At 44.2% G+C, this 71,430-nt stretch overlaps 5 protein-coding genes across 6 annotated transcripts; 3 read left to right on the top strand and 2 right to left on the bottom strand.

Annotated features, from left to right (window-relative positions):
* Positions 1-11,795: 11,795 nt before the first annotated feature.
* LOC123051602 (uncharacterized) lies at positions 11,796-16,906 on the bottom strand. Its single transcript, XM_044474535.1, has 6 exons — positions 16,618-16,906; positions 15,406-16,014; positions 14,488-14,627; positions 14,232-14,352; positions 13,119-13,259; positions 11,796-12,110 (listed from the first exon to the last, which is right to left on the bottom strand). Exons 1-6 carry the CDS (start codon positions 16,789-16,791, stop codon positions 12,024-12,026), a joined length of 1,272 nt encoding a protein of 423 aa, XP_044330470.1. The 5' UTR covers positions 16,792-16,906; the 3' UTR covers positions 11,796-12,023.
* Positions 16,907-43,602: 26,696 nt separating this feature from the next.
* LOC123051598 (universal stress protein YxiE) lies at positions 43,603-44,851 on the top strand. The gene is made up of 4 exons (XM_044474532.1): positions 43,603-44,028; positions 44,129-44,226; positions 44,362-44,480; positions 44,575-44,851. The coding sequence occupies exons 1-4, from the start codon at positions 43,671-43,673 to the stop codon at positions 44,660-44,662; spliced, it is 663 nt and encodes a 220-aa protein (XP_044330467.1). The 5' UTR covers positions 43,603-43,670; the 3' UTR covers positions 44,663-44,851.
* Positions 44,852-48,924: 4,073 nt separating this feature from the next.
* On the top strand, positions 48,925-50,382 carry LOC123051601 (universal stress protein YxiE). Its single transcript, XM_044474534.1, has 4 exons — positions 48,925-49,349; positions 49,448-49,545; positions 49,720-49,838; positions 49,933-50,382. Exons 1-4 carry the CDS (start codon positions 49,121-49,123, stop codon positions 50,018-50,020), a joined length of 534 nt encoding a protein of 177 aa, XP_044330469.1. The 5' UTR covers positions 48,925-49,120; the 3' UTR covers positions 50,021-50,382.
* Positions 50,383-54,776: 4,394 nt separating this feature from the next.
* LOC123051600 (universal stress protein YxiE) lies at positions 54,777-56,068 on the top strand. The gene is made up of 4 exons (XM_044474533.1): positions 54,777-55,127; positions 55,218-55,315; positions 55,411-55,529; positions 55,620-56,068. Exons 1-4 carry the CDS (start codon positions 54,887-54,889, stop codon positions 55,705-55,707), a joined length of 546 nt encoding a protein of 181 aa, XP_044330468.1. The 5' UTR covers positions 54,777-54,886; the 3' UTR covers positions 55,708-56,068.
* A 58-nt stretch (positions 56,069-56,126) lies between these two features.
* Positions 56,127-57,721, bottom strand: LOC123051597 (aspartyl protease family protein 2). 2 transcript variants are annotated; one of them, XM_044474531.1, is made up of 2 exons: positions 56,912-57,721; positions 56,127-56,824 (listed from the first exon to the last, which is right to left on the bottom strand). In XM_044474531.1, the coding sequence occupies exons 1-2, from the start codon at positions 57,589-57,591 to the stop codon at positions 56,227-56,229; spliced, it is 1,278 nt and encodes a 425-aa protein (XP_044330466.1). In that variant the 5' UTR covers positions 57,592-57,721; the 3' UTR covers positions 56,127-56,226. The 2 variants fall into 2 exon arrangements, with proteins under 2 accessions (XP_044330466.1, XP_044330465.1); XM_044474530.1 differs by having other exon boundaries at positions 56,127-57,651.
* Positions 57,722-71,430: the final 13,709 nt, after the last annotated feature.

Genomic DNA, 71,430 nt, shown 5'->3' with positions numbered 1-71,430 from the left:
ACCATCCTGCGCTGGCCGACGGCGTTCGGGCATCGGATCTAGAAGGATCTGACCCGAAACCGACGGCGCACGCTGAAGGAAATATGCCCTAGAGGCAATAATAAAGTTGTTATTTATTTCCTTATATCATGATAAATGTTTATTATTCATGCTAGAATTGTATTAACCGGAAACATAATACATGTGTGTATACATAGACAAACAGAGTGTCACTAGTATGCCTCTACTTGACTAGCTCGTTAATCAAAGATGGTTATGTTTCCTAGCCATAGACATAAGTTGTCATTTGATTAACGAGATCACCTCATTAGGAGAATGACGTGATTGACTTGACCCATTCCGTTAGCTTAGCACTCGATCGTTTAGTATGTTGCTATTGCTTTCTTCATGACTTATACATGTTCCTATGACTATGAGATTATGCAACTCCCGTTTACCGGAGGAACACTTTGTGTGCTACCAAACGTCACAACGTAAATGGGTGATTATAAAGGTGCTCTACAGGTGTCTCCAAAGGTACTTGTTGGGTTGGCGTATTTCGAGATTAGGATTTGTCACTCCAATTGTCGGAGAGGTATCTCTGGGCCCACTCGGTAATGCACATCACTATAAGCCTTGCAAGCATTGTGACTAATGAGTTAGTTGCGGGATGATGTGTTACGGAACGAGTAAAGAGACTTGCCGGTAACGAGATTGAACTAGGTATCGAGATACCGACGATCAAATCTCGGGCAAGTAACATACCGGTGACAAAGGGAACAACGTATGTTGTTATGCGGTCTGACCGATAAAGATCTTCGTAGAATATGTGGGAGCCAATATGGGCATCCAGGTCCCGCTATTGGTTATTGACCGGAGACGTGTCTCGGTCATGTCTACATAGTTCTCGAACCCGTAGGGTCCGCACGCTTAACGTTACGATGACAGTTTTATTGAGTTTTGATGTACCGAAGGAGTTCGGAGTCCCGGATGAGATCGGGGATATGACGAGGAGTCTCGAAATGGTCGAGACGTAAAGATCGATATATTGGACGACTATATTCGGACTTCGGAAAGGTTCCGAGTGATTCGGGTATTTTTCGGAGTACCGGAGAGTTACGGGAATACGTATTGGGCCTTATTGGGCCATACGGGAAAGAAGGAAAAGGGCCTCCAAGGGTGGCCGCACCCCTCCCCTTGGTCTGGTCCGAATTGGACTAGGGAAGGGGGCGCCCCCTTCCTTCCTTCTCTTTTTCCCTTCCTCTTTTCCTATTCCATATGGGAGGTGGAATCCTACTAGGACTAGGGAGTCCTAGTAGGACTCCACACTTGGTGCGCCCCCTCCTAGGGCCGGCCTCCTCCTCCCTTGCTCCTTTATATACGGGGGCAGGGGGGCACCCCAGAGACACAACAATTGATCCTTGAGATCTCTTAGCCGTGTGCGGTGCCCCCCTCCACCATATTACACCTCGATAATACCGTTGCGGAGCTTAGGCGAAGCCCTGCGTCGGTGGAACATCATCATCGTCACCACGCCGTCGTGCTGACGAAACTCTCCCTCAACACTCGGCTGGATCGGAGTTCGAGGGACGTCATCGAGCTGAACGTGTGTAGAACTCGGAGGTGCCGTACGTTCGGTACTTGATCGGTCGGATCGTGAAGACGTACGACTACATCAACCGCGTTGTGATAACGCTTCCGCTGTCGGTCTACGAGGGTACGTGGACAACACTCTCCCCTCTCGTTGCTATGCATCACCATGATCTTGCGTGTGCGTAGGAATTTTTTTGAAATTACTACGTTCCCCAACAGTGGCATCCGAGCCTGGTTTTATGCGTTGATGCTATGCACGAGTAGAACACAAGTGAGTTGTGGGCGATATAAGTCATACTGCTTACCAGCATGTCATACTTTGGTTCAGCGGTATTGTGAGATGAAGCGGCCCGGACCGACATTACGCGTACGCTTACGCGAGACTGGTTTCACCGTTGCGAGCACTCGTTGCTTAAAGGTGACCGGCGGGTGTCTGTCTCTCTCACTTTAGTTGAACCGAGTGTGGCTACGCCCGGTCCTTGCGAAGGTTAAAACAGCACCAACTTGACAAACTATCGTTGTGGTTTTGATGCGTAGGTAAGAACGGTTCTTGCTAAGCCCGTAGCAGCCACGTAAAATATGCAACAACAAAGTAGAGGACGTCTAACTTGTTTTTGCAGGGCATGTTGTGATGTGATATGGTCAAGACATGATGTGATATAATGTGTTGTATGAGATGATCATGTTTTGTAACCGAGTTATCGGCAACTGGCAGGAGCCATATGGTTGTCGCTTTATTGTATGAGATGCAATCGCCATGTAATAGTTTTACTTTATCACTAAGCGGTAGCGATAGTCGTAAAAGCAATAAGTTGGCGAGACGACAACGATGCTACGATGGAGATCAAGGTGTCGCGCCGGTGACGATGGTGATCATGACGGTGCTTCGGAGATGGAGATCACAAGCACGGTGCTTCGGAGATGGAGATCACAAGCACAAGATGATGATGGCCATATCATATCACTTATATTGATTGCATGTGATGTTAATCCTTTATGCATCTTATCTTGCTTTGTTTGACGGTAGCATTATAAGATGATCCTTCACTAAATTATCAAAGTATAAGTGTTCTCCCTGAGTATGCACCGTTGCGAAAGTTCTTCGTGCTGAGACACCACGTGATGATCGGGTGTGATAGGCTCTACGTTCAAATACAACGGGTGCAAAACAGTTGCACACGCGGAATACTCAGGTTAAACTTGACGAGCCTAGCATATAACAGATATGGCCTCGGAACACGGAGACCGAAAGGTCGAGCGTGAATCATATAGTAGATATGATCAACATAGTGATGTTCACCGTTGAAACTACTCCATCTCACGTGATGATCGGACATGGTTTAGTTGATATGGATCACGTGATCACTTAGAGGATTAGAGGGATGTCTATCTAAGTGGGAGTTCTTAAGTAATATGATTAATTGAACTTAAATTTATCATGAACTTAGTCCTGATAGTATTTTGCAAATTATGTTGTAGATCAATAGCTCGCGTTGTTGCTTCCCTGTTTTATTTTGATATGTTCCTAGAGAAAATTATGTTGAAAGATGTTAGTAGCAAAGATGCGGATTGGATCCGTGATCTGAGGATTATCCTCATTGCTGCACAGAAAAATTATGTCCTTGATGCACCGCTAGGTGACAGACCTATTGCAGGAGCAGATGCAGACGTTATGAACGTTTGGCTAGCTCAATATGATGACTACTTGATAGTTTAGTGCACCATGCTTAACGGCTTAGAATCGGGACTTCAAAGACGTTTTGAACGTCATGGACCATATGAGATGTTCCAGGAGTTGAAGTTAATATTTCAAGCAAATACCCGAGTTGAGAGATATGAAGTCTCCAACAAGTTCTATAGCTAAAAGATGGAGGAGAATCGCTCAACTAGTGAGCATGTGCTCAGATTGTCTGGGTACTACAATCGCTTGAATCAAGTGGGAGTTTATCTTCCAGATAAAATAGTGATTGACAGAATTCTCTAGTCACCATCACCAAGTTAGTAGAACTTCGTGATGAACTATAGTATGCAAGGGATGACGAAAGTAATTCCCGAGCTCTTCGTGATGCTGAAATCGACGAAGGTAGAAATCAAGAAAAACATCAAGTGTTGATGGTTGACGAGACCACTTCAAGTGTTGATGGTTACGAGACCACTAGTTTCAAGAAAAGGGCAAAGGGAAGAAGGGGAACTTCAAAAAGAACGGCAAGCAAGTTGCTACTCAAGTGAAGAAGCCCAAGTCTGTACCTAAGCCTGAGACTAAGTGCTTCTACTGCAAAGGGACTGGTCACTGGAGGCGGAACTGCCCCAACTATTTGGTGGATAAGAAGGATGGCAAAGTGAACAAAAGGTATATTGGATATACATGTTATTGATGTGTACTTTACTAGTGTTTATAGCAACCCCTCGGTATTTGATACTGGTTCAGTTGCTAAGAGTAGTAACTCGAAACGAGAGTTGCAGAATAAACAGAGACTAGTAAAAGGCGAGGTGACGATGTGTGTTGGAAGTAGTTCCAAGATTGATATGATCATCATCGCACACTCCCTATACTTTCGGGATTAGTGTTGAAACTAAATAAGTGTTATTTGGTGTTTGCGTTGAGCATGAATATGATTTGATCATGTTTATTGCAATACGGTTATTCATTTAAGTTAGAGAACAATTGTTGTTCTGTTTACATGAATAAAACCTTCTATGGTCATACACACCAACGAAAATGGTTTGTTGGATCTCGATCGTAGTGATACACATAATCATAATAATGAAGCCAAAAGATGCAAAGTTAATAATGATAGTGCAACTTATTTGTGGCACTGCCGTTTAGGTCATATTGGTGTAAAGCGCATGAAGAAACTCCATACTGATGGAATTTTGGAATCACTTGATTATGAATCACTTGATGCTTGCGAACCGTGCCTCATGGGCAAGATGACTAAAACGCTGTTCTCCGGAACTATGGAGAGAGCAACAGATTTGTTGGAAATCATACATACAGATGTATGTGGTCGGATGAATATTGAGGCTCGTAGCAGGTATCATTATTTTCTGACCTTCACAGATGATTTGAGCAGATATGGGTATATCTACTTGATGAAACATAAGTCTGAAGCATTTGAAAAGTTCAAAAATTTCAGAGTGAAGCGGAAAATCATCGTAACAAGAAAATAAAGTTTCTACGATCTGATCGTGGAGAAGAGTATTTGAGTTATGAGTTTGGCCTTCAGTTAAAACAATGTGAAATTGTTTCACTACTCACGCCACCTGGAACACCACAGTGTAATGGTGTGTCCAAACATCGTAACCGTACTTTATTAGATATGGTGCGATATATGATGTCTCTTACCGATCTACCACTATCGTTTTGGGGTTATGCATTAGAGACAGCTGCATTCACGTTAAATAGGGCACCATCAAAATCCGTTGAGACAACGCCTTATGAACTGTGGTTTGGCAAGAAACCAAAGTTGTCGTTTCTTAAAGTTTGGGATTGAGATGCTTATGTGAAAAAGTTTCATTCTGATAAGCTCAAACCCAAATCGGAGAAATGTGTCTTCATAGGATACCCAAAGGAGACAGTTGGGTACACCTTCTATCACAGATCCGAAGGCAAGACATTCATTGCTTAGTATGGATCCTTTCTAGAGAAGGAGTTTCTCTCGAAAGAAGTGAGTGGGAGGAAAGTAGAACTTGATGAGGTAACTGTACCTGCTCCCTTATTGGAAAGTAGTTCATCACAGAAATCTGTTCCTGTGACTCCTACACCAATTAGTGAGGAAGTTAATGATGATGATCATGTAACTTCAGATCAAGTTACTACCAAACCTCGTAGGTAAACCAGAGTAAGATCCGCACCAGAGTGGTACGGTAATCCTGTTCTAGAGGTTATGTTACTAGACCATGACGAACCTACGAACTATGAAGAAGCGATAGTGAGCCCAGATTCCGCAAAATGGCTTGAGGCCATGAAATCTGAGATGAGATCCATGTATGAGAACAAAGTGTGGACTTTGGTTGACTTGCCCGATGATCGGCAAGCAATTGAGAATAAATGGATCGTCAAGAGGAAGACGGACGTTGATAGTAGTGTTACTATCTACAAAGCTAGAATTGTCGCAAAAAGGTTTTTTGACAAGTTCAAGGTGTCGACTACGATGAGAGTTTCTCACTCGTATCTATGCTTAAGTCTGTCTGAATCATGTTAGCAATTGCCGCATTTTAAGAAATATGGCAAATGGATAAACAAAACTGCATTCCTTAATGGATTTATTAAAGAAGAGTTGTATATGATGCAACCAGGAGGTTTTGTCAATCCTAAAGGTGCTAACAAAATATGCAAGCTCCAGCGATCCATCTATGGACTGGTGCAAGCATCTCGGAGTTGGAATATACGCTTTGATAAGTTGATCAAAGCATATAGTTGTATACAGACTTGCGGTGAAGCCTGTATTTACAAGAAAGTGAGTGGGAGCACTACAGCATTTCTGATAAGTATATGTGAATGACATATTGTTGATCGGAAATAATGTAGAATTATTCTGCAAAGCATAAAGGAGTGTTTGAAAGGAGTTTTTCAAAAGAAAGACCTCGGTGAAGCTGCTTACATATTGAGCATCAAGATCTATAGAGATAGATCAAGACGCTTGATAAGTTTTTTCAATGAGTACATACCTTAACAAGAGTTTGAAGTAGTTCAAAATAGAACAGTCAAAGAAAGAGTTCTTGCCTGTGTTACAAGGTGTGAAATTGAGTAAGACTCAAAACCCGACCACGGCAGAAGATAGAAAAAGAATGAAAGTCATTCTCTATGCCTCGGCCATAGGTTCTATAAAGTATGCCATGCTGTGTACCAGATCTATTATATACCCTACACTGATTTTGGCAAGGGAGTACAATAGTGACCTAGGAGTAGATCACTGGACAGCGGTCAAAATTATCCTTACTGGAATAAGGATATGTTTCTCGATTATGGAAGTGACAAAAGGCTCGTTGTAAAAGGTTACGTCGATGCAAGTTTTGACACTAATCTAGATGACTCTAAGTCTCGGTCTAGATACATATTGAAAGTGGGAGCAATTAGCTAGAGTAGCTCCATGCAGAGCATTGTAGACATAGAAATTTGCAAAATACTTACGGATCTGAATGTGACAGACCCGTTGACTAAAATTATCTCACAAGCAAAACATGATCACACCTTAGTACTCTTTGGGTGTTAATCACATAGCGATGTGAACTAGATTACTGACTCTAGTAAACCCTTTGGGTGATGGTCACATGACGATGTGAACTATGGGTGTTAATCACATGGTGATGTGAACTATTCATGTTAAATCACATGGCGATGTGAACTAGATTATTGACTCTAGTGCAAGTGGGAGACTGAAGGAAATATGCCCTAGAGGCAATAATAAAGTTATTATTTATTTCCTTATATCATGATAAATGTTTATTATTCATGCTAGAATTGTATTAACCGGAAACATAATACATGTGTGAATACATAGACAAACAGAGTGTCACTAGTATGCCTCTACTTGACTAGCTCGTTAATCAAAGATGGTTATGTTTCCTAGCCATAGACATAAGTTGTCATTTGATTAACGAGATCACCTCATTAGGAGAATGACGTGATTGACTTGACCCATTCCGTTAGCTTAGCACTCGATCGTTTAGTATGTTGCTATTGCTTTCTTCATGACTTATACATGTTCCTATGACTATGAGATTATGCAACTCCCGTTTACCGGAGGAACACTTTGTGTGCTACCAAACGTCACAACGTAAATGGGTGATTATAAAGGTGCTCTACAGGTGTCTCCAAAGGTACTTGTTGGGTTGGCGTATTTCGAGATTAGGATTTGTCACTCCAATTGTCGGAGAGGTATCTCTGGGCCCACTCGGTAATGCACATCACTATAAGCCTTGCAAGCATTGTGACTAATGAGTTAGTTGTGGGATGATGTATTATGGAACGAGTAAAGAGACTTGCCGGTAACGAGATTGAACTAGGTATCGAGATACCGACGATCAAATCTCGGGCAAGTAACATACCGGTGACAAAGGGAACAACGTATGTTGTTATGCGGTCTGACCGATAAAGATCTTCGTAGAATATGTGGGAGCCAATATGGGCATACAGGTCCCGCTATTGGTTATTGACCAGAGACGTGTCTCGGTCATGTCTACATAGTTCTCGAACCCATAGGGTCCGCACGCTTAACGTTACGATGACAGTTTTATTGAGTTTTGATGTACCGAAGGAGTTCGGAGTCCCGGATGAGATCGGGGATATGACGAGGAGTCTCGAAATGGTCGAGACGTAAAAATCGATATATTGGACGACTATATTCGGACTTCGGAAAGGTTCCGAGTGATTCGGGTATTTTTCGAAGTACCGGAGAGTCACGGGAATACGTATTGGGCCTTATTGGGCCATACGGGAAAGAAGGAAAAGGGCCTCAAGGGTGGCCGCACCCCTCCCCTTGGTCTGGTCCGAATTGGACTAGGGAAGGGGGCGCCCCCTTCCTTCCTTCTCTTTTTCCCTTCCTCTTTTCCTATTCCATATGGGAGGTGGAATCCTACTAGGACTAGGGAGTCCTAGTAGGACTCCACACTTGGTGCGCCCCCTCCTAGGGCCGGCCTCCTCCTCCCTTGCTCCTTTATATACGGGGGCACGGGGCACCCCAGAGACACAACAATTGATCCTTGAGATCTCTTAGCCGTGTGCGGTGCCCCCCTCCACCATATTACACCTCGATAATACCGTTGCGGAGCTTAGGCGAAGCCCTGCGTCGGTGGAACATCATCATCGTCACCACACCGTCGTGCTAACGAAACTCTCCCTCAACACTCGACTGGATCGGAGTTCGAGGGACGTCATCGAGCTGAACGTGTGTAGAACTCGGAGGTGCCGTACGTTCGGTACTTGATCGGTCGGATCGTGAAGACGTACGACTACATCAACCGCGTTGTGATAACGCTTCCGCTGTCGGTCTACGAGGGTACGTGGACAACACTCTCCCCTCTCGTTGCTATGCATCATCATGATCTTGCGTGTGCGTAGAATTTTTTTGAAATTACTACGTTCCCCAACACACGCGACCACCAGATCCAGCGGCCGCACCACGCCGCGAGCGCGAAACCCAGCAGCCGGCGCGCTGCGCACGCCGCGGCCAGGATCCATATGCAGCGCCGCCGCACCCCGCGTAAGTCCGACGCCTCCTCTCAAACGGCCGTCCCGCGCCAGCCTATTCGCGCGAAGGGGAAGGGAGCCCCGCCGCCACCCCTGCCGGCCAAGCTTCGCCCGGCGGTGCTGCTGGCGGCGGCGAGGGTGAAGAAGAGGCGGGGGAGTACGGGCACCGGCGGCTAGGGTTTCTCCCTGGTCGCCCACGGGGGCGACACGAGGGGGAGCATGCCTTGATGACCAGAAGTAAGTCAAGACCTACTACTGGCCAGAAATGATGCGATCTAATGGACAGGAAGAAAGGCTGTATTTTCTTAAAAGAAATGCAGGAAAAGGGTGAGAGCAGCGTTTTGGCTCCCGGGCTCAGACGAGCCCGGGAGTGAACAGTGCCATGATTTAAAATAGTAAACAAATACAGAAAATTCCAAAAAAAATTGTGAGTAAATATACTTGAGTACGTGATGTCCATGCCAAATTTGAAGAAGTTTGAACATTTGAGGAGCTCGTGAAAAAAAAAGACAAATCCGGGGCTGAGAGAAACATTTGAAAAACAGCACTATTCATGCCTGGATTTGTCTTTTTTGCTGCGCGCTACTCGGATGTCCAAACATCACCAAATTTTACATGAACATCACGCACATGCACATCTTGCTTGCACAAAAATTTCGGAATTTTTGACACCTTTTTCTATTATTAATCAGTTCATCGGGCTCATCTGAGCCCGGGGACCGAAGGGGATTTCCGGAAAAGGGTGCGATTGATACGCATCGACATATATAGAGATATACACATGTCGTTCGATGGAACCCGGGCTCCACATATACACATTTTCGCGTGATCTCCCATTTCCCAGTGCTTCTTTTTGTGCGAATGAAATATTATTATATTGTTCTTCTTTTTTTCTTCAACAACCGCAAAGGGAGAGCATCCCCATCTAAATATATTACTCAAAAGAGCCTGGAGGCCCAAGTTTCATCAGAGAGTATAATGAGATAAGAGGAACAGAGGCCAAAACAAGACCATGCACATTATTATTACTCCTACCCCCAGCGTCATTCCCATTTCCCAGTGCTGGGAGCGCGTGCATGACGGGGGGCGATCCGCGGCGTCCATGTGGCTGCCCGGCCCCGCCGGCCAGCTTAGCTGGAATGGGATTCACCCCGTGCCTGGTCGCACTCCTGTGCCGTGCAGCACGCCGAAGACTTGGATCGGGTGGACGACCACGTAGTGCATCCGGGACATGTGGGTTATTTTAGCGGATCAATTAGCGCGTAACTCAGTCATTACACTTGCATTGATCCGCTGCCCGTATAGGTATAGTCCATGCAAGTGTAATTTTTCATCTTTCTACTCCCCCACCGTCTTTTGTTTTCATCGGATGGTAGTGGTCATTCGGTGGTATTGAAATCTTGATGTAATTTTCATTATGTTTGAGTTTCTTTGTACTTTCGATGAATTTGAATACAGTTCTGGATTGTCTTTGTGAAAAAAGAAAAAAGCAAGGGTGCAAACACAAAGCGGCAATACGCTGGACTGTGGACTGCAGTTGGAGATAAGGAATTTCCTTTGTGACCGATATATTCCGCGATTAGTTGCGAACCTCACCCCATGTTGACGACTCTTCAAATATGTTTTTTTAGGGGAACTCTTCAAATATGTTAAACATAAATGTCTACATAATTATCGGTCATAAATATTCGAATAGGTTATTCCGTGATTACTTGACCATATGAATGTGACTGTGTTTAAAAATAGAATTTTATTTGATGAACACTTATTGGTTTAAAAACAAAATTTTGTTTGGTAAGTTAATGTGATGGGTAGTTGAAAACCGGTAAAAAAGACCAAAGATGGAAGAAGAAAAAAACAAAGTAAGGAGAGGAGAAGGGGAACTCACATACAGTAGGTTGGACCTCGCGATATCTTCTTACGAAGTTTTGTTAGGGCATCTGTAACTACCTCCGATCTTTTTATGTAGGAGAGATTGGGAAAAAACGTGTAGGTATAAGTTATGTTGGATCTTGCTCATTTGCGTACAAAATTCCATCAAAAAGTATGAACATTTATCATATATGAAAAAAAAAGGAAAAGGAAAAGGAAAAATCATGTGGTATTCAGACATTATCTGTTATTTTTTGGTAGGTTAAATGGTCATATTTCTGAACGAAAATGTGTACTTGCACAAATATGATATGCTCATGTTCATGCATGAATATTCTCACATATTTTGGCAAGTTAAAACATTGTATATGACACATGCGTTGCAAAATTGCATATTATAGTTTTCCGCCTTCGCATCTACAATTGGACCTGCCACCACTTTTCCCTAAACATCCGGCCAGAATCCCGGGCACCATTCAACTGGACCAAGGTAACTACTTGGGGAGTTCATCGTTGGCAATACATGGCATCCGTGATTTAGCAATAGTTGAAGCCATTGCGAGCGCAGATGATCTGCTCTTGCAGAACTTCATTGTTGCGTCAGATACCAATCAAGTTGTAGAAGACACAGACGATCTGCTCTTGCAGAACTTCATTGTTGATTCAGATTCCAATCAAGTTGTAGAAGACATTCAGAAGGGCACACAAGGGGTATATGGTAGTGTCATTAGTGATATTAAGCTTCATGCTACTAGTTTTAGTTGCAATTTCATTTTTTGAAGGTAGAGAGAAATAAAGAGGCTCACAATCTAGCTAAGTTCTCACATTCGTCAGGTAAAGGGCGCTTTACCCCTAAAAAATAATAATCAAATCCAATCCATATGCGGGGCGAATTTAGGGTGGTTCAAGCAGTCATGTCAGATCATCCAACTAGGGTTTTAGATCTTGTACCAACTTGTGTTAGAAGCCCTGCTTATGTCATCTTGAGTTTTGATTGGGCCCCAGAAAATCAAGTGAAACTAAATCATGTTTTCAGTCATCTTTCCTCCCCTTTCCTTCAGGGTTTTGTTACTGGAACAAAAAAAAAGTCAGGTACCTTACGCATAGGTGCCCCTTTTTGTAAATGTATATTTTCCAACTCACCAAAGTTACAGTTGCATGAATCTAATTAACCCTTTATTCCAACGATTGCTGTAGTAGGAAATTCAACAGGTTCCAAAATTGCACCATACGGCATTAAGCAAGCAATCCAGGATGCATCCACACGTCAATGACCATGCTTTTTAACGACATAATACATCTGAATCATTTGGCAATGACTTTCACAGTAGCTAGTTACCGCATATGATTAAAACTCAACCAGGAGGAAGAATTTCTCACGCAGAAACTACTTCTCCGGTGGTGAGGTCAGCTGCCTTAGGTTGAACTTCGAAAGCTCTTTGTATCTCTCCACCACTCCAATCATGCATATAGTCTGCCCATGATTCAAACAATAGTTTATCAGGACCTCAACTGTGACCATCTTACTGCAGCTATATACTAGCCAGATAGAGAGAAACCACCAGATTAGATATTTCATATGGCCAATAGTATAAAATAATAAAGCAGCATGCTCCCGGGTGTCGCTTGGTGCAGCACTACTGAACAGATGAAGAGCCCATGTTGGACTTACTACAGGTATTTCATAATAGCGTAAAACAAACTTTTCCAAGTCTATTTTACCTCCAATCTGTAGAATGCAATAGGATACTGAAATGGAAATTGGTTTAACATGAAGTATGATACAAGCTGCTAGCTATTTATTATGTTCATTTCCTCCATCCCCGGATCCCAGTGCTACAATAAAATTTGGAGCACTGGAAGCTGCCTGGATAGTGGATACTGATCAAGGACCATACATTTTTTTTTTACTCCTGAACATTAAAAGAAACAACCCACGGTAGATAAATCAATGCACATTTTGTAATATCTCTGCACCAACAGGCAGGGACTTCCCCGAAAAAAGGGAAAAGGCATATGCACACTGTAGGTTGATTACTTTACATCTCATCGATATGGACCTAGTCCTCGCTTTATGTCTTATCCATCCAGTCGAATTGAGACTTTTAAATTTTCAGATATAAAGAAAACACAAGAGAACTATTTCTTCCAACTGATTTTTGTGTGGATCTCAAAGCAACTTTATGACAATGGACTGTGATGGTAGAGCTCATCGACAAATGTGTGCATGTGCAAATGCCTTTCTCGTAGACAAATACCACAATGGCAATACTTAGTACTCCTGCATTTTACTACCCCAAAACCTCATTTAAAAATCATCTTTGAAAATAGATAAAGTAATAATTGTGTTGTGAGAAGTGGGCATCAAATCATACGGATTTTTATGACAATTGTAGGACAAAAGCTTGTGTTTTGTTGAGGCACTTCCGCAAAATATAACACTAGAGATTTAATAGCAATTCAACTGTATTAGAGAATTTACCTTGGCAATCTGGACAATAATAGTCTTGTCGGGGTTGCTGAGGTCAACTTTGTGAGGTTGAGGTATAGATTTTGCAACTGCATTTATAATTTTCATTCTATCGATTCCTGTGTTTGACCTTGCTTCGTATAACACAGCAAACTGCAAAGATTGGGACAAGCAAGTAAGGTAATGAGTAGAATTTTGGACAGGAAAACAATAAAGCAAACAACTCCTATTTGGATAACTGCATCATTCTATCTGTTCTGTGGAAATAATAAATACAATAATAAACATTATAATGTACTGATGTTGGTGATGTTAGCTACTGAAACAATTGACTGCATTGGCTTGCTCATAAAGTGTGGCATATATGTGCTAAATTTTGTGGGAAACTACTTCCAGCACTTCCTTCCGGATGACGAAAGCACAGAAAATCATTACCAGGTCAATTCTATGGAAGATGGATGACATTTAGGAACCTATTGATGGAAATATGAAGGTATGAAGTATCTACCCTGGTAATGCTGCATACAGTCATGCCAATTGTCAGATAGGTAATTAATCTTGTTAGGCTTCTAGCCAACTTTAGACCTTGCTAGATGGGGTAGACACATCCAGCAATACAATCCATCTTTCCCCCTACCCACTATCTCCTCAATTACTGTTATACAGTGAAATAACAACTGATGAATTAGTTTACTCTGAAATGGCTAGGACAATCTCTCTTATCTATAAAATACGCAAGGTTCCATGTTTTGCCTCACTGTTCCGTCTCTACTAGTTCTTTTTTGCCCGCCGTTTTCTTTGTCCCACTTCCCAGTTATCTCCCCTCGCCTCCCTCACCCCGTCTCACTGCTACCCCCCACCTGGCGCTACAGGGTTCTCATCTGCTGCCGCTCCCCCTCCGGACACCCAATCTTCGACCCTGGCTCCTCCAGCGAGCCGCTCCCGGCAATGTCGCCCACCAGCCGCGGCCTCCCCAAGTCTCCTCTCCAAGTGATCCCGTGATGGAAAATTTATATAACTAATACAAGATAATATATAGATCTGAAGCCAGCTGGCTACCATGGTCTCAGCGCTTTGCCCTACGTTCTTTAACCAGACCATCCAGCAATCAAGTAAAAAAGTTACCTTATGTCCCGAAGGAGATTCTTTGGGGAAGTACTTTTCAACAAGTGGAGCAATGGCTCTTGTTATTTCCTCTTCTGAAGCATAACATACCACCTCAGCAGGCAACACCCTCAGAATAAACCTAGAGTACATTCAAGATGAAAGTCCATAAGCAAGAAAATAACTGCACACTCCATATGAGCAATGATATCATATCTTGATATATGAGACTTATGAAGAACAAAGAAGATAGGTTGCAATAATATAAATTCTGAACCTGGACATATGTTTACGAGTTGAAGCAGCCGAAGACATCATGCTTTGTACAATCTCAACTGGACCAGGGTCTCCATCTCTTTTGTGCATTTGAATGAAGATGCAACCATTGCAACCGGAATCAACGCTTGCAAACAGCCTCTGTTTGAAGTATGATGGTTTTCATCATATCAGTTATTAGTATATAAAGAACAGTGAGGCAAAGACAAAATATATGGACTAGTATGGTTGCATCATTTTCCTGTATCAGGGAATTGTTTCTAGAGGGAACAGTGATGCATTATGGAAGACTCTGATTCTCAATAAAGCCTCGGTGCCAAGTTACTAAAAATAATGGCTAAAATGAGAGGCATAATACATAACTCTCTCATCAAATGAGTTTTGAGTCCTTACAAGGCTTACTTGCCGTACTTAATTGCTCAAGTTTACTCACAACTGTACAGGGATCTGATAGCCAGAATAAAACAAGTACCGATGAATAAATATAGTAAAATATTACAGTTAACCTCTTAAGCTAGTTATGGGCAGACAGAAATACAGAAATCTTTCTATCTACAGCATGATTTTCCAAATTTAGGGCCTGTGCAATATTTCAATATTCGAAAATGACTTAAAGTACATCATGTGTTTGATAAGGGGAAAAGGATTTGGAGGAAGACTGGATTTTATTAGCATTCCTAAGTGAATACTTCTTTTATCTAGGATCCAGCAAAACTTCTTAGGAGCTATGAATATGAATTCCATGCTTTCATCTTACAAAAGAAAGGACATTTATGGATGAGTAAACTGCACCAAGTCTTTTTAGCACATCTGACTAAATTCAATCCTCTGCGCAGGTTTTATATGGACTATTTCCGAGCAGAAATGAGCACCTCCTGCGTATCTTAAGCTGTAAAATAAATTCAGAAAACAAACAGACCTTTTTCCTGTCCCCCAGTTGTTTCAGGTCCTCATCAATTAAATCATCAATAGGTATGTCATTGGACGCTTTTGGTTTACCAGTGAACTCTTTCGGTTTATCGTTGGACGCTTTTGGTTTATCACTAGTCTCTGTTGGCTTATCAGTGGACTCTTTTGGCTTATCATCAGTAGTCTCTGCTGGTTTATCAGTGGACTCTTTTGGCTTATCATCAGTAGTCTCTGCTGGTTTATCAGTGGACTCTTTTGGAGTATCATCAGTAGTCTCTGTTGTTTCATCAGTGGGCGCTTTTGGTTCTGTCTGTTCAGAAACCAGAGGATCTTCTATACGTTGCTTCTTTGGCGCTGATCCACCAGCAGTTTCCACTTGTTCTTCATCCTCCTTGCTGGCAATTTCCAAGGCACCAGGTACCTCTTGTTGCTGCTCAGATGACTTGGCTTCACCTTTTTCTGCATCATTTCCATTGTTAGCCTCCTCCACTGGATGACCTTCATCCTCGTCATCAGAGGAATCAGAGTCGTCAAACTTTATCTTTTTGTTCAGCGGCTTGTCAGGGATGCTCTTGGGCTTCTCATCAAATACTTTCCCGTCAACCAGGTCCTCGTAGAACTGCAGACCCACAATGGAGAATTGCATATCAGCAATTATTCTTGGGAAAAAAACATATTGGCAAGAATGGAGTATTGCATTCCCATCAACACATGGCACAATGAAACGTACAGCTCTTGCCGGAACACAAAGGAAAGCAAAATTGCATGATTTATTATGGTTATTACTACATGTCTTTTGCAGAGAAAGAGAGATATAGAGAGAGGATACACTAGGAACTGTATATAACCTAGATAGTGGTAAGATTCAAAGTCCCAAGCACAGGTATATTACAAGGAATAGCTCAGTGAGCTGCAGCTGTGTTCCTAATTTCAATCAGTCATCACAGTTATGAGTGAATTGACAAAGGTGTAAGCTGTCCCGCCACAATAACAAGCAAACTACAGTGAACACAAGATGGCACAGCACTATCACCGAACTTGAAGCGGAACGCATCCGTCTAAGATAGTGACTGGAACTGAATGAATAATTAAGATCTCGCACGAAGCGGCAGCTGGTGCTGCTGCGGCCAGGCAATACGACGAACACCTGCTGCGCGGGAGGCTCGGGCAGGCAAGGGAACAACAGATCACTTCGGTGCAGGCAACAAGGGAAGCGGCTTACGGTGTCCAGGAGGGAGATCGCCTCGCGGGTGGCCTGGTGCTCGCGGCCGCCGTCGCAGGTGATGAAGAAGCCCTGCACGCCGGGGCGCAGCGGGTACGCGCCCTTCCGCACCGGCTTGCCGTGGGGCAGGAACTTGCGCTTCCTCCCCTTGGTGTCGCCGCCGGCGGACGCCATCTGGTGTTGTGCTTGCCTCGGGGTTTCTCTAGGGTTTGCTCTGGGCCTCGCCTCGGCGGCGCGTCTATGCAGCAAGATCGTACGGCTATCGTTGTCTGCCGGGGCTATTTCTCGTCTGTCGCGAGAGCTACGATAGACGCGCCTCTGGCGCAAGCCTACTGGGCCGGCTTAGTACTCTAGCTTGCATTTTACATTTTTTAGGTTTTTTTCTTTGGGTTTTCTTTTTTTTCAATCTTTTTTTCATTTTCCATTTTTACTTTTAATCGGGTTTTGCAGATTTTTAAAAAAAATCAACACACATCTACATTTTCAATACATACTGTACATTTTTATACACATATAACATTATTTTATTCACGTTAAACATATTGTAAACACATGTATTGGTTTTTAATACATCTTAAATATTTTTAAATACAAGTTAAGTTAACTTAATTGATAAAATATATCTTTATATTATATGAACATTTTTTAAATGCCATGAAAATAGTTTTGAAAAACATGATTTTATAAAATGTCACATGCATTTTTTGAATCCTATGAAACTTTTTTTAATTGCATGAACATTTTTTACATTGACAAAATAATTTTCATAATGTCATGAATATTTTTTTGAAACATGTAATCATTTTCTTAAACGTCACGTGCAAATTCTTGAATGCCATGAATAATTTTTTCAATTATGTAAACGTTGTTTACTCTTTATAAACAATTTTATAAAATGTGAGGAGCGTTTTTCTGAAACACGTGAACATTTTAAAATATCACATAATAGTGCGGACATTTTTACATTGTATACACATTTTTGAACGCGTGATGAACACTTCTAAAAATTCATGGAATTTTTTATTCTATTTTAGAAATATAAGTAAATTAATAAAAGGAAAAATCATCCATTGGAGAGCCAACGCTCCTCCCACGTTGGGCCGACCCATTTATGAGGGGGGGAGCTATGATTCACCTTGCTACAAGCGAGGTATAGCCTTCCCTTAAAAAAGAGAGGTATAGCCCTACCCATCATTTTTCATCTTTCGGATCATGAAATAATGCAAGGGCGTGTTTGGTTCCTCACATCATTTTTAGGCTTCCTGGAAACATAGATAGGTGGAGCCTGTGCGGGAGAATACATGCTTTGGGCCAAGTTGTGCAACTTGACTGGATGCTCACGAAATCCTAGGCTACCTGGGCATCAATATGCGAGTAGTTCTTGGTTGCCTCTGTTTCGTGAAATCAATAGTTAATGGGCACCCCTTGTAAAGGTTATGACATCTCCTTTGATGGTGGTGGTAAGTGGTGTAGTGTATGTGCATCACATGTCGCAACCAGAGAGTTTTGGTGGTTTTCTCATCCACGCATTGTTTTTCTAGATTAGTTTTTTAAATGATTTACCTCTTGAACCATGCGTTCAAATCACAAATCATTCCCGGGGAAGCGGAAGTATGCTTATAGCGGGGATGGAGCACTAATGCGCTTCACCCAGAAGCACACACGTGCCACTTGCAGGCGTATTGTGCTTCACGCGGAAGCACACGGGTGCTCCGCGCTTTGAAAAACCAACAAAATCAAATAAATAGAGGGAAAAAGTAGAAAAAACATGAAAAAAAATAAAGAAAAGTGAAAAATTGCCCTGATGCGGAAAGCGTCCAACGCGCGGCACGTGGTGGCGCGCTAGGGTGGACCACGTGGAGCGTTTAGAGTGCTTCTACGCCTAGAAAGTGTCTGCTGGGACACCCAGCCAGGGGTTAACCTCAACTAGTCGCTCCCTGTATTTCTGGATTTAAGTTGGCCGTTGCTATGTTTGATTGCACACTTTTGGTCCGATTTTGTTAACAATCACACGTGTACATGTTACAATAATCCACAATACAGTAGATATATTCGTCTATGAGTGTCGAAATAGAAAACTTAAAACACAGAGTTGTGTGGAATAACAAGACGAAGCTGGTGGTCGAAGAAAATTTAAATGGTGGACCGTGCGCTATGAATTTGACAAAATGCGTCTAAAAAGCTTCAAACATAAATGGAATTAAATATTTAAATATTAAAAGTCAATGAAATGAGGAGCTCATCACCGAAATGAAATCACAATATCGATGTGCATCTTTTTCTTATAGAGCATCCCTTATCTTGAATCGAAGTACCATTGTATAGATTAGAATAGATTAAGTGAAGGAGATTAATGAAGGTAGGCAAAACAAAATATGTGTAAATTATGTTTGCCATGCAAATTATGTTTGCTTTCTCAAAAGTGATATTCCTAATTCTTTTTCCCAATTCGATGATAGCCATGCAAATTATGTTTGCTTTCTCAAAAGTGATATTTTTCTGTTTTAGGCTTTGAGTGTTACTAGGATGCCGCCACATCTATGCCCCTATCGGCCCATGGGTCAAGCAGCCATGCCATGGCCCATGGATATGGGCTAGTTATTTTTAATGTGTTTTACTTTGTTTAGCTAATCAATTAATGCCGTCGTCGTCGCCATCTGGGAAATTTAGGTCCCCTCGCCTCTGGCTGCCATGTTGGCGCTAAGAGGTGGGGGGACCTCGGAACTTCATGATCTCTATGTTCTTCGTCGGCGTCTAGTGATCATCATAGTTTTGCGACAATAAATTTTCTCTCATCATTTTGGCGGTGCCGTGAGATTACAGAGTTTTATGTCCTTGCTGATCCAATTATTCGGATCCGATGAGTTTATGTTTCTGTGTCAAGCTTTTTTTGTTGGTCTGATTCTTTGCGGAGGTGAAATCTTGCATCGACACCATGGTGAAGATATAGTGATTCGACATCTTGCACTTCTAGGGGGATCATCCCTGGCCCAATTACATTCATCGATCAAGTCTACCCATCTTTTTGATGGGCGACTCAAGGCGCTTTCCAAAATCATTATTGTGAGTGTTCGTGCGGGTGAAAGAGTGACAACATCATTGCTCCAGTCTAATTGCAGCCTCTTTACCGAAGTTTTCGAAGTATTTCTTCGAGCAAAGATTGATACCGCGGAGAAGGTGTTTTTAAGAGATTCCACTGTAGTTCTTAGTCATAGGAATTATTTTGTATAATTTTGGATCTTAGGCCCAAATCAGTGTACCTATAATTGTTATGAGTATGAATAAAGTTATAGGTGTTTAAAAAAACTAATCAATCAATTGATTACCTTTTTTCTAGAATCTCATAAAGCTTTTTTACGGCGACTGAATGTATTCATCATTGTGAACATCTAGTCGCCGTAATAAAGCTTTGTGAGATTTAAAAAAAAGCTAATCAATTCATTAAGAAAATTGTCATCGACAAAGCACTTCTATACTGCTCCGCAAGAAAATTGTCAAGCACATTTGTTAACCAATAAGAACCTCTAAAAAAACATCCGAATCTTTAAATTTATTTATTATTTACTTTGAATTTACTGTTTATCAGGGAGCATATGCACCTGAGAGCCAAAGCAGTCCTCCCAGAAATCTCCAAAAAAGTAAGCTTAATGCTACTTCTATCCTAGAACTCAGCTACAGTAGCACAACGATGATGGCATATAGAGCAGAGGGGCAAGAATTGAACAAACAAGAGAGATGTACGAAGCCAGGTATCCTCCAAAAATCTAACTTTTTCCCCATTACCAACTACCCATTTATACCCAAGTTTGAGAGCTTTATCGACCCATAAGACACCATGCCAGAATTTTGACGGGTTCGAGCATCTATTGGCGAAGATATTTGGGATAGATTTAAGGTATTTTTCATCTACGATTCTCTTCCAAATCTAGCCCTCATCAGCAATGCATGTATCTTTTGACTCAGTTGCCTAACAAGCATAAATTGACATCCCTGAGATTAGGAATCTCTAGTCCACCATGGCTCTCTTAGCCATACAGACCGGGTGCTAAACACAATTTTCTATTACCCTCATAGTCACTCCAGACAATGAGCTAGTTGGGTATGGATCATGTCTAATGCCCATTTATAGGGAACTTAAAGAAAGAGAGGAGATAAACAGGTATACTAGCAAGACTTCATGCGTGCTTTGCATGCATTCCACCGTGGTGACATGAGGGGTATGCACAAGATTAACAACTCACTTATCACTCTTATACCCAAAGTGGACGGGGCAGTTGACGTTCGAGACTTCCGGCCTTTGAGCCTTGTTCATGGCGCGATCAAGATTTTCTCTAAGACGTTGTCGGCCCGTCTTGCGGATGAGCTTCCGGAGCTTGTGGGAATTCACCAGAGCGCATTTGTACGCGTACGTTCTATACATGATAATTTTATGATGGTCCAGGGCATGGCTAGGCGCCTGCATGCTCTCAAAGTTCCGACTGTTATGGTCAAGCTGGATATCTCAAAGGCTTTCGACTCAATCCAATGACCATTTTTGATTGAAGTGCTATCGGCGATGGGTTCTACCACAAGGTGGATTGGTTGGATATGCGGACTACTAGCTACTTCCTCAACCAGAGTCCTTATCAATGGATTACCGGGAGCACCGATCTTTCCGAGAATTGGACTGCGGCAAGGTGACCCCATTTCGCCTATGATTTTCATCCTTGCTATGGAGGTGTTGCACAGGATGTTCTTGCGGGCAGCAAGCAATGGGGTACTGGAACCCCTTGCACCACAGGGTATGCACCAACGCCTTTCGATCTATGCGGATGATGTGATGATCTTCGTAAAACCGACGGCAAGGGAGCTGCAGTGCTGCGCCGAGATTCTCGACTGCTTCGGGATGGCCTCCGGTCTACGAGTTAACTTCCAGAAGAGCACTGCGATGCCAATTCGGTGTTCAGTTGAGCAAAAGGTGTTGACAAATGAGATGCTTGGCTGCATGATTGGATCTTTCCCGTGCAAATACTTAGGCCTGCCTCTAAGCATCAGGAAGCTGAAAGCACCCCAATTTCAGTACCTTGTGGACCAACTAGCGAACAAATTGCCTACTTGGAGAGGGTCCTCTCTACCTAAGAGCGGCAGACTACTTTTGGTCCAGTCGGTTCTATGTGCCATACCCCTATATGCTCTCATGGCTCTCGAACTACCACCGAAGACAATTGAGGCCTTGGAGAAAATATGTCGTGGATTCTTATGGTGTGTGAAACATAACGCGCACGGCGGTAACTGCTCAGTGGCTTGGAAACAGGTCTGCACCCCGTGATGGGCTGGTGGGCTTGGCATCCCCAACTTACGATGGTTGAATGCCGCACTGCAGGCGAGGTGGCTCTGGCTACGACGGACGAATGAGCTGAGACCGTGGACAGAATTTGAGATTAGCGTCACGAGCGAGGCAACAACAATATACCAGGCTGCGGTGCATACAACTATTGGCAATGGTGACAAGGCCCTATTCTGGGAAGATAGATGGCTTGATGGCAACAGGATACAAGATGTGGCACCAAGCATCTACGGTGTGGTGGCCCCTAGGACAAGGGCCTCGCGAACTGTACGCCAAGCTCTACAAGACAACGCTTGGGTGACAGACGTTGGACCCAATCTCGGGATAGAAAACATCGACGAATACTTTCAACTATGGGACTTGGTGGCTGTAGTAGATCTACATGAAGAAAGGGAAGACACCATCCGTTGGGCCTGGGAAGCCAACGGTTCCTATTCAATACGTGATGACCGACAAGTGTAGGGGATCTATCGTAGTCCTTTCGATAAGTAAGAGTGTCGAACCCAACGAGGAGCAGAAGGAAATGACAAGCGATTTTCAGCAAGGTATTCTCTGCAAGCACTGAAATTATCGGTAACAGATAGTTTTGTGATAAGGTAATTTGTAACGGGTAACAAGTAATGAAAGTAAATAAGGTGCAGCAAGATGACCCAATCCTTTTTGTAGCAAAGTACAAGCCTGGACAAACTCTTATATGAAGGAAAGCGCTCCCGAGGACACATGAGAATTATCATCAAGCTAGTTTTCATCATGCTCATATGATTCGCGTTCGTTACTTTGATATTTGATATGTGGGTGGACCGGTGCTTGGGTGCTGCCCTTCCTTGGACAAGCATCCCACTTATGATTAACCCCTATTGCAAGCATCCGCAACTACAAAAGAAGTATTAAGGTAAACCTAACCATAGCATGAAACATATGGATCCAAATCAGCCGCTTACGAAGCAACACATAAACTAGGGTTTAAGCTTCTGTCACTCTAGCAACCCATCATCTACTTATTACTTCCCAATGCCTTCCTCTAGGCCCAAACAATGGTGAAGTGTCATGTAGTCGACGTTCACATAACACCACTAGAGGAAAGACAACATACATCTCATCAAAATATCGAACGAATACCAAATTCACATGACTACTTATAGCAAGACTTCTCCCATGTACTCAGGAACAAACGTAACTACTCACAAATCATATTCATGTTCATAATCAGAGGGCTATTAATATGCATAAAGGATCTGAACATATGATCTTCCACCAAATAAACCAACTAGCATCAACTACAAGGAGTAATCAACACTACTAGCAACCCACAGGTACCAATCTGAGGTTTTGAGACAAAGATTGGATACAAGAGATGAACTAGGGTTTGAGAGGAGATGGTGCTGGTGAAGATGTTGATGGAGATTGACCCCCTCCCGCTGAGAGGATCGATGGTGATGATTTCCCCCTCCCGGTGGGATGTTTCCCCGGCAGAACAGCTCCGCCGGAGCCCTAGATTGGTTCCGCCAAGGTTCCGCCTCGTGGAGGTGGTGTTTCGTCCCGAAAGCTTCCTCCTTATTTTTTCTTGGGCGAAAGACTTCATATAGCAGAAGATGGGCATCGGAGGCCTGCCAGGGGCCCCACGACACTACTAGAAAAAGGCTTACTAGTGGCGCACCAGTTTTGCCTACTAATGGCGCACTACTGGTGCGCCACTAGCACCACGCCACTAGAATATTTTAGTAATGGCGCACCACAGGTGCGCCATTAGTATCCCACAGGTGCGCCATTAGTAACTGGTATACTAATGGCGCACCAGATGGAAGTGCGCCATTAGTAGCATTTTTTTTAAAAAAAAATCGTTTTTTCTTAATCTCAGGTCACTATTTCACATATGAGATATCCAACACATATATATACAACAAGCATCCATATAACAATCATATCCAACACACAAGTTTCATCATATATACATACATAGCCAACACATAGTTCCATCGTTACATATTACAAAAGTTTCACATTGTTCATCCAACATCGTTATCCATCCAACACCATATTACAAAAGTTTCACATAGTTCAGTTCTCATTGTTCTTCTCCTTCTCCTTCCTCAGCCTGATGCGCCAAGAGCGGCGAGGCGGTGGAGGCAGCTGTGGGATGTAGTCTTCTACCACAATTGGCGTGGTCATGTCGCCCAGCTGTGGGATCGCCGGCGCCACCACCGGTGCGTGGTCATTGTCAGGCACCACCACCATCGCGAGGCCACCTTCAGGCAGGACGGGCACGACCATCGCTAGGTCATCCTCAGCCACCACCATCTCTTGCCCATGGTCAGCCAGCACCATCTCTTGCCCATGGTCAGCCAGCACCATCTCTTGCCCATGGTCAGCCACCACCATATCTTGCCCTTGGTCAGCCACCACCAGCGCTAGGTCATCCTCAGCCTGATGCCCATCGTCATCCTGCAGCGGCCCACTCTGCTCCTCTTCTCCCCCACTCCAGTCCGGATCATCCTTCTTGCTGTCTTTGCTGCTGCCAGAATCGCTGCTGCTTTCGCTAAAGCCAGAATCGCTGTTGCTTTTGCTACAACCATAATCGCTGCTACTTTGGCTGTAGCCAGTGTCGCTGCTGCTGCTCCCATTGCCTGTCCAAATGCAACAATGGCCGTTAACAATCGATGTGAGACAAAGCCAAATGTAGAGGAATAAGAAGAGGCAGAACGCACTGGCATCTTCGTCGTCAGTGTAGCGCATGCGACACATAGTCGTGTTGAAAACCTTCACGATGAGCATTGTGGCGTCATCGTCGTACCTGAAGAGAAGAAAGTACCCGGTCCGTAGGTCGTAGGCACTGTAGAACTTCTCCCAGCCACGGCACAGGTACATGTGGCCCTCCTCGATCACCAACTCCACGTCCCACAGCCTGCGAACCCCGCTGCCGGCCTGTCGGAGCTTCACATTATGTGGCGGATCTTCACCCAGCATGTTCATAAAAGTGTCAGGCAGCCTCTGCAATTTGGGACAAGGAGTGATGTAGCAAACAACAGAGTTATCATAATGAGATGGGTGAAGGGGAGATCTCTCGTTTTATATACCTGCCTCGTGGCTGATACTGAAGTCCCAAGTATGATACTGAAGAACTCGAAAGCATCCAACTCGTACTCCGGTGAGGCAGAGCGGCGGTGGCTGCTTCCCCCCATCTCTGATAAGCAGCAGAAGAGACCAATTAGTACCAGGATTATACATCGACTAATTATACATCTGACCCCATTTATAAAACATGCGATGTATTCCACAATACAAAGAACAACTACCATTAATAGGTTGTTGTTTAGAAGGTTTCCCACATGTGTATCAGAGAACAAACATATGATCTAAGGTGAAACATTAGTGCCATGGTTAGTGGTAATTGGTAAATGCTATTTCTTTCTTTAGTCGATTTCATTTGCCTTGGTCTGAGAGAAAAAATGCTACAGTTAGGAAATGCAAATATCAGATTAGAAATTATGTAGAATAGATAATCAACTTTGCTGATTCCTAATAATAGACTTATTGATTGACATTTAGGATCAAAATGCAACCAATGAAAAAAGAAAACAGAGGATCAGAGACAAGCCATGTCTTGCATTGTTTCTATTTTTGTGTTTACGGAAGTACCTAATGGTATTTTTATGATGTTTTGCAGCTGGTGAAAACGTATGAAATTGCATTGTTTTGTAGCTGGTGAAAGAAGCACCTAATTGCATTAACACATGTCCAGTTCCAATAGAAATCTTGGTGAAAGATCGTGGATGTCGCCTAGAGGGGGGGGTGAATAGGCGCTTTAAAATAATTACAGTTTAGGCTTGAACAAATGCGGAATAAACCTAGCGGTTAATTTGACAAGCACAAAACCTACAACAACTAGGCTCACCTATGTGCACCAACAACTTATGCTAAGCAAGAGAAACCACTAAGTGATAGCAAGATATATGACAAGAAACAATATGGCTATCACAAAGTAAAGTGCATAAGTAAAGGGTTCGGGTAAGAGATAACCGAGGCACGCGGAGACGACAATGTATCCCGAAGTTCACACCCTTGCGGATGCTAATCTCCATTTGGAGCGGTGTGGAGGCACAATGCTCCCCAAGAAGCCACTAGGGCCACCGTAATCTCCTCACGCCCTCGCACAATGCAAGATGCCGTGATTCCACTAAGGGACCCTTGAGGGCGGTCACCGAACCCGTACAAATGGCAACCCTTGGGGGCGGTCACCGAACCCGTACACTTTGGCAACCCTTGGGGGCGGTCACCGGTACCCATCAAATTGCTCGGGGCGATCTCCACAACCTAATTGGAGACCCCGACGCTTGCTCGGAGCTTTACACCACAATGATTGAGCTCCGAACACCACCAACCGTCTAGGGCGCCCAAGCACCCAAGAGGAACAAGCTCAAGGGCACCAAGCACCCAAGAGTAATAAGCTTCTCAACTTGTAACTTCCACGTATCACCGTGGAGAACTCAAACCGATGCACCAAATGCAATGGCAAGGGCACACGGAGTGCCCAAGTCCTTCTCTCTCAAATCCCACCGAAGCAACTAATGCTAGGGAGGAAAATGAGAGGAAGAACAAGAAGGAGAACACCAAGAACTCCAAGATCTAGATCCAAGGGGTTCCCCTCACAAAGAGGAGAAAGTGATTGGTGGAAATGTGGATCTAGATCTCCTCTCTCTTTTCCCTCAAAACTAGCAAGAATCCATGGAGGGATTGAGAGTTAGCAAGCTCGAAGAAGGTCAACAATGGGGGAAGAACACGAGCTCAAAGGATAACGTTCAATGGGAAGAAGACCCCCTTTTATAGAAGGGGAAAAATCCAACTGTTATGTGCTCAGCCCGCACACGAGCGGTACTACCGCTCCACGAGCGGTACTAGCGCTCTGGCGGAAGAAGCAGGGAAAAGGAGCAACCAAACATGAACCTTGGGGCGGTAGTACCGCTTATAAGCGGTACTACCGCGCACCCCAGCGGTACTACCGCTGGAGGAGCAGAACACGGGACCAAAAAAAGTAGCGGTACTACCGCTGGAGGAGCAGAACACGGGACCAAAAAAAGTAGCGGTACTACCGCTGGAGGAGCAGAACACGGGACCAAAAAAAGTAGCGGTACTACCGCCCGACCGGAGCGGTACTACCGCTTATAGGCGATACTACCGCCCATCAGGGCGGTACTACCGCTTATAGGTGGAACTGCCGTGCCTTACTGCCGTGCAACTACTGCAAAACTCGACACGAAAAATGCAAGACCCAAAATCGAGGCGGTACCAGCGCGGAACCGTAGCCGTACTACCGCTTATGGCCATAGGCGGTACTACCGCTTTGGACAGCGGTACTACCGCTTGGGGTGATAAGCGGTACTGCCGCTCTGGCCGCGGTACTACCGCTAGGAAACCAAAACTGCCATAACTTCTGCATATGAGCTCCGAATTGAGCAAACTCAAGCTTGTTGGATTGAGAAAGACGAGTAGCATCAAAACAGCAAAACTCCTCTATTTGTTGGCAGGGAAGGTATGCCAAAAAATAGAGGAGTGAAACCTCCAACCGAGAAGAACCGGCATAACCTCCAACATCGAAAACATCATAGAAGATGCGAGTGAACTCCGTTTTCGATGAACTCGAGCTTGTCATCAAGATGACCATAAGCTCCAAAACTCACAAAGAGAAGAACCAAACAAGAACCAACAAAGATGATGCAAGGATGCAATGGTTTGAGCTCTCTATGAACGATACGATCAAGCTACTCATCGAGAGCCCCCCTTGATAGTACGGCAATCGATCCTATAACCCGGTCTCCCAACTACCATCATGAGACCGGTAAAATAGAAAACCTATCAAGAGCAAACCTTTGCCTTGCACATGGTCCACTTGAGCTAGATGATGACGATCTTGACTCCCTCAAGTTGGACCACCTTTCTTGGTTGTGTTGGCTTGATGAAGACTAGTTGATTGCTCCCCCATACTCCACTATGGGTGAGCCACTCTTCCGCACATCTTCACCAGTCCATTGTCACCACAATGGACGGCAAGCTTCAAGCATTTGATCTCGTCATGATGCTTCACTTGAACTTGCGCACCGCAACATCTTCACAAGTCCATTGTCGCCACAATGGACGGCAAGCTTCAAGCATTTGATCTCTTCATGATGCTTCACTTGAACTTGCACACCGCAACCTAACCCCACAAAGAACTCTCACGAAGATCATGGGTTAGTACACAAAGCGTAATCGACAATGCTTACCACACCATGGGATCGCTTGATCCCTCTCGGTACATCTTGTGCGCTTTGTGTGTTGATCAACTTGATTCACTCTTGACTTAGTCTTGATCAACCTTGACTCTTTCCAACTCTCTTCATTTGGATGATGTCTTGAAGGTAAACATGAATGATCACACAATCTTCTTCTTCAAGACATGCTTGCAATAAGTTCTACTCTCACATGATCAATCTTTGGATAATTCCTTAATAACACCTTGGTCACCACATAAACTCCTTGAAACCAACACATGGACTTCAAGAAATGCCTATGGACAAATCCTTCAAATATAACTCAAGGCAACCATTAGTCCATAGAGATTGTCATCAATTACCAAAACCAAACATGGGGGCACCGCATGTTCTTTCACTTGGGGTACATTCATGCTTGAGACCCATAACAGGAGCTTACTAGAATTATGCATGCATTAACACATGCATCAAGCACCAGCTGCATTGTTTTGCAGCTGGTGAAAGAAGCACCTAAACTACAATACCTTACATGTAAGCAGTGCAAAAGGAGATGAAGAAGATATCAGTTGCTAAACCCGACAGCAATTGTTACACCGCTTTAATATCTCTCAACACTTTCTAGTAGCAACTAACAACCTGTATCATCACATAAGGTTTGCCCTATTGAAGTTTTGCACGATTTGGAATATATAACAGTTAATGATGTAATATGGCAATGAATGCATTAAAAAAACTAAGACATGTGGAAGAGTGGACATTGTACCTGTCAAGGGAGAGGATTGCTCTGCGACACCACCACTTCTCAAACTTGGCCTTCACAACACACTACATAGACAGATGTAAACTAAAATATGAATTCCTTTGCACTGGGATCATAAAACAAAATTATTAGAACTGAATCATATAGTAATTAATCACAATCTACAGGGCTGCTGCACTCTAATCTTTGCAAAAGAACAAAAAAATAACATTGTTTTAACCTAAACAGAAGTGCCAAATACTAAACAATGACCATTGTTGTTATACTAGTGAACTATCTGCTAGAGATTCTACACCCATACTGAAAGCAATGTAGGAGGCTACGAGCCTGGCTCAAGAAGGAATACTCCAACAGGCTATGCATTCCCAATGTTTGGTGTGTGACTGACTTTTGTGTACACTAGGCCATCACTGAATACACGAGTATGATATCCATATCAGAGGTTGATGAATACAGATGTTGTTATGTTGATTACATCTGCGTGTGTGCAAAGTGGTCATAGTGAATTAGAAAATAACAGAAACAGAGGACCCTCTTTTAAAGTGCTCGCAATTGTTTTTTAGTTTGATATGTCTTCACAATATGGGTGTGTGCATTTCTCAAATACAGAGGCCCTATGATCTTCTTAACTTATCTGGAAAATATTATTCGACATTTCAGGCCTTGGATTACTGTCAGCTACGAGATGAAGTTCGGAGAAAGGAGCTAAAACTTGACTCACCAAGTCTGCTCTATATTGTATCATACAGTTCATATTTTGTTTCTTCGGAAATTTCTGAAATTCAAAGTTACCCTCGAAGTGGTAGAGAATGGACAGAACTAGAGCATGGGCCATTGTCAGCTTCTGTGTTAGTACCTTGAGCCCTGGTCACCTTGAGCTTCTGTGTTATTACCTACGAGCTGCCACCTTTTTGGCGCACCAGGGAGCTGGAGTGGCTGGAGGTCGAGCTGGGCTGCTAGACGTCGACGGGGCGGATCTCGACTGCGAGGGAGTCAGTCCATGATGATGGAGTCGGCGCTGGACAGGTGGGAGGGAATGGGGAATGGTGGAGAGAGGGAGGAAGGAGGAAGGAGGAGAGGTACCTGGTCGCTGGAGGGGTCGGGGTCGGCGAAGGGGTCGCGGTCGGGATCCGAGCTCTTTCGAGTCCTCGCTCGCCGCGGTCGAAGGAGAGCAGGGGCCGGTGGCGGAGCACGGCAGGGGCAGGCGGGATGGGCGCGTCGGGGCCGCGCTCGCCGGCGTGCAGGCGCGGCGGACGGAGGGGGCGGAGCAAGGGGCGGCGGCGTACGGTTGGGGTCGAGGAGTGGGGGATCTGGCGAGCGAGGGAGGGAGGGAGGCAACAGTGCGAGGGGAACAAGTATAAAAATTCTAATGGCGCACCTCCCCCTGGTGCGCCATAAGTACGTCGATTCTAATGGCGCACCTCCCCCTGGTGCGCCATTAGAATTTTGTTTTACTTACTAGCCCGACTGGTCAGGTTATATCCCACCTAACCCTATCTCCATCAGAACATGCCCACTAGCCCGACTGGTCAGCACGCAGCACACACACTAGGAGGTCCTGGGTTCGATTCCTAGGCTCCCCAATTTTTTTATGCATTTAAAATGCTGTTTGATATTTATTTGTGTTTAAATATGTTCAAACTTGTTTAAATCATAACAGTAATTTTTTTTAAATAAAAACAGTAATAATTTTTATTAAAAATGCATTTAAAATGCTGTTTGATATTTATTTGTGTTTAAATATGTTGAAACTTGTTTAAATCATAACAGTAATATTTTTTTTATAAAAACAGTAATAATTTTTATAAAAACAGGGTGCGGGGGGTGCTCGGCGGCGGTGGAGCGGGGGAGGGTGCGGTGGGTCGTCGGGGGTTGCGGGGGGTGCTCTGTCCTTGTCGTTACCGGTGTAGGATTCCATCGTTACCCCGGAGTTCTGATAACCATCGCTCTTCATGTCCTTGTCCTCGGTGTAGAATGTGTAGCTGTTGAATGTGAGGTGGAGATTGCGGCGCGCGCGGGCGAGGGCGAGGTTGGTGTCGGCCCTGCGGCGCTGCTCCGGCGAGAGTGGGGTGGGGTCGGAGGGGAGGATGGGGAGAGGGAGGCGGCGGGGGCGCGGATTGGGAGCGGACGGAGAGGAACTGGCGCGGGGGAGAGGGACGAAGGGGGACTGGCGAGGGAGAGGGAGGAATTAGCTATAGCATTCATTTGTGACGGTGGAGCAGGCCGGAGAGGGTGCAGGGGGTCGTCGGCGGCGGTGGAGCGGGCCGGGGAGGGTGCGGTGGGTCATCGGCGGCGGTGGAGCAGGGGAGCTAGGGTGCGGTGGGTCGTCGGCGGCGGTGGAGCGGGGGAGGGTGCGGTGGGTCGTCGGCGGCGGCGGTGGAGCAGGGAAGGGTGCGGTGGGTCGTCGGCGGCGGTGGAGCGGGGGAGGGTGCGGGGGGTCGGCGGCGGCGCCCGGTGGAGCGGGGTAGAGGGTGCAGGGGGTGCTCGGCGGCGAGGGGGGCCGGATCTGGCGAGGTGGGATAGCGATCGTGAGATGGAGGGGGATCGAGATCAAGTGTCCATGAAATATACACTAATGGCGCACGGGGAGCAGTGCGCCATTACTAGCTTAAACTAGTAATGGCGCACTGCACCAGGTGCGCCATTAGTAGTTTTGCAAAAAAGTAAAAAATAAAAAATATTTTAGTGGCGCACTATGTTGCTGGTGCGCCATTACTAGTTACAACTAGTAATGGCGCACTATGTCCTGGTGCGCCATTAGTATGTCTGGCAAAATAAAAAAAAATTGTTACTAATGGCGCACCGTTTATCTGGTGCGCCATTAGTGTCTTTCACACTAATGGCGCACCATCACATGGTGCGCCATTGCTATATAGCAATGGCGCACCACATGTCTGGTGCGCCATTAGTGGCCATTCCATCTATAGCCCTTTTCCTAGTAGTGCGAGGCAGGGGGCGCGCCCAGGGGGCTAGGGCGCGCCCCCCACCCTCGTGGCCAGGGTGTGGCCCCCCTGTGGTTAATTCTTTCGCCAGTATTTTTTATTAATTCCAAAACGCGCCTCCATGAAGTTTTAAGACTTTTGGAGCTGTGCAGAATAGGTCTTTAATATTTGCTCCTTTTCCAGCCCAGAATTCCAGTTGCCGGCATTCTCCCTCTTCATGTAAACCTTGTAAAATAAGAGAGAATAGGCATAAGTATTGTGACATAATGTGTAATAACAGTCCATAATGCAATAAATATCGATATAAAAGCATGATGCAAAATGGACGTATCAACTCCCCCAAGCTTAGACCTCGCTTGTCCTCAAGCGAAGCCGATAACGAATAATATGTCCACATGTTTAGAGATAGAGGTGTCGATAAAACAAAATACGGACATGAAGGCATCATGATCATTCTTATAACAGCAACATATATAAATATTGTCATATGATTTCTTATGCTCAAGTAACAATCCAACAAACTATAATCTCGGTCATTGAAGCAATTGCAATTTATCATAATATGGGAAAGAGTCAATATAAGAGCTTTTTAGCAAGTTCACATACTCAACTATCATTTAGTCTTTCACAATTGCTAACACTCACGTAATACTTATGGTTATGGAGTTTTAATCGGACACAGAGAAAAATAGGGGCTTATAGTGTTGCCTCCCAACCTTTTACCTCAAGGGTAATGTCAACAATAATAGTTCATGCTAACTTACATCCAATTGGATATATATATATCAGGATCTTTCCAACACAATATGCTTGCCAAAGGATAAAATGTAAAAAGGAAAGGTGAAGATCACCCTGACTCTTGTATAAGGTATAAGACAAGAAAAAGATAGGCCCTTCGCAGAGGGAAGCAGAGGTTGTCATGTGCTTTTATGGTTGGATGCACAAAATCTTAATGCGAAAGAACGTCACTTTATATTGCCACTTGTGATATGGACCTTTATTATGCAGTCCGTTGCTTTTATTTCTTCCACATCACAAGATCGTATAAAGCTTATTTTCTCCACACTAATAAATCATACATATTTAGAGAGCAATTTTTATTGCATGCAACAGTGACAACTTACTTGAAGGATCTTACTCAATCCATAGGTAGATATGGTAGACTCTCACGGCAAAACTGGGTTTAAGGATATTTGGAAGCACAAGTAGTATCTCTACTTAGTGCAAAGAATTTGGCTGGCATGAGGGGGAAAGGCAAGCTCAACATGTTGGATGATCCATGACAATATACTTTATTTTGGATATAAGAAAACATAACCATTACGTTGTCTTCCTTGTCCAACATCAACTCTTTAGCATGTCATATTTTAATGAGTGCTCACAGTCATAAAAGGTGTCCAAGATAGTATATTTATATGTGAAAACCTCTCTTTCTTTATTACTTCCTATTAATTGCAACGATGACCAAAACTATGTTTGTCAACTCTCAATAACTTTTATTCATCATACTCTTTATATGTGAAGTCATTACTCTCCATAAGATCAATATGATCTCTTTATTTCTTTTTATTCTTTTTTTCTTTTATTCCCTCAAGATCATAGCAAGATAATCAAACCCTTGACTCAACACTAATCTTTATTATATATAGCTCACGGACTCGATTACATAGAAGGATCACAAAGCAAAACTCAAAACTAGATCATACCAAAACTTTATTCTACTAGATAAAGATATTACCAAAAGGATCGAACTAAGAAAAATGGTAAAGATAGGAGTGTGATGGTGATACGATACCGGGGCACCTCCCCCAAGCTTGGCAGTTGCCAAGGGGAGTGCCCATACCCATGTGATTATATCTCTTTCTTCGGAGGTGATGCTGTGATATTCTTGGCGATGATGCCCCTCAGGATATGGTTCTCCTCCTCAAGCTTATTGACTTGCCGCTTAAGGTCCATTATTTCCTTACGGAGCTTACCAGTGACGGCTAAAGCTCCTTTCACCGATGGATGTTGCATAGCTGCGGGGGAACAAGTGACACTCTTTTTCATATTTTCATAAGAAAGAAATCTAACATTGGAAGGGATGACCGAGTTTGGAATAGCTGAGCTCTGTAGTTCCCCCATCATGAATCCGGCTCGGAAACGAGAAGTAACTTCTTGATCCTCCTCCATGGCATCTATCCTTTTCAAGTCGGCCTCCATCTCTTCCTCCGTTGATGGCCCAAAGTGATAGGCATCGCTGTTTCCTCCTGGACCCGGTGTCGGATGAGACACCCGACTCCCCCCGACTGACTCTTGAGAAGACATCTTGCTCTAAATCTGCTGCAGAAACAACTCGAAACGAAAACAGAGGATATTTGCGTGATACGTTGGTCAAAACCTTCGGGAGATTATATAATGAATTTTTACCGACCAAAAGAAGTATCGTGCAAGAAAACGGAGTCCGGAGAGCACACAAGGTGCCCACGAGGCAGGGGGCGCGCCCTCCACCCTCATGGACGCCTCGTGTCCTTCCCGGACTACTTCTTATTTTCCTATTTTTTTAAATATTCCAAAACGGAGAAAAATTACCATTAGAACTGTTTTGGAGTCGGTTTACTTACTGTACCTCATACCTATTCCTTTTCGGATTCTGAAACGTTCTGGAAAGTGTCCCTTATGAAATCCTCCTAGGTTACGGTTTCAATAACATTAGTTTCAACATTTATGGGATTACCTGAGATATAATGTTTGATTCTTTGACCGTTCACCATCTTCGGATTTGTGCCTTCAAAGTTGTTGATTTTTATAGCACCGGAACGATAGACCTCCTCGATAACGTAAGGACCTTCCCATTTAGAGAGAAGCTTTCCTGCAAAAAATATTAAACGAGAGTTGAATAGCAACACATAATCACCTACATTAAACTCACGCTTTTGTATCCTTTTGTCATGCCATCTTTTAACTTTTTCTTTAAACAGTTTGGCATTCTCGTAAGCTTGGGTTCTCCATTCATCAAGTGAGCTAATGTCAAATAGCCTCTTCTCACCGGCAAGTTTGAAATCATAATTGAGCTCTTTAATGGCCCAATATGCCTTATGTTCTAGCTCGAGAGGTAAGTGACATGCTTTTCCATAAACCATTTTATACGAAGACATACCCATAGGATTTTTATATGCAGTTCTATAGGCCCATAAAGCATCATCAAGTTTCTTGGACCAATTCTTTCTAGATCTATTAACAGTCTTTTGCAAAATTAATTTAAGCTCTCTATTACTCAGTTCTACTTGACCACTAGACTGTGGGTGGTATGGAGATGCAATTCTATGATTAACGTCATACTTAGCAAGCATTTTACCAAAAGCACCATGAATAAAATGTGAACCGCCGTCAGTCATTAAGTATCTAGGGACTCCAAACCTCGGAAAAATGACTTCTTTAAGCATCTTAATAGAGGTGTTATGATCAGCACTACTAGTTGGAATAGCTTCTACCCACTTAGTAACGTAATCAACAACAACTAAAATATGTGTATACCCATTAGAGGAAGGAAACGGTCCCATATAATCAAAGCCCCAAACATCAAATGGTTCAATAACAAGTGAATAATTCATAGGCATCTCTTGACGTCTACTAATATTACCAATTCTTTGACATTCATCACAAGACAAGACAAACTTACGGGCATCTTTGAAGAGAGTAGGCCAATAAAAACTGGATTGCAATACCTTATGTGCAGTTCTATCTCCAGCGTGGTGTCCTCCATAAGCCTCGGAGTGACACTTGCGTAGGATCTGTTCCTGTTCATGCTCAGGTACACAACGTCTAATAACACCATCTACTCCTTCTTTGTAAAGGTGTGGGTCATCCCAGAAGTAATGTCTTAAATCATAGAAAAACTTTTTCTTTTGCTGGTATGTGAAACTAGGTGGTATAAATTTAGCAACAATGTAATTAGCATAATCAGCATACCATGGAGCAGTACGAGAAGCATTTATGACAGCTAATTGTTCATCAGGAAAGCTATCATCAATAGGTAGTGGGTCATCAAGAACATTCTCTAACCTAGATAAGTTGTCTGCAACTGGGTTCTCAGCTCCCTTTCTATCAATAATATGCAAATCAAATTCTTGTAGCAAGAGAACCCATCTAATAAGTCTAGGTTTAGCATCTTTCTTTTCCATAAGATATTTAATAGCAGCATGATCAGTGTGAACAGTTACTTTAGAATCAACAATATAAGGTCTGAACTTATCATAAGCAAATACAACTGCTAAAAATTCTTTTTTAGTAATAGCATAATTTCTCTGGGCACTGTCTAGAGTTTTACTAGCATATTGAATAACATTTAATTTCTTATCAACTATTTGTTCTAGAACAGCACCTACAGCATAATCACTAGCATCACACATAATTTCAAAGGGTAAATTCCAATCAGGTGGCTGAACAATAGGTGCAGAAATCAAAGCTTTCTTAAGTATTTCAAATGCTTCTACACAATCATCATCGAAGACAAAAGGTACATCTTTTTGTAAGAGATTAGTCAGAGGCCTAGAAATTTTAGAGAAGTCCTTAATGAACCTCCTATAGAAACTGGCATGACCAAGGAAACTTCTTATACCTTTAATGTCCTTAAGACACGACATCTTTTCAATAGCGTCAACTTTAGCTTTATCAACTTCAATACCTCTTTCAAAAAATTTATGCCCCAAGACAATACCTTCATTAACCATAAAGTGGCACTTCTCCCAATTCAAGACAAGATTAGTTTCTTCACATCTCTGCAAAACTCGATCAAGGTTGCTCAAGCAATCATCAAAAGAAATTCCATATACGGAGAAATCATCCATGAAAACCTCAACAATTTTTTCACAAAAATCAGAGAATAAGCCATCATGCATCTTTGAAAGGTAGCAGGTGCATTGCATAAACCAAAAGGCATACGTCTATAAGCAAAGGTGCCGAAAGGGCAAGTAAAAGTGGTCTTTTCTTGATCCTCTTTGGACACAGGTATTTGAGAGAAACCAAAGTAACCATCTAGAAAGCAAAAATGTGTATGTTTGGATAATCTTTCTAGCATTTGATCAATAAAAGGCAAAGGGTAATGATCCTTTTTGGTAGCTTTATTTAGTTTGTGGAAATCAATTACCATTCATAACCTGTAACGATTCTTTGTGGGATCAATTCATCTTTATCATTAGGAACAACACTAATACGTCCCTTCTTAGGGACACAATGGATAGGACTTACCCACTGACTATCAGCAATGAGATAAATTATACCTGCCTCCAGAAGCTTTAGTATTTCTTTTCTTACCACTTCTTTCATCTCAGGATTTAACCTTCGTTGGTGATCAACAACCGGTTTAGCGTCTTTCTCCAATTTTATTTTGTGTTGGCATAGAGTGGGACTAATGCCCTTAAGATCATCAAGAGTATATCCAATAGCAGCACGGTGCTTCTTCAGAGTTTTCAATAATTTCTTTTCTTCATGCTCTGTAAGGTTAGCACTAATAATAACAGGATATATCTTTTTCTCATCAAGATAAGCATATTTAAGAGTATCAGGTAATGGTTTAAGCTCAAACACGGGATCACCCTTGGGTGGAGGAGGATCCCCTAGGATTTCGACAGGTAAGTTGTGTTTCAAAATAGGTCCCTGTTTAAAGAATACTTCATCTATTCCCCTCCTTTCATTCATAAACATATCATTTTCATGGTCGAGCAAATATTGTTCTAAAGGGTCATTAGGAGGCACAACAATAGAAGCAAGACCAATAATTTCATCTTTACTAGGCAATTCTTCATCATGGGGTTGTCTACGAAATTTTAGCAAAATTAAACTCATGATACATATCCCCTAAACCAATAGTAACGACGTCCTTTTTGCAGTCTATCCTAGCATTAACAGTATTCAAGAAGGGTCTACCAAATATGATGAGACAAAAGTTGTCTTGTGGGGAACCAAGAACAAGAAATCAACAGGATATTTAACTTTCCCACACAAGACTTCAACATCTCTAACAATCCCAACTGGTGAAATAGTATCTCTATTGGCAAGCTTAATTGTAACATCAATTTCTTCTATCTCAGCAGGTGCAATATCATGCATAATTTCTTTGTATAAGGAATGGGGTATTGCACTTGCACTAGCACCCATATCACATAAGCCATGGTAGCAATGATCTCCTATTTTAACAGAAATAACAGGCATGCCTACAACAGGTCTATGTTTATTTTTAATATCAGGTCTAGCAATTCTAGCAGCTTCATCACAGAAGTAAATAACATGCCCATCAATATTATCAGCCAAGAGATCTTTAACCATAGCAATACTAGGTTCAACTTTAATTTGCTCAAGGGGTGTAGGTGTTCTAGTATTACTCTTACGAACCACAGTCGAAGCTTTAGCATGATCCTTTATTCTAACAGGGAAAGGTGGTTTCTCAATGTAAGCAGTAGGAACAACAGGATCATTATAAGTGATAGTCTTTCTTCAACTTTAATCGGTGCAACTACTTTTACTTTAATGGGAGGATTATATTTAAACCACTTCTCCTTAGGAGATCAACATGAGTAGCAAATGATTCACAGAAAGAAGCTATTATCTCAGAGTCAAGTCCATATTTAGTGCTAAATTCACGGAAAACATCGGTATCCATAAAAGATTTAACACAATCAAACTTAGGTGTTATACCTGACTCCTTACCTTCGTCGAGATCCCAATCTTCAGAGTTGTGTTTAATTCTTTCCAATAAATCCCATTTGAATTCAATAGTCTTCATCATAAAAGAACCAGTACAAGAAGTATCAAGCATGGAGCGATTATTGAGAGAAAGCCGAGCATAAATTTTTTGAATAATAATTTCTCTTGAGAGCTCATGATTGGGGCATGAATATAACATTGAATTAAGCCTCCCCCAAGCTTGAGCGATGCTTTCTCCTTCATGATGCCAAAAATTATATATATAATTACGATCACGATGAACAAGATGCATAGGATAAAACTTCTGATGAAATTCCAATTTCAATCGGTTGTAGTTCCATGATCCCATATCATCACATAGCGTAAACCATGTCAATGCCTTTCCCTTCAAAGATAAAGGGAAGACCTTCTTCTTGATAACATCCTCGGGCATACCTGCAAGCTTAAATAATCCACAAACTTCATCCACATAGATTAGGTGCAAATCGGGATGCAATGTTCCATCTCCTGTAAAAGGATTAGCTAGCAGTTTCTCTATCATACCCGAAGGAATTTCAAAGTAAACATTTTCAGTAGGTTCAGTAGGTTGAGGAGCAACTCTTTGCTCTGCTGGTCGGGGTGAAGATACCCCTAACAAGCCCCTCAAAGGATTACTTTCCATAGTAACAAGTGTCAGTAAATTTCAGCATACTATATAATTTTTTCCTTACCAAATTTCACTTACCAAAGGCGCTTCACTCCCCGGCAACGGCGCCAGAAAAGATTCTTGATGACCCACAAGTGTAGGGGATCTATCATAGTCCTTTCGATAAGTAAGAGTGTCGAACCCAACGAGGAGCAGAAGGAAATGACAAGCAGTTTTCAGCAAGGTATCTTCTGCAAGCACTGAAATTATCGGTAACAGATAGTTTTGTGATAAGGTAATTTGCAACGGGTAACAAGTAATGAAAGTAAATAAGGTGCAGCAGGATGGCCCAATCATTTTTGTAGCAAAGGACAAGCCTGGACAAACTCTTATATGAAGGAAAGCGCTCCCGAGGACACATGGGAATTATCGTCAAGCTAGTTTTCATCACGCTCATATGATTTGCGTTCGTTACTTTGATAATTTGATATGTGGGTGGACCGGTGCTTGGGTGCTGCCCTTCCTTGGACAAGCATCCCACTTATGATTAACCCCTATTGCAAGCATCCGCAACTACAAAAGAAGTATTAAGGTAAACCTAACCATAGCATGAAACATATGGATCCAAATCAGCCGCTTACGAAGCAACACATAAACTAGGGTTTAAGCTTCTGTCACTCTAGCAACCCATCATCTACTTATTACTTCCCAATGCCTTCCTCTAGGCCCAAACAATGGTGAAGTGTCATGTAGTCGACGTTCACATAACACCACTAGAGGAAAGACAACATACATCTCATCAAAATATCGAACGAATACCAAATTCACATGACTACTTATAGCAAGACTTCTCCCATGTCCTCAGGAACAAACGTAACTACTCACAAATCATATTCATGTTCATAATCAGAGGGCTATTAATATGCATAAAGGATCTGAACATATGATCTTCCACCAAATAAACCAACTAGCATCAACTACAAGGATTAATCAACACTACTAGCAACCCACAGGTACCAATCTGAGGTTTTGAGACAAAGATTGGATACAAGAGATGAACTAGGGTTTGAGAGGAGATGGTGCTGGTGAAGATGTTGATGGAGATTGACCCCCTCCCGCTGAGAGGATCGATGGTGATGACGATGGTGATGATTTCCCCCTCCCGGAGGGATGTTTCCCCGGCAGAACAGCTCCGCCGGAGCCCTAGATTGGTTCCGCCAAGGTTCCGCCTCGTGGCGGCGGTGTTTCGTCCCGAAAGCTTCCTCCTTATTTTTTCTTGGGAGAAAGACTTCATATAGCAGAAGATGGGCACCGGAGGCCTGCCAGGGGGCCCACGAGGCAGGGGGCGCGCCCCCACCCCGGTGGCCAGGGTGTGGGCCCCCTCTTGTTAATTCTTTCACCAATATTTTTTATTAATTCCAAAACGTGCCTCCGTGAAGTTTTAAGACTTTTGGAGCTGTGCAGCATAGGTCTCTAATATTTGCTCCTTTTCCAGCCCAGAATTCCAGCTGCCGGCATTCTCCCTCTTCATGTAAACCTTGTAAAATAAGAGAGAATAGGCATAAGTATTGTGACATAATGTGTAATAACAATCCATAATGCAATAAATATCGATATAAAAGCATGATGCAAAATGGACGTATCAATACGCTCTGCATACGCGGGACGGTTCATAGGTCGTGAGGTGGCTCCATACGCGGACTTTGTCTGGAAGCACAAGGCGCCACTACAATGTCGCTTCTTCGCGTGGCTGGCTATGCGAAACCGCTGCTGGACGTCGGACCGATTGGCTCGAAGAGGCCTCCCACACCAAGCTACGTGCCCCTTCTGCAACCAGCAAGGTGAAACAATCAACCACATCCTTCTAACCTGCGTTTTCGCGAGAACTTTGTGGCTTTGGATTTGGGTGGCCCTGGGTGAGCCAGATAAGGCTCCTGGGAGAGAGGACGAGTTGGTGGATTGGTGCCCCACACGAGTGGCTACACAATGCATACCGAGCGACTTAAAGGCAATCCTCACATTATGTTTGTGGGAACTGTGGAAACACCGCATCGCCATTGTTTTCGACGGAGAGACACCATCGCTCCAAACGCACTCCGGAACATTGATCGTGAAGGACACACTTGGAGATCGGCAGGGAAATTTAAGGGTGACATAGAATTTTTCTTTGGTGGTATCCATAGCGGGCTAGCGGTGAATAATCCCGAACGAGCTGTCTGTGTGTGGAGGTGGAGGATTGTGTGAGCCTTGTAATTACGGTTGTAAACTTTGTGGAGGGCCTCTTTGCCCCTTTCTTCTTTAATATATGATATGCACACTCGTGCATATTCTAGAAAAAAGCAAGACAAGATTTAGTGAAGGCAAGCCTAGTTGAATAAGACATGAGCTTACCTCTCTAACCACCCATGCTTTAAGAATCTTATCTACTAATGGGTTGGATATCCTCCCTTCCAAGCTTATCAAAGTGTATGGGAACTCCTAGATATTTAATGGGAAGCACATTTATAGAGCACCCAAAAATCTTGGTGTGGAGAGCTATTCTCTCTTCACTAATATCAAGAGTAATGAGCTCATCGTACCAGAAACTTTCTCAAACCAAACTAGGGTAGTCTTCATATTCTTGGTTGTGTCTAGACCATCTTCTACAGAAAAAGGATAGTAATTCTGCGTACTGAATGCAGATGAAAACTCCAGAAATTAAGCTAGAGCACAACCCTTTAATCAAATTATGTTGGGAAGCGTTAATAACCATTTTAGAGAGAACATCAACTACCAGGTTGAAGAGCATGGAGAAATTGGCTTTCAATCTCGTCGGCGCCAACAAATTTGTGAAACATGGCTCGAGAGAAACAAGTGAGGCTATTTGGTCCGCTAATATACATGTCCTTTGGGATACCTAACAAAGTAGTTTTTTTTCCTTAAAATACGCAAAAGAGCACAATAAAATTACACTTTGTGCAGAAGACTTAAGAGCATCTTCAGTAGATGATGTAGATGCAAAAAATTTTTTTTACATCTCCACCTTTCGGAGATGTAAAATACAACACCTCAGGATGCAAATTTGCATATCCGCCTTCAGGAGATGTAAAACTGGTTGTCGCGCGCCAACTGCCAACCGTTTTCACTTTCCTTCCGGACGCCCGCCAACCGCCTCACATGCTATGGCCGACCCCGCCGCCTCCTCCGTTACAACCGCCCACCATGCCTGGGCCTTCGCCGGCGCGACCAATGTCCCCAATCACGCCTCCGCCGCCATACTGTCGCTGCCATGTCGCTGCCCTGGTTTTGCCCCATCTCGGTCGGTCACCGTCGCGGCTGCCGCCCCACTGCCAGATCCGGCCGCTCCACCGCCCTCGCCTCCGGTTCCGCCGCCGCTCCCCCGATGTCCGCCTCCAAATCGGTTGAACTGGCCGCTTCCCCGCAGCCGAATCGCCGCCGCGCCGCCATATGATTTGAGCTCCCCCCGCCGCCCCGCCGTTGCCGGATTTGAGCCGCACACCCGTCGCCAGACTCGACCTTCTCGCGCCGCACGGCCGTCGCCACGTTGTCCCGTCGTGATCAATTCGCCGCTCGATTCACAACCGTGCCGCCGACCATTCGAGCTCCCGCCGCCGCATTCGATCTCCCGGCTCTCTTCGCTCGGCTGCCGACGCACTTGTTGCCGCCGCTTGGTCCACCGGCGCTGCTCCTGGCTCTCGGCGCTCATGCCGACTAGTTTTACTTCTCCATTTGCATCATCTATTGGAGTTGCACTTTTACATCACCAATTTACACCATCAGTTGGAGTTGCCATTTTTTTAAATGTAAAATGCATTTTTTCGAGATGTAAATTTTTACATCTCCAAATTTGCATCATCTATTGGAGATGCTCTAAACATAAAACAATTCTTAGATTATGGAAAATGATAACTGGGGAACGTTGAGGTCCCAGGGAACGTCCCCATAACCATTGGATATGGATCACGCGGATGACACTAAAAAAAAAATACTGGCACTTTTTTACGTTGCATGTGGGAAATCTCATAAAAGTTGCCATGACGATTCGAGCGTTTGCTGAGAAAACAGTCCCAGGAAAGATATTGCGGTCGTAGATTATCTTCTTCTCAAAAGACGAAGGCGCCGCTCTCAGATTATCTTCCACCTCAACATGCATCTCGAGTGCATCACAAATCAGCACGCACCAACGGAAAAGAAACGACCACCATGCCCCGGACCGCCGCCGTCGCCATCCAGCGGACAATAATGAGAAGTGAAAAGCAACAAAGTTGAACGGGCAGCCCTGGCAGCTCTCGCCGGTAACCGGCCACACGCAGCCGCGCCTCCCGTTCACCAGCGTACGTGCCACTCTCACACCCACAATGCCGACTGACAAGTAAGCTATATATAGGCCTGCCCGCAAGACTTGAGCTACAACTGCAAACCAAGAAACCTCCTCTAATCAACTTTAATCCTCGTAACGTTCGATTGTTATATGATGGCGGAGACCAAGGCGGTGGCTGCTGCCGTGGAGGCGAGTCCGGTGGAGGTGGAGGAGGGGAGGAGCAAGACGGTGGCTGCTGCGGTGGAGGCGAGTCCGGCTCCGGTGGAGAAGGGGAGGAGCAAGACGGCGGCTGCTGAGGTGGAGGCGGGTCCGGCGGAGGTGGAGGAGGGGAGGAGCAAGACGGTGGTGCTGGTCGCCGTGGACGACAGTGACGCAAGCTACCGCGCGCTCGAGTGGGCCGTGCGGCACGTGGCGGCGACGGCCGGCATGGCCGGCGCCGGAGCGGTGGAGCTCGTTGTCCTCCACGCCAAGCCGCCCACTTCCCTCGCCGTCAACATGGGCGGCCCCGGTGCGTTAGCCTCCTCTTCAATGCTTCATCGTTTCGTCCTTTGGTCTGGACTCCTACTGGAGCAAAGCTCTGTCAACTGAATTCTGGGGATTCGTTTCAGGCGTGCCCGGCGACGTGGTGGGGTTAGTGGAGGAGGACCTGCGCAAGAAGGCCGAGGGCGTCGTCGGCAAGGCGCGCAGCCTCTGCGCCGCCAACTCGGTAACATAACATCCACCACCAAGCTCTCCGCTCGCCTCATTGCTCCATGGACAGATACAGAGAAGATATCAGTGACAGAGACGATCACGCATTGCATGGCTGTACGTAAATCGTGCTGTTTATTCGAAACCGCAGGTGGAGGCTGTGGTGGACGTGGTCGACGGGGAGCCGAAGCACGTCCTGTGCGACGCCGTCGAGAAGCACCACGCCGATCTGCTCGTCGTCGGCAGCCAGGGCTACGGCGCCATCAGGAGGTCCTTGATTTTCTCTTCTCCTGCAGTGTACGCCTTCACCGCGAGACTGAAACTAATGGTGGCTGTCTCTTGTCTCAACTCCTCTTTCTTGCAGGGCATTGCTTGGGAGCGTGAGCGACTACTGCGCACACCATGCCGACTGCTCTGTGGTGATTGTCAAGCAGCCCGGGTCCAAGAACTGATCGCCATTTCCGGTGTTGGATCGATCGTGCCCAGTTCCAGTGTTGGGATTCTGCTATTTGCGTGCCTACACAATGTATCCCTACTTAATTATTTCTGCTCCAACGTTTGTACTCTCCTTTTTATTTACTCTGCATATTAGCAGTCAAGCTTTGTAAACTTTGATTAAATTTATATTAAATAATATTTAACATCCACAATACCCAATCAATGCATTAAATTCACAATTAAAATTTATTTTCACATTAAATATACTTGCTTTTGTAAACGTTCATATTGTTTTCTATAAACTTAGTAAAACTTTATATTGTTTGACTTACGACAGAGAAAAAAAGATAATACGCAGAGTAAAAAGTTTTATCAGCACCATACACGATGCTATGGTTGTTCAATGATCCCTCTCCTTTGTTGCATTTTTATGTAATCTTTTAGTTTCTAGTGGATCTGCTTTTTACGTCTAACGTGTTGTCAGCTAGCGCAGTCGCTCGTGGGCACTACATTGAATAATTGGTTCGACGTTTGTTCGTTATCTCTCCTACTATTTATACTTAAATATATAACACATAAAGTTCCGTCACACATTCGAAAGTATCAGTTCAAAAATGAAATGTTTTCTATTAGTGTTTACCTACTGTTTATACTTAAATATATAACACATAAAGTTCCGTCACACATTTGAAAGTATCAGTTCAAAAATGAAATGTTTTCTATTAGTGTTTACTTGCATAAAACAACTATATTTATGTTGAAAATAAACTTAGGCTAAAAATCTTGTTAAACAACTGCTTCATGTTTTTATTAATGTTTACTTACATAGGACAACTAAAAAGAGATTCTTATAGACTTAACAAAAATGGTATTCACTTAGCCTAAAAATCTGCTACACTTTGTCACAAAAATACAGTAGTATCAGTTCAAAAATGGAATAGACACATTCCAACAATGCAAGAGAGCCAGACAAAAATACCATAAACCCCATAGGAAAATGTAGTTGATTCCTGAAAAATTATCACATTGGTGTAGTTTTTTTTAATCAACACTAGTGTAAAAATACAATAGATACTAATGCAAAACGCAATCAAGAAAAATGTTATTTCAGAGGAATCTTGCTGAAACCAACACAACGTGAAAGTAAATTCCAAATTGGATGCTCCATCTAATAGTAGTGACCTTTTGAAGCACTTGAACCCTCTTCTTCTGCTCGCTTTAATTATTTTCTTTTTGCATCGGTGGCGCCATGCTGCCATCGGGATGCGTCGCGGTGCGAGCAGTGATGCTAGACAATGACGGGCGCACGCGATATCCTCTAGTTCGCCGGCTTCTTCATTGGCCACCTGGGTGCGTGTGCTCAAACATGAGGGGTTAGATGTTGGATGAGAAGCTCGAGCCAGGTAGCATATGGTGAAGAAAAAGATGAAAACAACCAAAATTCACGATTTTTGTTGTTGTCTAGAACTACGATTGCTTCTACCGCATGTGTTCTAGACAACGTAGCCCCCTTGCTCCGTGGCCCCTCTCTTTGTACAATTTGAGGGACCGAGATTCACATATCTCGCAATTAATTAAAGGTTACTACTACCTCTGTCCCAAATATGTGTCACTGATTTAGTACGCTCTTTGGCCCCTCTCTTTCTACAATTCGAGGGGCCGAGATTTGCACATCTCGCAATTAATTAAAGGTTACTTCCTACGTCCCTAAATATGCGTCACTTATTTTGGAACAGAGGGAGTAATATATAGTGTGATAAACGTAGGCTTTCTAACGAGTATCATTAGACTAGTCCAAAAATAGTAAGTAGTTCACTAAATAATACTCCCTCTGTAAACTAAATAGTTACATATGCAACTTATGATGTAAGATGACCGGGCGTCTCAATAATGTATCCATACCGTACAGTTTGCCACATATCATCATCGATAGCCTTGATATGAGAATCCTCATCTTCTCTTTCCAGAAAGGGTAATCCATCCCGTCGAAGACGGGAATCTTCTCCGTAGACTTAATGAAAACATAGAACATAACGGATATCTATCTGAAAATGAACTACTAAGACCTAGACAGAGAACTCACGATAGAAAACATTACTGAAAATAAGTTGCCAAAAGTAATGTAAATGTGATATGGAACTAGTGGTGCTCGATGGTGCCAAAAGGTATTTGTTCTACCAGTTCACTCTTCTGCAAAAGAGCTACGTTTAGTTGGAGGGACTTGTGATTGAACACATGAGCTAAACTCTCCCCGTCCTATTCTCCTGGACAAAGTTAGTCAACTTGTGTCAATTTAGGCTCGGTAGATACTTCAGGCGACCTCCATAACCTTCACAGACTTTTCTTCGGAGACTAGTTACTCTTGGCCACTCAGACAGACACCTAACTGTCTAGAGAATTAGTAGCTCTCAAGAGTAATAGGTTCAAAACTCTTGACTTAGATCTTTGTGATGGTAAACCACTATCTAGGTTTCGGGCTCTGGGTTTTTCTCTCGATGGATTTACTCAAATGTTTCTAATAGGGGTGCTCAAACAATCTTCTTGACAAATCAAACCGAGTAGCGGACTATAACGGCAGGTGGGGGATGGCTATTTATAGCTGGAGCTATCCCGAGGGTGAAATGACTATTTGGGGCCTCGAGCCCAGTCAATGGTCAAACCGACATGTTTCCAACGGTCAGATTTCAAACGCACCTTTCATCTTTACTTGAGGAATAAGTAAAGTTGACTCACTTGCTAGAGCAATTCTCTCGCAACCGAGAAGAATATCATCTCTGGCTGGCAAGTAATTACTTTTGGCACGAAGAGATTTCTCTCAACTCACTAGGATATTTTTAGGTTAAGCATCATAAAGACCAAAGGCTTGAAACATCGATCCCCTCTTAAAAGTACAGTGGTCCTATGACTCAATGGAAGAAAATGAGACTACGAAGAAAATGCACATCTTCACTTAGTCTTCATTCTTCTTTGCTGCAGTCATTTTCTCTCGGATGCCTCGCGTACCAATTGCTTCGACTCAGCAACATTTTTGGGAGTCATCTCCGACACACAATCTCTTCGATGGCAATCTCCTCGATTGCCTTAGCATTCTTCTTTGCTTCGTAGATAATGGCAATCTCCTCGATTGCCTTAGCATTCTTCTTTGCTTCATAGATAATAGTCTTATGAGTTTATAGAAAGCTCCTCTGAACTCTAGGGACCTATACTCGTTGTGTGCACTAGCAAACACATTAGTCCCTCGCTGTTTCTGTCCAACAATCTTCAAAACTCTCGGAGCACTCGATTGCACCAATAGTTTGGAAGCCTTAATCAGCATTTCAGAGAGAACATCAACTACCGGGTTGAAGAGCAGGGAGAAATTGGCTTTCAATCTGGTCAACGCCAACAATTATTTTTCCTGAAATGACAGGATTCCTGCATTCATTAAGAAGAAAAGAGTCGCTCAGTTAATTAGGAAAACACGAGCGAAAACCAAACTGTCCAGTTTATTATGGAAAACCAGGCTAAACCATCACAAAGCAACACACACAAGATACCCCACTCACACCACTATAAGGCCTCGCTGAGACATCATGCATGCGTCATCGTCATCGCTCCTCCCCTATAAAGCACCATTGGCATCCTTAAACCCTAACCAAACGACTCCAACTTCGCCGTAGGCGATAGTCAAGTCAACCCACACTGTAGAGGCCATCTGAAGTGGTATGAAGATCCGCACTAGAACTCAGTCATTTGCAACCAGACAACGGAGCTCCGTCTCTGAAGGAGAACTACGAAGGAAAGACCAGGCAGGCTCGTTCCCTGGAAGATTGGTTTCTCTTGATGAAGCTTATATCTACGCAATTTAGAAAATTACAATCGCATTTTTGATGAAGTTGTTCTTTTCTACGATTGTACAAGAGTACACTAAAAAATTCCCGGCAAAGAAAAAAGAGTACACTAAAATTACACTTTTCAGCGGGAAACTTAGACTAAAACAATTCTTGGATTACTTTTGGGATTTAACAAAACCAAATATCTTCTCAACCCGCCAAAACAAAATACTCTTCTTCTTCTCACAAGACGAAGGTCGAAGGTGCCGCTCTCAAATTCTCTTCTGTCCCAAATCTCAACACGCATCTCGAGTGCATCAGAAATCAGAACGCACCGACGGAAAAGAAACGACCACCATGCCCCCCGAACCGTCGCTGCCGTCGCCGCCCCCATCCAAGCGGGCAGATGATGCATGCGAAGTGAAAAGCAACAGAACTGAACGGAAACCGGGGGAGGTCTGCCGTCATCAGCTCCTGCCGGCCACCGGCCACACGCAACCGCGCCTCCGGTTTCGCCAGCGTACGTTCCACTCTCACACCCCCACCAACTGAGAGACGAGTAAGCTATATATAGGCCTAGCCCGCGGCCTTGAGCTATAACCACTTGAACCAAGAAACCTTCTCTAATCAGTTTCACTCCTCGCGTCCTTCGATTGTCATATGATGGCGGAGACCAAGGCGGTGGCGTCTGCGGCGGCGGCGGAGGAGGGAAAGAGCAAGACGGTGGTGCTGGTCGCCGTGGACGACAGCGACCACAGCTACCGCGCGCTCGAGTGGGCCGTGCGGCACGTGGCGGCGACGGCCGGCGCGCCCGGCGCCCGGGCGGTGGAGCTAGTCGTCGTCCACGCCAAGCCGTCCCCTTCCCCCGTGGTCACCATGGGCGGCCCCGGTGCGTTCGTTGTTAACCTCCTCTTTAATGCTTCATCGTTTCGCCCTCCGGAATCTGAGCGAGCTCTCCTCTGACTGAGTTCTGCGGATTCGTTTCAGGCGTGTCCGGCGACGTGGTGAGGTTAGTGGAGGCGGACCTGCGCAAGAAAGCCGAGGGCGTCGTCGACAAGGCGCGCCGCCTCTGCGTCGCCAACTCGGTAACATCCGCTACCAACTCCGCTCGTCGCTCGTTGTGATCTCCTTTCTACTATCTATCTGTCCATGGATAAACCAACTCGTCTCCCTTGCTGATATCTTTTCTATCTATCTGTCCACGGAGACGATCACACATTGCATATCTGTGACCTGTCGCTGCTTATACGAAACCGCAGGTGCAAGGCGTGGTGGAGGTGGTCGACGGAGAGCCGAGGCACGTCCTGTGCAACGCCGTCGAGAAGCACCACGCTGATCTGCTCGTCGTCGGCAGCCACGGCTACGGTGCCATCAAGAGGTCAGGTCCTTGATTTTCTACTGCAGTATACGTTCCATAGCGAGACTGAAACTAATGGTGACGGGCTTTTTGTCTGAACTCCTCTTTCTCGCAGGGCATTGCTCGGGAGCGTGAGCGACTACTGCGCCCACCATGCGCACTGTTCTGTGATGATAGTCAAGCAGCCCAAGTCCAAGAACTGATCGCCATTTCCGGAGTTAGATCAATCGTGCCCAGTTCCAGTGTTGGGATTGTGCCATTTGCGTGCCTACACAATGTATCCCTACTAAGTTATTTCTACTCCAAAGTTTACTCTTTTTTTTTTAATTTAGTCTGCATATTAGCAGTCAATCTGTGTAAACTTTCGATCAAATTTATAGAAAAAAGTTATTAACGTACACAATAGTAAATCAGTACGTTAAATTCATCAAATATATTTTCACATTATATGTGCTTGTTTTTGTAAACATTCATATTGTTTTCTACAAACTTGATCAAATTTTATACAATTTGACTTACAACAAAGCTAAGCAGAGTAAATAAAAACAGAAAGAACACTATTGGTGCCACGCATGATGCTTGGGTGTTCATCTTCTGATATCATCATAAATTTTTCGTTCTTCAAGAGACTCACCATTGAATGATCCCTCTCTTTTGATGAACTTTTTACGTCATTTTTAACTTTCAAAAATGAAATATTTTTATATTAGTGTTTACTTGCATAAGACAACTGTTTTTTGGTTGAAAATAAACTTAGGCTAAAAATATTGTTAAATAATGGCTTGATCTTTCTATTAGTGTTTACTTGCATAAGACAACTAAAAATGGATCGTTGTAGACTTCACAAGAATTGCATTCACTTAGCCTAAAAATCTACTATACTCAGTCGGAAAAATTACAGTAGTATCAGTTCAAAATGGAATAGACACATTCCAACAATGCAAGAGAGAGGGACGGGCAAAAATACCGTCAACCCAACATGAAAATTTAGTTGATTCCCGAAAAATTGTACACACTGTTATAGTTTTTTCTTCTTCTAAAAATACAATAGATATGAATGCAAAATGCAATCAAGAAAAAGGTTAATTCCAAGGAATCTCGCTGAAACCAACACACTGTGAAAGCAGATTCCAAATTGGATGCTCCATCTAATAGTAGTGACTTTTTGAAGCACTTGAACCATCTTCTACTCGCTTTAATTTTTTTCCTTCTGTATCGGTGGCACCACCCCGTCACTGGATGCGTAGCGGTGCAAGTCGTGGTGCTAGACAATCACGGACGACGGAGTTTTTTCTGTATTCTTTTTTGTTTTGGTGCGCTCTTCCTTTTTTGATAGAAAGAAGGGTTCAGTGCGAGGCCACGGGGTAGTTATCCTGACCAATATTATCTATTGTCTCTCTTGTCATCATTGGTAACCGAAATCATTGTTTTAGATGAACCAGTTGTTGCCCCGCATAAAGAAGACAACATGCTTCATACTATTATATGTTCTTTCCAAAAGCGTACCAATCCCTATGTTGTGCGGAGCTGAGAGTGCTTAGTTGCAAAAGAGTATTCCATGTCGTTCAAACTAATGCTCGATTTAGAATACTATACAGAAAAGAAAAAAAATCAATTAATCTATCTTACCTATATTAGGAAGATATCCTCTACATCGTTGCCTTCTTCATTGCCCTTAGGAGTAGGTAACCCGTTCGCTATCCTTGCTTCTATTTCTATTGCATTCTATCTCATCGTATCACATTGGCTAGATGTTGGATGGAAAGCTCGAGCCAGGTAGCGGCATTATGAAGAAAGAGATCGAAACCGCCAAAATTCACGAATTGTGTGTGTTGTCTAGAACTACAATTGCTTCTACTGCTTCCTCTCCCCCCCCCCCCCCCCTTGCGCTTCCTGGCCCCTCTCCCTCTCTACAATTCAAGGGGCCAAGATCCACATATCTCGCTCAAACTACTTTCTTGCCTTCTTTGACAAACGTTATGGATGGTGCACTGGTTGAAAAAATAATTGTCCCTTCCTTCTTATAGAAACAAAATCCGATCTCCCCCTCATACGAACCTACCTCCATGAATTTCATGTCAAACTGAAACACTTGCCTGCCGAGGGGGTGAACTACCTAGTATCAAATTCACAAAGTAGCACATGGAACGACGTGATGTGTAGCAACGACGTGCTATGATGTAGCATGCCAATTACTTAGGGCAATTCTTTTGGGGCTTATGACTGACTGTGAGAATAAGTTGCCCCCTCCCCAGCTTATTTTAGAAGTCTAATCTGAAATTTTCCTTTAGAAGCCTACTAGTTTTACAAAAAAGGGTTCACCGCTTTATATTATAAAGCAACCGCACCAACCATCTGATAACAAGACCAGTCCAAGTTCAAGCAAAGGCAAAGAGTGCAACAAGACAATAATAAAGGTTCAGCTGGGGCACAACACATCAAGCCTACTAGTTAACCCTTAATTAGTGGGTTTTAAAAATAAAATTTCAGATTAGACTCCTAGAATAAGCAGGGGAGGGGGCAACTTATTTCCACAACTAGCTTTAAGCCCCAAAAGGTGGGTTCAGATGTCAACTTCTCTGTAGCATGGCAATTTGGAATGTTCATCATATCAAATTTCGAAACATGTGGGCGAACTTTTTTTTTTTGGCTTGTCAATTCTCTAGTTGCATCATGGCAAATTCTTGAACACAAGACAAATTACTCTGTTTTTTTTCGAGAAAACGCAAAAGAGTTGCGTTTCATTGCATTGAACCGGAAGACATCGGGGGTACAACCTCCAGAAAGGAGGGACACACGCACACGCACACGCACACACACACAAACGACCGTCCTCACCAAGTGACTACAGCTAGGTGAGGAGGTGCCCTCAACTACAGACACACAATGACATTAGGCCTCGCCCAGCCTTGCCTCCAGCCAAAATGGCGAAGCACCGAGACTCAGAGCAACAGGGCAGCATCACTGCCATTGCCAGGCACTTCCAGGGACGAATACAGCTTCAGGACTGCCCAAGCCGACGTACCTCGCACCCATGTGCCTAGAGTCGGCGGGTGAAAAGCAGGGCCGGATTGGAATTGGTGTAGCATTCATTGGGGAGCGCCGGCGCAGGCAAACGTTGCGACCTGCTCCTTGTGTAGCAGTCTACGCCAGAGCGATGCATCGCCAACCACCATCTGCCGCATCAAGTACTCCACTTGCAGCCAAAGCAGCGCCATCAAGAGGGGAACGGCGTTGAGACGCCGCCGCTGCCCGGTCTGGGAGGCCGGACCTAGGATTTCTCCCGGTGTTCGAGGAGGAGGTCCGGTCAGGGTCATGCCAACGCCTCCAAGGAGGTGACGGCACCCTCGGGCGTCGCCGCGCGGGGATTTCGCCCCGGCCCAAGAACGAAGACCTCAGATGCAATGGCAGACCGGGCATGGCGAAGAATCATCGGAGAAGACCAACACACATGGGGGAAGGCTAGAAACGTTGTCGTCGCAGGAGTGGGCACCGACCAGCGCAGCTCCAGCAGGCCGGCCACCGCCGGGAGCGCGTCCAGCAGGCGGCAGCAGCCACCTGCACCGCGCTGCCGCCGCCGCGCTGGCCCGCAACCTCCGCCGCCAGGATCCGCCGGGGCACAGTGGAGCAGCAACCGTCAGGGTCGCCGCGCGCGTGCTTACTAACCCAGCGGCAACCACCGGCGGCGGCCGGGAGGGGTGGGAGGAGGGCGAGGGGTGGGTGGGGGCAGAGTGATTGTCGTCGGCCTGGGCGGGCTCGTGCGGCCCAGATCTGGGCGCCCTCAACTCTGCCGCACGCATCAGCGGCCGGCGGCCGCCATGGCAGCGCCACCGCGCACGCAGTCCACGCCATCTCGACCTCCCCGCGAGCAGACGGCCGCCCGCCGCGCCACCGCGCGCTCCCGCCGCTCCAGCGCGCCCAGCAGCAGCGCACGAGCACACGAACGAGGGCCCCGCCGCCGCCGTCCACCGGTGAGGGGCGACGGCGAGGGGAGGGAGGGGAAGGAGGGGAGCCTGGGCGGCGGCTAGGGTTTCGCCTCCCGAGTCGCCCCTGGGAGCGACGTGGGTACGGCAAAGTCCTGACAAAATTTTCCTGCTATCATGACATTTTTTTCAACATGACAAGTATTTCTATAATGGCATGCCAAATATAATTATTATAGCATGAAATTCCCGAACGTTAGAGCGTCTCCAACAGACGCGCTAAATAAGCTGCTCGCTGGAAAAACGGCTATGTAGCGCGCGCGACCGAAAGTAGCGCTCCAGCAGTCGCGTCATAATCCCGTGCGCGGTAAACAAGGTTCAGCGCGCTGCGAAAAACTGCATCGCGCGCTGGGTATTTGGTGCCCTTGCTCGTGTGCGCTGTAAAATCTGGGCTGCTGCAGGTGGGGCCGCCGGAATGGGTGCCGTGTTTTTGTGCATATGAAAAACCTCTTCGTCGCTCCCGCGTGTAAAAAGACTATTTTAGCGGTGTAAAAGAATTATACCGTGCCGAGGCGAAGCACGCCAGTTGAAGATGCTTTTTTTAAACTTGTTGAAGATGCTTTTAGATGCACATGGCGCATTCCCTCAAACGATCATCGCTTAAACGAGCTTCCTTCGTTCGCTCGGATGGCCTCACCAAGGAAGGTTGCATCGTGATTGGCGGGCAAAAAGAAAGAGTGCCGACCTCAACACGCATCTGGAGGGCATCACCAATCAGCACGCACCGAAACCAAAGGAAAAGAATCAATCACCATGCATGCCCCGCGCCGTCGCTGTCGTCGCCGTCGCCATCCACTCCAGCGGGAAGATCACGATCGAGAAGTGGAAAGCCAGAAACTAAACGGAAACCGGGGCAGCGTGCCACCAGTATCCATTATCTCCGGTCAGTCAGCGGCCACACGCCACTTGGCCACCGCGGTTTCGTCGGTGCGCCTACTTCTCACATCCCATACGCCGATCGGCAGCAAGTAGCATCCAGCTCCAGCTCACATAAATAGCCCGCGGCCTGCAGCTCGGACGGCAAACCACATCAAACTGGAAACCTTCTCTCATCATTTTAAATCATCGCGTCGTTGACTCTTGTGCATGATGGCGGAGACCGAGGCAGCGTCTGCGGCCGCGGCGGCGGAGGCGGGTCCGGCGGAGGAGGGGACGACCAACAAGACGGTGGTGCTGGTCGGCGTGGACGACAGCGACCACAGCTACCGCGCGCTCGAGTGGGCCGTGCGTTACGTGGCGGAGACGGCCGGCGCCGGGGCGCCGGTGGAGCTCGTCGTCGTCCACGCCAAGCCGGCCGTGTCCTCCGTCGTCACCCTCGGCGGCCCCGGTACGCGCCGTCGGCGACCCCCTCCCTAGTAATTTTCTTGGCTATCTGAATCGGCCGGAGCGCTGATTTCTGGGGATCGATCGATTGCAGCCGCTGCAGGGGACGTGGTCAGGTACGTGGACGCGGACCTGCGCAGGAGGGCCGAGGAGGTCGTCGACAGGGCTCGCCGCCTCTGCGCCGCCAACTCGGTAACATGATCCACTACCAATTCGAGAAGCGAGTAACAAGATCACGCCGATTGCTGCTCTGCTTAATTACTAGTCACATGTGGAATCGATTGCAGGTGCAGGGTGTGGTAGAGGTGATCGACGGGGAGCCCAGGTTCGTGCTCTGCAACGCCGTGGAGAAGCACCACGCCGACCTGCTCGTCGTCGGCAGCCATGGCTACGGCGCCATCAAGAGGTAATTGATTTATTCATCTCCATTCTCCAGCCCCCCGTGCTGCAGAGCTAGTGGTCATGAGTTTTGTCTGAACCTGGGCAATTCTTGCAGGGCGTTTCTTGGGAGCGTGAGCGACTACTGCGCCCACCACGCGCACTGCTCGGTGATGATAGTCAAGCAGCCCAAACCCAAGGAATGATCGATCGCCATTTCCAGCTCCAGTGTTGACATTGTGCCATTTGCGCCCAGGCGCCGCACTGTATCCCTGTCTAATTACTGTACTCTATTTGTTGGATCCTCCGAATGTTTGTACATCGGTGCCTGACATGATGCTTTGGGTTCATCTTCTGCTGTCATCGCCGTTTGCTGAACTTGATTACAACAATTAGGCTAAATGTTGGAAGAACATCTTACTGACGGGCATATCCAACGAACAAAGGTGTATAGTAACAGGCTAACAGCAATACATCATGTCCTTGTATATTGGGAGCGTACGTTTTTGTCATCACTGATTCTTGCCAGTATGAAATCAAATCGCATCAACTTTTACACGGGTGGCATGATATTTTTTTGACATCTAGTCCAAAATTAGTGCTTGAGAGAAAATCACCCCAAAAGTTCTGATTAATTATTATTTATTTATTTGTCCCCATGCACACAGTTCTTGCACCAGCCGACCAGCGGGCATGTAGTGCATCAGAAAGAAAGGCATATTGATCTAGCTACTGTCGTTCTCGCAATTCTCCGGAGCAAAGTAGAGTAGCCTCTGGTCGGCGTCAATGGTGAAGCGCGTGTCCACCTGTTGCGCGGCGCCAAGAACCGTCATCTTCTCGTCCGGAAAGATGAGGAAGCAGGCGTGCTGGGCTCCCTGGTGCATTTTTGTCACAAACAGTAGATCCCACCTGATCGTAAGCTGGGCGCCACCGGCCAGGTGGAGCGTGATGCTTGGGAGCTTCTGGTAGATCCCATGTATCGACACGATGAAGCAGAGGTGGGAGCCCGGTACTCGGTATCCGGCACGGCGCACCCCGAGGCGATGTTGTAGATCCGAGACGACCGCGGCCTCCAGGATGTCGTACGCCGCACGGATCATCCTGGTCTCGGGTGTCCCGACATCGATGATGGTGCCGCCGTGTTTCCTTGCCTGGTCGCGAGAGAACATACCTCGGTTGATTCTCGTGAGCCTCTGACCGTTCAGGCTAACGCCCTCCAAGCCGATGAAGTACAACATTGTGTCGTGGTACATCAACGCCGTGCTGTGGGCGTGGTCGTGGTTGGGGACGTCACTGCCGAACCTGAGGAAGCCATGCTTGGCGCTGTGTTGGCCGTGGTAGAAGAGGCAGTAAGAAAACTTTGAAGTGGCGAAGCCGTGCGCAGCAAGCTGGTACTTGAACGACGTCGACCTTTTGTTCAAGCTCATGGCACCAACGACAATGCCGTGGTTCCAGAACTCAGTTGCTCTGTGTGCGCACCCGAATATGAGTCCGCCCAAGCTCCTATGACCGGTGCCGGTGTCGCCAAAGGTGAACACGTCGCTGGCCAGGTACCCGTGCACGGCAGCGAGCGAAGTGGTGCCGGAGAAGCTGCACTTGTCGTGACCGTGGCCGACGAAGGGGGGCTTGCAGTGGATGCTCGTTGGCTTGACAAGCGCATACTTTGGGGAGAGGGCGGCGTCAAAGATTGGGCCCTCCTGCTGCTCCTCTGGGGTGCAAGGCTTACACCGGATCCATGTGAGGTTGCCCACGAAGTCCAGCGCGAGCTTATAGAAGTGCTGGCCTCTGCCGCTGCCGACTCCGACGACGACACTGAACATCGGCCAACCGGCAGGGGCTACCTTGGGTCGTATGTTCATGGGGTTCACATCAGCCTCAGGCAGCAAGAGCTCCCCGATTTCACCGGTTGTGTGGTTGAGCTTGTGGTGGCTGGACACGAGAGGCAGGCTGAATCCGATATTGCCAGTGGCTGAAGTGAGGTTGGCAGGAGTTAGCAAAGCAAGGAGGAAACATAGCATGGAAGCGGATAAACAGGACATGGTTGACGACTTATGACTGTAAGCCGAATAGAGAGAGCAGGGATGGATCATTCCCTCGGAAGTCCTACCTTAAATAGACTCCTACACTCCAATTTAATGTGTCAGATTGTGTGTGGAAGGAGCAGTTTGATACTTTTCCGTAAATGAGAGTATCTAAATTGGATGTGCTGCATCCAATTTATGATGCCTAAGCTACTACACTCCAATTAATGTGTATACTCGTCCCTAAATGAGATACATCATACTCGGGTGCAAGAATATCGAAAATGGATGCACTGCATTTATGTTCCTTATTAGTAGTAATGAGAGTGTGATCTCTCAAAATAGAAGCCTACTACACTCCAATTAATGTGTCGAATTATGCATCGAAATAGTTTGATACTCATCCGTAAATGAGGTACATCATATTAGGGTGTAAGAATGTCGAAAATGGATGTGTTGCATTTATGTTCCTTATTAGTAGTAATGAGAGTACATCCCTATGGTGAAAGAATGCCTAAAATGTATGTGTTGCACTAAATGGAGTCTATGTGCTCTATGCTCCAACTAATGTGGCAAATCGTGCGTTGAAATAGTTTAATACTCGGCCATAAATTAGACACATAATAATGCAAGGGTATAAAAAATGGACGTGGTGCACTTATGTTTCTTATTAGTAGTAATGAGAGCACATCTATATGGCGCAGGAATGCCCAAAAAATAATGTGTTGCACTAAATGGAATCTTCATACTCCATGCTCCAATTAATGTGTCAAATCTCACATAAATATTTTAACTACTTTGATTATGAATAAACCCTTAAATCGCAACAAAATATAACTTCACATAGTAGATTTTTTTTATTTTTGTACACAGGCTGGGTGTTCACCCAAGGGATAAACTGGACACAGATACAGTGACACCTCCTGATCATGATCATCATATTCTGATTCCTGGACGGATGTGAGCACACTTCGGACATAAAATCTTTGAGCATCTATATGTTTGTTATAAAATAAAATAGAAAATAGTGTTAATTCCATTTTTACCCCTAAGATTGACCCTTGTGATAGAAATTACCCCCAACTCGGGAACCGGTCATATTTTTACCCCTAATTTAAAGATTCCTTCTACATTTGCCACATTTAAGTTTTTCCCCAAACGAGTTTTGACTACGTGATGGTGTCCTGGATTAGGGGTCATCCACCACGTCGTCTTTCGGCCAGGTGGCCGGACTGAGGACCCCCCCCCCCCCCCCCCACACACACATGGAGGTTCATCAATGTGCCATCCTAAGAAGGCCTAATTATGCATCTTGTCTTGGGAGTACATGCTAGGTGATTTATATTTATGTGTAATAACTCCTCTAATAAGTTTTGCGAAGTTTTATGTGAATGAAGTTTTTAAGATCGAGGGAAGACATCGATATAGGAGAAACAAGGAGAGACAAGAGTTCAAGTTTGGTGATGCCCAAGGCACCCTAATTAAATATCCAACTAGACTCAAGCGTCTTAGCTTGGGGACGCACTGGAAGGCATCCACTCTTTCTTCGTCATCAACTTTCGTTTTGTCTCGATTGGACCTAAGTTTTTATTTGTGCGCATGATATGTGCTATGCTTGGAGCATCGTTTGCTTTTGTTTTTTGTTTTGTTTGCTGGTCATTACAATCATTATGTTCTGGTCACACACCTTGAGAGAGATACACATGAGTCATAATTTTTTTAGAATGCTCTATGCACTTCACTCATATCTGTTGAGTTGAGGTAAATTACAAAATTGCTCTTGCACTTCACTTATATATGTTAGAGCACGGTGGAGAAATATGCTTTTGTAGAAATGATTAGGACTCTCTTGCTTATCTTTTTAGAGAGTTGAATAACAATTGGTTGTTTGCATTCATTATATGTTGGTCCTAACATTGATAGGTATTCATTGGTGGTATAGATAAAAAATTGCATGAACTTGTAGATCATTGAACTTGATAAATGGTGGGATAGATTTTCTTGTGTGTTCAAGTATAGTACAATAGCAAGAAAGTGCATTTGCTGCTCAAATATACCTAACTAATGAAATATGCACCAAATAGGGGACAATCTTATGTTTAAGCATGAATTGTACAATTGCAAAGTAACTAAGGCGAGAGCACACGTATGTTTCTTCCACCAGGTCAGCAAGCCTTTCGGTGATGCTCCAGTACAATGTCATCATAGGCAAGAGGGGAGAAAACACAAAGTAAATTACCAAGCCACAACAACTATGTAAGTCACTCCCACCCATTGGGTCATTTCGTCGAACACCTTCGGTGTGAACATTGCCATCCTCTTGAGCAGCACATAGCAGTAAATGGGCAAGCAAAGCAAGCGTCGTGCAGGTGTAGCTTTCATTTCCGATGAGTACATTAACTGCTCCCTGGTTACAGTTCCCATCGTTACCTTGGCTTGTGATTAAAAATTAGTTGCCGCTACTAGATGTTGCTACCAACTGCCGTAGTTGACAGCGGATGAAGAAATCCACACAGAATGCAGTCTCTTGTAAGGCAACAAATGCAGAGATTGTACACAGAATTGTATCAAAGATAAACTGAAAAAATTATCACATAAGTGCTACACAAATATAGCGGGAACTTATTGTACCTTTCAATGTATAACATTGTAGATTTGTTTTGTGTTCAAAGTAATTTCTTCACCGTTACCTGACCTAGGATCCAAATATGAACAATGAGTGGAAATACCTATCTTGGCCCTCTTAGGCAAAGCAATTGTGATAATATCTCAAGTTTTAATAGAAAACAAGAAAAATACTATTAACTGATAGGTTTGAATACTCTATTACTCTGAAGTCTAGACTCTCAAGCACTAAAATCAGCTGGCATACAACACAAACAAACAATGGGTTTACTGAAATGTAAGTAATGAAAAATACAAAATTTAGATGCTTCTCAAAAGTGTTCAAACATGATCTATTGCAACAATTCCACAGCAGATTGAAACTTAATGATCATGTACGTATTACATGTTACACATTAGCTCAACCAAACAATTACTCTAGGTGGCAGTGTACATTTTTTGACCCGTCAGGTTGCAGGTTGTCAAGGTCCATAAAGCGTAAAACAATGACCCCAATATACCATCAATTACAACATACGCCCTAATACCTCGATGGCTACATCTAGCTAAGCTAATCTCAGCTAAGATGAATATGGAACAACAAATGGCATCCCTAGTTGGCGGGAAATTGTACAAAGCTTCCGTCTTCGAGTTTTAGTGTCAGACTCTTTGGTTTTGTCAGCTGATGATGCTTGATACCGCCGTCACATCTGGACAAGCAGGTTCCAGCCAACTCAACGAGACAAAGTCGGCATCTTTGCTTGCACCAACACCATGGAGAGGACATCAATAGAGTGCCTCACAGTTAAAGCCGATTCAGTGATTGTGAGATGCCACCAAGATTAAAGATGCTAGATCAGGAGACCAACACTAATGTTTGGGTGAGAGGGATCAAATACGCACCTATACGTTCAAACTACTACGTACCATCATGTTCCAAGAATAAAAAATAACGTAAATGTTCGAAGAACATCTTGCTGACTGGCAGTAGCTAATCTAGAAATAAAACGGAGGGCGGCTGGGTTTCCTGTGTCGTGCGAACATGTGTTGGGTTGGGCTGACAAGTGACTGTGTTGGGCCTTGAGACTAGTAGTAAAAATGACGATCGCAGTGCTGGAGGGGGGCATGGGCCTTGACACTAGAAAATTAATGTTTTGACATTGATGCAAAATAATTTGCCATGAAACACAAACTACAAATCTCCAAAAAGTTAAAATGTCATTGCCTCATAAAAAGCAATTTATAGGATCAGAAACAAAAATCACCATGGGCATTAACTAAAATTTCCATGATCGATCAACTAAATTAGTCGTGATTAGTTAACAAAATTTGCCATGGTCAATTACTAAAAAAAATCATGGTAAATATAAAAGTTTGCAGGGTCTAGTTAAAAACTAGTTTGGCCACGACAAGAGTAGTTGTTCTTTGCCATGCTATGAAAAAATCATGGAAATTTTTAATATGATTTTTACCAATACAAGACTATTTGTTCTTTGCCATGTTCGTATATAGAATGTACAACTGAGGCGCAAAAGTATGAACAAGAAAATTGCCATGGAAAATACATATCAAAAATTGACATGGTATTTTAAAAAATTGCCATGTTCTTAATGAGGAAAATTCCATGTATGTAAAGTAAACACTACTTATGAACCAGACGTTGCCATATCAATTCATATAAAAAAATCCATGGCAAATTCATATCAAAGATTGCCACTTTAAATTAAATTTGCTATGTTTTGTATGATAAAAATGGGATGTATGTGAAGTAAACACTAGTTAATAACAAAAAATTACCATGGCAAATTCATATAAAAAATTCCATGGTGTTGTAATTAAATTTGCCATGTTCTGTGTGAGGGAAATGCCATGTATGTAAAGTAAACACTAGTTATGACCCAAAAGTTGCGATGGAAAATTGATATAAAAATTTACCATGGCAAATTCATATCAAAGATTGCCATATTATTTTAATTAAATTTGCTATGTTCAATATGAGAAAAATGCCATGTATGTAACTCAGAAATTGCCATGGCAAATTCATATAAAAAATTGCCCTGGCAAATTCATTAAAAAATTGCCATGATATTTTTATTAAATTTTCCATGTTATGTATGAGACAAATGCCAAGTATGTTAAGTAAAAGACAAGATATGAACAAACAATTGCCATGTCAGATGTATGTCAAAAATTGCCATGTCCATTATAAAGATCATGAAAAAATTGTAGTAGGACATGAAAATGTCATCTATAAGATACTTCAAAAAGTAACTGCACACATAATGAGCTTCCCGGGTGCAAAAACACAATAAAAAGTTGGCATCTAAAACTAGTTGCCATGGCAACACTTCATGGCAAAGTATGTTTTTTTATTTACCATGCATTTAGAGATGCCAAAATGTGTAAAAAATAGCCATTCTCCACACCATTTCAGGTACAACTTTTTTGCACATACACATGAAAGATAATGCATACAATTAGCCATTTTCACAATAAAATTTGCCATGGCAGCAATCATTTCCACACCGGGGCAGGAAACTAAAACATTCAGTAGGAAAATGGTAAACAAACGGGAAATCAAAAAGGCATGGGGGGAGGACCTGTATTTGGGAAGTGACAAGCGGACAAGCAGGTTGCAGCCAGGTAGATAGCCGACCATCTCCATGTCGGCGCCGGCCACGCCAAAAATGCTGTAGCGGTGACACCCAAGAGAAGAGGATGGCGCTAGGAGGAGGAGGCGTCATGCACGATGGGCAGCTGCGCGCGGGAATGAAACCTGCACTGACGAGAACATCACAACGAGGTGGTGATGATGGGCGCGTGGGGTTGCCGGATGAAGCCATATCCCTCACCGTCGGCGAGACGGGAACCACGGCGGGGATGAAATTCGCCGGAGAATGGACTTGCTCGAGCCGCCGCAGTGCATGTGCTTCTCCCCGTGCTCGAGGCTGTCGTGTTACTTGTAAACTGTGTTGGAATTTCCCTGAAGAGGAAGGGTGAAGTAGTACAATAGAGATAAGTATTTCCCTTAGTGAGAATCAAGGTTATCGAACCAATAGGAGAACCAAGTAAATTCCCTTCGACAACACCTACACACACAAAAGCAAATACTTGCACCCAACGTGTGCAAAAGGATTGCCAATCCCCTTGAACTCGTTACTTGTAAGGATTAATTCTGATAGTGATAGATAGACAAAAAGAAAAGTAAAACAAAACAAAAGTAAATAAATTGCAACAAGGTTTTTTTTTTGTCTTTTAGCAATATGACAAAAATAGACACGGGGGCCATAGTTTTCACTGGAGACTTCTCTCTCGAACACATAGCATATGATCGTTAAACAAATTACTGTTGGACAATTGATAGAAAAGCGCATAGTTATGATGTATTCATGGCAATGATCATGTATATAGGCATCACGTCTGTGACAAGTAGACTGACTCCTGCCTGCATATACTACTATTACTCCACCAATGGACCGCTATCCAGTATGCATCTATGGTATTAAGTTCATAACAAACAAAATAACGCCTTAAGCAAGATGACATGATGTAGACAAAGTAAACTCAATGAATAAATAAACCCCGTCATTTTATCCTTAATGGCAACAACACTATATGTACCTCGTTACCCTTTCTGTCACTGGGTGAGGACACCACAAGATTGAACCCATTACAAAGCACCTCTCCCACTGAAGATAAATCAATCTAGTTGTCTAAACTAAATGGATAGATCGGAGAGAAATACAAAGCTATAATAATTGTGCATAATAAAGTTCAAAAAGACTCAATTAATTTCAATGAATAATTTGATCATAAATCCACAATTTGTCGGATCCCAACAAACACACCGCAAAAGAAGATTACAACAGATAAAACTCTAAGGAGATCGAGGATAACATTGTATTGGAGATCAAAGAGAGAGAAGAAGCCATCTAGCTACTAGCTATGGACTCGTGTGTTTGTGGTGAACTACTCACGCATCATCAGAAGGCAGCAAGGATGATGTAGAAGCCCTCCATGATCGATCACCCCTCTGTCAGAGTACCGGAAAAGGCCTCCAGATGGGATCGTGGAAGAACAGAAGTTTGCGGTGACGAACAAATGTTTTGGGTGGCTCTCTGTTGGTTTGGGAATATTTGTGAATTTATAGAGGTGGAATTAGGTCAAACGGAGTTGCGTGGGCCCCCGAGCTCAGGGGGCACGCCTACCCCCCTATGGTGCACCCTGTGAACTCATGGCTCTCTCGTAGCTCTTCTGGCCTCCTCCCGAACCTTCTTGGGTCCCTTCTGGTCTAGAAAAAATCACCGTAAAGTTTCATCGTGTTTGGACTTCGTTTGCTATTGATATTCTGTAAAAGGCAAAAACAAGCAGAAAACAACAACTGGCACTGGGTTAATAGGTTAGTCCTAAAAATGATATAAAATAGCATAAAAATGCATATAAACCATCCAAGATTGATAATATAACAGCATGAAATTGCAAAAAAGAGTGACACTTGTCACCCTGGTGACTTGCCCATTATGTGGGACAACCGACAAGGACGCCTACACCCATACCCCAAACAAATAAATTGCCTACATTGGGAATGAATGGTTATTCCATCTACTCACGAATCATTCCAGTGAGGTGTCTGGTATCGTCATCTTGCTCATTTCGAGAGATTTGGAGTATGGGCAATGATACGCCCATTTTGCATCATGTTTTCCTACTGATATTTATGATGTTTTTATGCATAATAATGCTTTTTGGAGTAATTCTAATGCCTTTTCTCTCATAATATGCAAGGTACACACAATGAGGGAGAATTCCGGCAGCTGGAAACATGGACCTGGAATAGCTACGTCCGGCTACCTATTCTGCACAACTCCAAACAAGCTGAAACTTTACGTAGAATATTTATGGAATATATGAAGAATATTGGAGCAAATAAGTACTAGAGGGGGCCACCCTGGTGGGTTGTTCTCACCCAGGCCCACCTCCGGTGCCCATCTTCTGGTATAAAGGTCATTTTTACCTAGAAAAAATAAGTAGAGGACTTTCGGGACGGAGCGTCGCCGTCTTGAGGTGGAACTTGGGCAGGAGCACTTTTGCCCTTCGGCAGAGCGATTCCGCCGGGGGAACTTCCCTCCCGGAGGGGGAAATCATCGTCATCATCATCACCAACAACTCTCCCATCTTGGGGAGGGCAATCTCCATCAACATCTTCAACAACACCATCTCATCTCAAACCCTAGTTCATCTCTTGTGTTCAATCTTGTTTTCGGAACTATAGATTGGTGCTTGTGGGTGACTAGTAGTGTTGATTACATCTTGTAGTTGATTACTATATGGTTTACTGGGTGTAAGATTATATGTTCAGATCCAATATGCTATTTAATACCCCTCTGATCTTGAGCATGATTATCATTTGTGAGTAGTTACTTTTGTTCTTGAGGTCACGGGAGAAATCATGTTGCAAGTAATCATGTGAACTTGATGTGTGTTTGATATTTTGATAGTATGTATGTTGTGATTCCCTTAGTGGTGTCATGTGAACGTTGACTACATGACACTTCACCATATTTGGGCCTAAGGGAATGCATTGTGGAGTAGTTATTAGATGATGGGTTGCGAGAGTGACAGAAGGTTAAACCCTAGTTTATGCGCTATTCCGTAAGGGGCCGATTGGATCCAAAAGTTTAATGCTATGGTTAGAATTTATTCTTAATACTTTCCTCGTAGTTGCGGATGCTTGCCACGGGGTTAATCATAAGTAGGAGGTTTGTTCAAGTAAGAACAACACCTAAGCACCGGTCCACCCACATATCAAATTGTCAAAGTAGCGAACACTAATCGAATCAACATGATGAAAGTGACTACATGAAATTCCCGTGTACCCTCAAGAACGCTTTATTGGGTAACGTAGCATGCAATTTCAAAAATTCCTATGCTCACGCAAGATCTATCTAGGAGATGCATAGCAACGAGAGGGGGATAGTGTGTCCACGTACCCTCGTAGACCAAAAGCAGAAGCGTTTGACAACACGGTTGATGTAGTCGAACTTCTTCTCATTCCGACCGATCAAGCACCGAACGTACGACACCTTCGAGTTCTACACACGTTCAGCTCGATGACGTCCCTCGAACTCTTGATCCAGCAAAGTGTCGAGGGAGAGTTCCGTCATCATGACCGCGTGGTGACGGTGATGGTGAAGTGATCCGCGCAGGGCTTCGCCTAAGCACTACGTGAATACGACCGGAGGCGTAAACTGTGGAGGGGGGCGCCGCACGACTAACAACTGTTGTTCTCTGTTCTAGCGGTGCCCCCCTCATACATATAGGTTAGAGGGGAGGAGAGCCAGCTAAGGGGCACCCCAAGTAGGAGGAATCCTACTTGGGGTCCTCCCAATTCATCCTCCCCACTTTCCTATTCCTATTCGGAGTAGGAAGGGAAGAGGGGAAAGGGGGAATCCTATTCCCTTTTTCCTTTCCTCGTTCCCCTTTCCTTCTCTAATTTAGCCAGCCCATATGAGGGGGGGCGCAGCAGCCCCTTTGTGGCTGGTGTGTTTCCCCTCTTGGCCCATAAGGCCCATATGTTTTGACGGGGGTGCCCGGAACCCCTTCCGGTGACCCGATAAGTACCCGGTGCATCCCGAAACACTTCCGGTGTCCGAATACCATCGTCCAATATATGAATCTTTACCTCTCGACCATTTAGAGACTCCTCATCATGTCCTCGATCTCATCTGGGACTCCGAACAACATTCGGTCACCAAATCACATAACTCATATAATACAAAATTGTCATCAAACTTTAAGCGTGAGGACCCTACGGGTTCGAGAACTATGTAGACATGTCCGAGACACCTCTTGAAGGAAATATGCCCTAGAGGCAATAATTAAGTTGTTATTTATATTTCCTTATGTCGTGATAAATATCTATTATTCATGCTAGAATTGTATTAACCGGAAACTTGATACATGTGTGAATACATGGACAAAACAGAGTGTCCCTAGTATGCCTCTACTTGACTAGCTCGTTGATCAAAGATGGTTATGTTTCCTGACCATAGACATGTGTTCTCATTTGATGAACGGGATCACATCATTAGAGAATGATGTGATGGACAAGACCCATCCGTTAGCTTAGCATTATGGCCGTTTAGTTTTATTGCTATTGTTTTCTTCATGACTTATACATGTTCCTCTGACTATGAGATTATGCAACTCCCGAATACCGGAGAAACACCTTGTGTGCTATCAAACGTCACAACATAACTGGGTGATTATAAATATGCTCTACAGGTGTCTCCGAAGGTGTTTGTTGGGTTGGCATAGATCAAGATTAGGATTTGTCACTCTATGTATCGGAGAGGTATCTCTGGGCCCTCTCGGTAATGCACATCACTATAAGCCTTGGAAGCAATGTGACTAATGAGTTAGTTGCGGGATGATGCATTACGGAACGTGTAAAGAGACTTGCCGGTAACGAGATTGAACTAGGTATGATGATACCGACGATCGAATCTCGGGCAAGTAACATACCGATGACAAAGGGAACAACGTATGTTGTTATGCGGTTTGACCGATAAAGATCTTCATAGAATATGTAGGAGCCAATATGAGCATCCAGGTTCCGCTATAGGTTATTGACCAGAGATGTGTCTCGGTCATGTCTGCATAGTTCTCGAACCCATAGGGCCCGCACGCTTAACGTTCGATGATGATTTGTATTATGAGTTATGTGATTTGATGACTGAAGATTGTTAGGAGTCCCGGATGAGATCACGGACATGATGAGGAGTCTCTAAATGGTCGAGAGGTAAAGATTGATATATTGGAAGGTTATATTTGGACACCGGAATGGTTCCGGAGTGATTCGGGTATTTTTGGAGTACCGGGAGGTTACCGGAACCCCCCGGGGAGATATTTGGCCTTAGTGGGCTTTAGTGGAGAAGAGGAGGCAGGCCAAGGGGAGGTGGCGCCCCCCCTCTATGGAGTATGAATTGGACTAGGGGAGGGGCGGCGCCCCCCTTGCCCTTTCCTACTCCCTCTCGCTTTCCCTCTTTCCCTCTCTCCTACTCCGGAAAGGAAAGGGGAATCCTACTAGGACGTGGGAGTCCTAGTAGGACTCCCGACACTTGGCGCTCCCCTAGGGGGCCGGCCTCTCTCCCTCCCTCCTTTATATACGGAGGTGGGGGGCACCCCAAAGCACAACGGACAATCTCTTAGCCGTGTGCGGTGCCCCCCTCCACAGTTTAACACCTCGGTCATATCGTCATAGTGCTTAGGCGAAGCCCTGCGCCAGTAACTTCATCATCACCGTCACCACTCCGTCATGCTGATGGAATTCCCCCTCATCCTCAACTGGATCAAGAGCTCGAGGGACGTCATCGTGCTGAACGTGTGCTGAACACGGAGGTGCCGTACGTTCTGTACTTGGATCAGTTGGATCATGAAGACGTTCGACTACATCAACTGCGTTACTAAACGCTTCCGCTTTCGGTCTACGAGGGTACGTGGACACACTCTCCTGTCTCATTGCTATGCATCTCCTAGATAGATCTTGCGTGATCGTAGGAATTTTTTTGAATTAGTACGTTCCCCAACACCTCTCCGGTCAATAACCAACAACGGAACCTGGATGCTCATATTGGTTCCCACTTATTCTACGAAGATCTTTATCGGTCGTATCATAATGACAACATACGTTATTCCCTTTGTCATAGGTATGTTAGTTGCCCGAGATTCGATCGTCAGTATCTTCATACCTAGTTCAATCTCGTTACCGGCAAGTCTCTTTACTCATTCCGTGATACATCATCCCGCAACTAACTCATTAGTCACATTGCTTGCAAGGCTTATTATGATGTGCATTACAGAGAGGGCCCAGAGATACCTCTCCGATACTCGGAGTGACAAATCCTAATCTTGATCTATGCCAACCCAACAAACACCTTCAGAGATACCAGTAGAGCATCTTTATAATCACCCAGTTACGTTGTGACGTTTGATAGCACACAAGGTATTCCTCCGGTATCCGGGAGTTGCATAATCTCGTAGTTGAAGGAATATGTATTTGACATGAAGAAAGCAATAACAATAAAACTGAACGATCAACATGCTAAGCTAACGGATGGGTCTTGTCCATCACGTCATTCTCCTAATGATGTGATCCCCTTCATCAAATGACAACACATGTCTATGGTTAGGAAACTTAACCATCTTTGATTAACGAGCTAGTCTAGTAGAGGCTTACTAGGGACACGGTGTTTTGTTTATGTATTCACACATGTATCAAGTTTCCGATTAATACAATTCTAGCATGAATAATAAACATTTATCATGATATAAGGAAATATAAAATAACAACTTTATTATTGCCTCTAGGGCATATTTCCTTCAGTCTCCCACTTGCACTAGATTCAATAATCTAGTTCACATCGCCATGTGATTAAACATTAATAGTTCACATCGTCATGTGATTAACACCCATAGTTCACATCACCATGTGACCAACACCTAAAGGGTTTACTAGAGTCAATAATCTAGTTCACATCGCCATGTGATTAACACCCCAAGAGTACTAAGGTGTGATCATGTTTTGCTTGTGGGAGAAGTTTAGTCAACGGGTCTGCCACATTTAGATCCGTACGTATTTTGCAAATTTGTATGTCTATAATGCTCTGCATGGAGCTACTCTAGCTAATTGCTCCCACTTTCAATATGTATCCAGATTGAGACTCAGAGTCATCCGGATCAGTGTCAAAGCTTGCATGAACGTAACTCTTTATGACGAACTCTTTATAACCTCCATAACCGAGAAATATTTCCTTAGTCCTCTAAGGATAATTTTGACCGCTGTCCAGTGATCTACTCCTGGATCACTATTGTACCCCTTTGGCAAACTCATGGCAAGGTACACAATAGCTATGGTATACAACATGATATACTTTATAGAACCTATGGCTGAGGCATAGGGAATGACTTTCATTCTCTCTCTATCTTCTGCCGTGGTCGGGTTTTGACTCTAACTCAACTTCATACCTTACAACTCAGGCAAGAACTCCTTCTTTGACTGATCCATTTTGAACTCCTTCAAAATCTTATCAAGGTATGTACTCATCGAAAGTCTTATCAAGCGTCTTGATCTATATTTATAAATCTTGATGCCCAATATGCAAGTAGCTTCACCGAGGTCTTTCTTTGAAAAAATCCTTTCAAACACTCCTTTATGCTTTCCAGAAAATTCTACATCATTTCCGATCAACAATATGTCATTCACATATACTTATTAGAAAGGCTGTAGTGCTCCCACTCACTTTCTTGTAAATACAGGCTTCATCGCAAGTCTGTATAAAACTATATGCTTTGATCAACTCATCAAAGCGTATATTCCAACTCCGAGATGCTTGCACCAGTCCATAGATGGATTGCTGGAGTTTGCACACATTGTTAGCACCTTTAGGATTGAGAAAACCTTCTGGTTGCATCATATACAACTCTCTTTAATAAATTCATTAAGGAATGCAGTTTTTGACATCCATTTGCCAGATTTCATAAAATGTGGCAATTGCTAACATGATTCGGACAGACTTTAAGCCTCAATACGAGTGAGAAAATCTCATCGTAGTCAACACCTTGAACTTGTCGAAAACCTTTTGTGACAAATCGAGCTTTGTAGATAGTAACACTACTATCAGCTTTCGTCTTCCTCTTGAAGATCCATTTATTCTCGATGGCTCGCCGATCATCGGGCAAGTCAATCAAAGTATAGACTTTGTTCTCATACATGGATCCTATCTCAGATTTCATGGCTCAAGCCATTTATCGGAATCTGGGCTAATCATCGCTTCCTCATAGTTCGTAGGTTCATCATGGTCTAGTAACATGACTTCCAGAATAGGATTACCGTACCACTCTGGTGCGAAATGTGCTCTGGTTGACCTACGAAGTTCGGTAGTAACTTGATCCGAAGTTTCATGATCATTATCATCAGCTTCCTCACTAGTTGGTGCAGGCATCACGGGAATAGTTTTCTGTGATGAGCTACTTTCCAATTTGAGAGAAGGTACAATTACCTCATCAAGTTCTACTTTCCTCCCACTCACTTCTTTCAAGAGAAACTCCTTCTCTAGAAAGGATCCATTCTTAGGAACAAAGATCTTGCCTTTGGATCTGTGATAGAAGGTGTACCCAACAGTTTCTTTTGGGTATCCTATGAAGACGCACTTCTCCGATTTGGGTTCGAGCTTATCAGGCTGAAGCTTTTTCACATAAGCATCGCAACCCCAAACTTTAAGAAACGACAACTTAGGTTTCTTG

This window comes from Triticum aestivum, chromosome 2D, assembly GCF_018294505.1.
Source record: "Triticum aestivum cultivar Chinese Spring chromosome 2D, IWGSC CS RefSeq v2.1, whole genome shotgun sequence".
NCBI classification, from domain to species: Eukaryota; Viridiplantae; Streptophyta; class Magnoliopsida; order Poales; family Poaceae; genus Triticum; species Triticum aestivum.
This window is presented reverse-complemented; position numbering and strand designations above follow the sequence as displayed.

Excerpts from the sequence above, each read along its gene's own strand:
- LOC123051602 (XM_044474535.1), bottom strand. The coding sequence starts at position 16,791 with ATGGCGTCCGCCGGCGGCGACACCAAGGGGAGGAAGCGCAAGTTCCTG. Across the intron at positions 14,628-15,405 it reads AACTGGGGGACAGGAAAAAG|AGGCTGTTTGCAAGCGTTGA; the intron begins GTCTGTTTGTTT and ends TACTTCAAACAG. Across the intron at positions 13,260-14,231 it reads AATCTCCTTCGGGACATAAG|TTTGCTGTGTTATACGAAGC; the intron begins GTAACTTTTTTA and ends CAATCTTTGCAG.
- LOC123051598 (XM_044474532.1), top strand. The coding sequence starts at position 43,671 with ATGATGGCGGAGACCAAGGCGGTGGCTGCTGCCGTGGAGGCGAGTCCG. Across the intron at positions 44,029-44,128 it reads CGTCAACATGGGCGGCCCCG|GCGTGCCCGGCGACGTGGTG; the intron begins GTGCGTTAGCCT and ends GATTCGTTTCAG. Across the intron at positions 44,481-44,574 it reads GGCTACGGCGCCATCAGGAG|GGCATTGCTTGGGAGCGTGA; the intron begins GTCCTTGATTTT and ends TCTTTCTTGCAG.
- LOC123051601 (XM_044474534.1), top strand. The coding sequence starts at position 49,121 with ATGATGGCGGAGACCAAGGCGGTGGCGTCTGCGGCGGCGGCGGAGGAG. Across the intron at positions 49,350-49,447 it reads GGTCACCATGGGCGGCCCCG|GCGTGTCCGGCGACGTGGTG; the intron begins GTGCGTTCGTTG and ends GATTCGTTTCAG. Across the intron at positions 49,546-49,719 it reads GCCTCTGCGTCGCCAACTCG|GTGCAAGGCGTGGTGGAGGT; the intron begins GTAACATCCGCT and ends ACGAAACCGCAG.
- LOC123051600 (XM_044474533.1), top strand. The coding sequence starts at position 54,887 with ATGATGGCGGAGACCGAGGCAGCGTCTGCGGCCGCGGCGGCGGAGGCG. Across the intron at positions 55,128-55,217 it reads CGTCACCCTCGGCGGCCCCG|CCGCTGCAGGGGACGTGGTC; the intron begins GTACGCGCCGTC and ends GATCGATTGCAG. Across the intron at positions 55,316-55,410 it reads GCCTCTGCGCCGCCAACTCG|GTGCAGGGTGTGGTAGAGGT; the intron begins GTAACATGATCC and ends AATCGATTGCAG.
- LOC123051597 (XM_044474530.1), bottom strand. The coding sequence starts at position 57,591 with ATGATCCATCCCTGCTCTCTCTATTCGGCTTACAGTCATAAGTCGTCA.